The following is a 60,193-nucleotide window of genomic DNA, read 5'->3' as shown; positions in this document are numbered from 1 at the left end:
CAGCTGCCATGAGACCCAACATTCTCTGAAACTGTTTTACAGTGAGTGACTGGCCTAACTTCATCCCATTCATGGCTCCAAGAATGGAACTCACACAAGCAGGAGACAGATGTGCCTGCATCATGGTGGAGTCCCAAACTACCCCTAAATAGTTGGCAATTTCAGTCGGAACCAGCGCACTTTTCTTGGCATTGAGCCTCAGCCCAAGCCTCTTCATGTGAGACAGAACAACATCTCGATGTTGAGCTGCTAGATGCTCTGATTGAGCTATGATCAACCAATCGTCGATATAATTCAGTACGCGGATACCCTGGAGTCTCAGTGGAGCCAGAGCTGCATCCACGCACTTCGTAAATGTGCAGGGTGATAAAGATAGGCCGAAGAGAAGAACCCTGTATTGGTAAGCTTTGCCCCCGAAAGCAAACCTGAGGAACTTCCTGTGCTGAGGATGGATGGACACATGAAAGTAAGCATCTTTCAGGTCTATCGCCACAAACCAGTCCTCGGACCTGATCTGTGGGATAATCTGTTTGAGTGTTAGCATCTTGAACTTGAGCTTTTGTAAAGATTGATTTAGCACACGTAAATCTATGAAAGGACGTAGTCCGCCATCCTTCTTTGGAACAATGAAGTAACGGCTGTAAAACCCTGACAGCTTGCTGGGAGGAGAAACATTTCTATAGCTCCTTTTTGCAAGAGCGTCATAACTTCCTGTTCCATAACCAGAGACTGCTCAGGGGGTCACCACTGTGGGAAGGACCCCGTTGAACCTGGGCAGGCGAGACCCGAACTGTATTTTGTAACCTTTTTCTATAGTGAGCAGCACCCATTTTGATGTATTCAGTAGAAGTTTCCATTCCGCCAGAAAATTTACTAAGGGAACCAGTCTCTCGAGACTGGCCTCTGGTGTTTTTTGAGTACTTTATTCAACGCTTTGAAATGGCGCACCAGCAGAGAACAGACGAATCAAGTGATGACCGGCCCTCCTCAGAGGGTCGGTGGAGACCGCTGCGCCCTGACGCACACTGGGTGGCAGGGTTGGCATGATGGCCCCCTGAGGGGGCTGAAGAGTGTTTGATAGTTTAACACAGGACCCTCTCCGGAGGGGGCTGCCCCGTGTGTCCTGGACCACGAGCGTCAGGACCTCTTTGAAGCCTTCTTGGCGATAATAGATCTGTTTCACCCCTCGAAGGCTTCGCCTGTGCCGACCGCCCCGATCCCCAGGTTTTCTGCGGGGGAGTGCGGGTGGCCACACTGGCTTTTTGTTGTGCTCTGTGCACTGAGGAGCTCGTGGATAGCCGAGGCTGCTCCCGCTCAGCAGCCTCGGGGGGATGTATGATGCGGCGGGGAAGAAATCTCTGGAATGCCTCTGATTGCCTTTTCGTCTCCTGGAACCTCTCGACGTTACGGCGTCGCCTAAGAAGCCCGCAGGAAAGAGTGGCGAATCCATGAGAGCAGTTTTCTCCCTGTCTCTCAGGTCAAAAAGATTTTGCCACAAATGCCTCTCCATGGCCACCAGGGCTGCCATAGAACCGCCTATTGACTTGGCCATCTCCTTGGTGACCCGGAGAGCTAGATCAGTCGCTTTTCTTATTACCTGAATACATTCAAATGTGGCTTCCCCGCTCTCATCTATCTCTCCCAGCAGGTCGGTTTGATATGCCTCGACGATCGACATGGTATGGAGACATGCCACCGCCTGACCTGCCGCCGACTAAGCTTTGCCCAACAAACCCGATGTTGTCTTTAGAGGCTTGGTGGCCAGTGTCGGGGTTTTTAGGGACGATGCAGACTTGGGCGAGAGATAGCTCGCTAGCGTCTCCTCGACCCGAGGTATCACCCCATATCCGTGCTGTTTCAACCCCATAATATTGCTGTACTTAGATATCTGGGGGCTGAAAAAACGATACTGCACTGGCCTTTTCCACAATCTCGACACCTTGGTGTGGAGATCAGGAAAGAAAGGAAGACCCTGACGCTGAGAAAGTGACCGTGCGGGGAGAAAGCGCTCATCTAGTTTACTTTTTGATTTTGTTTCTCCCCTCTCTGCAGGCCAGTCAATTTTTTAATTCATCCACAGCCCTGGTCACTACCTCCAAGAGCTCCTCATATGCTGGAGATGAGGATGGCGGGTCCTCATCCCCAGTCTCGATGCTCATCACATCAACCTCCTCGGAGGAAGATAGATGAAGTGCCGGTGTCTCTCTCCGGGGGGAAGAAACCGCAGCGCGTGCTTCCGCCACCAGAGGAGAGACACTGGATCTGGCAGGAGAGGGCTGAGATAAGGCTGGGCCCGTCTCAAACCCCTCTGCCAGATCCATCTGTGAACCCCATGAATGGAGCCGCCGCTGTGCTTCGGCAGCAGCGGGACCCCATCCGGGGGACCCCATATATATATATATATATATGAATGTGGTGCAACAGATGCTCTTTTCCTCAGACGAAGAGATCGTGACTTTATATAAAGCAGACAAACAACACCAAATAAGACACACAAGATAACAGAGAGCGCTTGCTGAAGACAACAGAAGCTAGCGTTCTTTGTTCTGGGTATGCTTTATAGTTTCCTGGTCCGTGACGTCACCCGCCTCTGACGTCTCATCTCATCATTGGTTAGATACAAGTGTGCTTTACGTTGCAAATACGCAAAGGGTTCCCACAATGTCATATGACGTAGCGTCGACAGATCCCATGAAAGGGAACTAATTATTGTTATATAGCTCAACACGTTTAGTCTTATTGTTTAAATCTAATTTTCTTGATTTTTTTGCGAGTACAATGTTTTACCATGCCTCAAGTGTCAAGTAGCTACCATAGCATAATCAGATGCAGCTTTATTTTTAGTAACAGTAATACAGAATTTTCTCCATCATACAATACGTTTTAAAATTAATTGCATGCTATTTATCAATACAAGCCATCCAGCATTTAATATAATATTCTAAAATTGATCTAGCTTACATCAGTGTGTCTCAAACAAGTGTCTCACAGCAGCCGCCGAGCGAACACACAGAGTAACGATATAACATAATTTTCAACAAACTCAAATGTATCTAATTTGATAAACAGAGCTGTGTTACCTCATACTCATGACAGGAATAGTGGAAGCGGCGCCAGCGACTGTGGCATAATAAAAGTTGCGCAATCACTCCAATGGCCTCATTCAGCTCCTACAACATTCGGTCCTACTCTGCTTCATACTACAGTAACGTTAATAATCACATCCATGAATATGCTTCCCGAGTCCTATCCCTATTCTTTTGCACCATCCACTGAGGTGAAGACCACATGTCCCAAGATTCCGCTCTCAAATTTGGCATCATCAAGCTACACCTTTGTTTTGAATAGGCCTCTAGCGACCTCTAGCAGACATAATTCTTACATAGTACACCTTTAAGCAACTGGGAATACAATGTTACACTGGGTGCCTATACTTCCAGGCATTACGTCATTTTTTGTTGTGTTCCTCAAGGCTCAATTTTAGGTCCTCTATTATTTATCTTAAATCCTTCCTATAGCTGTTGTACAGTACAATATTTCATTTCACCAGTATGCAGATGACACTCAACTCTCTCTTTCACTTGCACCAAATGCCCACAAATCAATTTAGACACTACTGGACTGCATAGAGAGCATAAAACTGTGGATGTCCCAGAATTTTCTAAAGCTAAACAAAGATGTATATATATATATATATATATATATATATATATATATATATATATATATATATATATATATATACTGTACAGTCCAAAAGTTTGGAACCACTAAGATTTTTAATGTTTTTAAAAGAAGTTTCGTCTGCTCACCAAGGCTACATTTATAAAATTAAAAATACAGTAAAAACAGCAATATTGTGAAATATTATTACAATTTAAAATAACTGTGTACTATTTAAATATATTTGACAAAGTCATTTATTCCTGTGATGCAAAGCTGAATTTTCAGCATCGTTACTCCAGTCTTCAGTGTCACATGATCCTTCAGAAATCATTCTAATATGCTGATTTGCTGCTCAATAAACATTTATGATTATTTTCAATGTTGAAAACAGTTGTGTACTTTTTTTTTTCAGGATTCCTTGATGAATAGAAAGTTCAAAAGAACAGCATTTATCTGAAATACAAAGCTTCTGTAGCATTATACACTACCGTTCAAAAGTTTGGGGTCAGTACAAATTTTTATTTTAATTTTTTTTTTTTAAAGAAATGAAAGAAATTAATACTTTTATTCAGCAAGGATGCATTAAATCAATCAAAAGTGGCAGTAAAGACATTTATAATGTTACAAAAGATTAGATTTCAGATAAACACTGTTCTTTTGAACTTTCTATTCATCAAATAATCCTGAAAAAAAATATTGTACACAAATATTTTGTACAATTAAATGTTTCTTGAGCAGCAGATCAGCATATTAGAATGATTTCTTAAAGATCATGTGACACTGAAGACTGAAGTAATGATGCTGAAAATTCAGCTTTGCCATCACAGGAATAAATTACTTTGTGAAATATATTCAAATAGAAAACAGTTATTTTAAATTGTAATAATATTTCACAATATTACTGTTTTTTACTGTATTTTTAATTAAATAAATAGCCTTGGTGAGCAGACAAAACTTCTTTTAAAAACATTAAAAATCTTAGTGGTTCCAAACTTTTGGACTGTACTGTATGTATATATATACATATTGTCTAAAACTGCATATTATCACCTTAGAAGGATACTCTTATTAGTTTTTTATCTTCATGGAACTGCCCCAATATAGCTTTCTAATTTGTTGAATAAATATATTCCAGCAAGATCATTCTGAACATCGAATAGACATCTGTGTCACTTTTACAACATTTCATATAGACCTACGTCAGTTTTCTCTATCTCAGAAAAGCTAAGCAATTCTTGATTCTCATTTTATTATGAGCTCTGTCACGTTCTTTTTCTTGCCAGCAGATTTTCCTCTGTTTTTTTTAAATGTGTGATTCACTGGAAGTTGGAGATTTAGCTGCTCCATGGCTAGGGCTGCATCCAAAAAGCTAGGCAGCTGACTTGTTGCCTCATTGCCTTTTTAGACAGTGACTTGTAAGGCAGTGTTTGTGCACAAAGGCACCTCACGAAACTGATTTCTGACAGACTTCTGAGGCAGCATAACAATTTAATGATCTACAAAAAAATAGAGCTTTGGTGAGAACGTCTAGGTTACTAATGTAACCCCCGTTCCCAGAAGGAGGGAACGGAGACGTTACGTCGATACTGACGTAATGGGGTCTCGCTAGGGAGCCCAATCACCTCCAAGGATACAAAACAAGCCAATGGGAATTGGCCTGTGAGATTTACATGCCGGGCCCCTCCCCCGGCATCCGGGTATAAATAGGGCCGGCATACTCACCTTCATTCATATTTTTGCTGAGGAGCCGAGATAGGTATCTGGCCGCTCAGCGGTGGCACAAAGCTATGGCAAGGGAACGTAACGTCTCCGTTCCCTCCTTCTGGGAACGGGGGTTACATTAGTAACCTAGACGTTCCCATTCAGTCAGTCACGTTCGACGTTACGTCGATACTGACGTAATGGGGTCCCGTGTAAAACGCCATAGCAACTGAACCACGTTACGAGTGTTAGGGAGGCAGGTGCTGGCAGGCTGAGGCGTGCCAAGTGCAAATGCGGCCCATACTCGCAACCCTCCAGCGCCCAGAGTAAGCCCAGGAATGTCTTCCATACCGGTGGGATGGAGAGGACAGGGCATTACCGTGGAGAAGTCGAAGCTGCTGTTCCTACCCCACGGGGGAGAGTGCTTCAGAACTCAATCCCTCGTTTTCCAGCAACGACAAAAACGCCAGGAAAGCGTTCCCCGAGGAGGGGAAAGCTACGGAGACCACACCCTGCCCGAAGGGAGGTAACGTGTGGAGACACATATGGACTGGTCTGAGAACAGTAACGCATATGGAAGATCTCTGATGTAGGTCCTACCTTTCGGGAGGAACGACTAGCAATCAGAGACAGGGCAAAAGCGAAGCCGCCCAGGGAAAGACACGGGTTTACCGTCAGGGAAACCTTACCGTGGACAATCTCATATGGGATTACCCGAGGGGAATCACAGCATATGGGCATCTAGCCCAGTACAAGGGCAGACCAACTGGGCATACACACGAGTACTGGACCTAGCGCCGGACGCCTCCGCCACGTCTGGCCGCCGCAAGATGCAGGAGGAACTCCACAGGGTTCGCCGTTACGGGGAACTGAACTGAGGAGCAGGAAAAGTGCTCGCATTCCCTCTCCCGAGGGAAATGGCACAGCAAGCGAACACCTATGGCTAACTACGAGTAGAAAGCACACGGGTGGACACCGGTTCCACTCGGAGGTTATAATACCTCACGAATGTGTTTGGTGTCGCCCAGCCTGCAGCTCTGCAGATGTCTGCAACAGAGGCGCCGTGCGCCAACGCCCAGGAGGAAGCAACACCCCGAGTGGAGTGAGCTCGCAACCCGAGAGGGCACGGCTCGCCTTGGGACTGGTACGCCAAGGCGACGGCATCCACTATCCAGTGGGCCAGCCTCTGTTTGGAGACAGCCTTCCCCTTCTGCTGACCTCCAAAACAGACTAAGAGCTGCTCAGAGCTTCTGAAGCTCTGCGTGCGGTCCACGTAAACGCGCAGAGCACGAACGGGACACAGCAACGCAAGGGCTGGGTCTGCCTCCTCCGGGGGCAGTGCTTGCAGGTTCACCACCTGGTCCCTGAAGGGAGTGGTGGGAACCTTGGGCACATATCCAGGCCGGGGTCTCAAGGTGACTCGAGAGTAGTCCGGCCCGAATTCCAGGCACGAATCGCTGACCAAAAATGCTTGCAGGTCCCCAACCCTCTTGAAGGAGGCGAGCGCGGTCAGGAGCACTGTCTTAAGAGACAGATGTTTCAGCTCGACTGACTCAAGGGGCTCGAAGGGAGCTCCCCGAAGGCCCAAGAGGGCGATGGAGAGATCCCAGGAGGGAATGAGGCGAGGCCTAGGGGGATTCAACCTCCTGGCGCCTCTGAGGAACCTGATGATCAGGTCGTGCTTCCCCAGTGACTTGCCGTCGAGCACATCGTGATGTGCTGCGATGGCGGCCACATAGACCTTCAGGGTGGAAGGGGACAGCCTCCGTTCCAAACCCTCTTGAAGGAAGGAAAGCACAACACCGACCGGGCATTTCCGGGGGTCCTCCCTGCGGGAGGAACACCACTCAGCGAACAGACTCCACTTCAAAGCGTAAGCGCGCCTCGTCGAGGGGGCTCGGGCCGAAGTGATGGTGTCGACTACCGCGGGCGGTAGGTCACTCAAGTCTGCCGCGTCCCGTCCAGGAACCACACATGGAGGTTCCACAGGTCGGGACGCGGGTGCCCTGCCCCTGAGAGAGGAGATCCTGCCTCAGGGGAATGCGCCAGGGATGGGCTGTCGCGAGGAGCATGAGTTCCGGGAACCAGGTCCGGTTGGGCCAGTACGGCGCAACTAGCAAGACCTGCTCCTCGTCCTCCCTGACCTTGCACAGTGTCTGTGCAAGGAGGCTCACTGGGGGAAACGCATACTTGCGTAGGCCCCGGGGCCAGCTGTGTGCCAGTGCATCCGTGCCGAGGGTCCCCTCGGTCAGCGAATAAAACAACTGGAAATGGGCGGATTCCAGAGAAGCGAACAGGTCCACCTGTGCTTCCCCGAACCGGCTCCATAACAGCTGGACCGCCTGGGGGTGGAGTCTCCATTCCCCCGGGTCGGTGAGCTGTCGTGAGAGCGCGTCGGCCGCACGATTGAGCTCGCCCGGGATGTAGGAGGCGCGCAGCGACCTGAGTCGGCGCTGACTCCACAGAAGGAGATGGCGGGCGAATTGCGACATGCGACGGGAGCGTAGACCACCCTGGTGGTTGATATACGCTACCGCCGATGTGTTGTCCGTCCGGACCAGTACATGCTTGCCCTGCAGCAGCGGTCGAACCCGGCGCAGCGCAAGGAGTACTGCCAGCAACTCGAGGCAGTTGATATGCCAATGGCGATGGGATCCCGTCCAGGACCCCGACGCCGACTGGCCACTGCATATGGCACTCCAGCCGGTGGCAGAGGCATCTGTTGTGACAACAACATGCCTGGACACTTGCACTAGGGGCACCCCGGCCCGTAGAAAAGCAATGTCCGACCACGGGCTGAATGTGTGGCGGCAACTCGGTGTGATGACCACACAGAGTGAGCCACGGTGCCATGCCCACCTCGGGACCCGGTCGTGCAGCCAGTGCTGAAGCGGTCTCATATGAAGCAATCCGAGCGGCGTGACCGCGGCTGCGGATGCCATATGCCCCAGGAGCCTCTGAAATTGTTTCAGTGGGACCGCTGTTTTCCGAGAGAACGAGTTCAGGCAGTTCAGCACCGACTGTGCACGCTCGTTGGTGAGACGTGCTGTCATATTGACCGAGTCCAGCTCCACACCGAGAAAAGAGATGCTCTGCACGGGGCAGAGCTTGCTCTTCTCCCGGTTGACCCGAAGCCCCAACTGGCTGAGGTGCCTGAGCACCAGGTCCCTGTGTTCGCACAACTGCTCTCGTGACTGGGCCAAAATGAGCCAGTCGTCGAGATAGTTGAGGATGCGAACACCCATTTCCCTGAGTGGGGCAAGGGCCCCCTCTGCGACTTTGGTAAAGACGCGAGGAGACAGGGACAGCCCGAAGGGTAGGACCCTGTACTGATATGCCCGCCCCTCGAACGCAAACCGTAGGAACGGTCTGTGTCGAGGAAGGATCGAGACATGAAAGTACGCGTCCTTCAGGTCGATAGCTGCAGACCAATCCTGGGTGTGAACACACGTGAGAATGCGTTTCACCGTGAGCATCTTGAACGGGAGCCTGTGAAGGGCCCGGTTCAAGACGCGCAAGTCCAGGATTGGCCGTAACCCCCCGCCTTTCTTGGGTACTATGAAGTAAGGGCTGTAAAACCCAGACTTCATCTCGGCTGGAGGGACAGGCTCTATTGCGTCCTTCGCCAAAAGAACCGCAATTTCCGCCCGCAGGACAGAAGCGTTGGGACCTGTCACTGAGGTGAACAGAACGCCGCTGAACCTGGGTGGACGCCTGGCGAACTGAATCGCGTAGCCGAGTCTGACTGTCCGAATGAGCCAACGGGACGGGTTGGGAAGGCGTAGCCACGCCTCCAAGCACCGTACGAGTGGAACCATCCGGACAACAGAAGTACCCACGGGGGGGCAGCATGGAGCACTGTGGCCTGACTCGGGAGGCAGTGCGCCCCGAGGTCGAGGCTGTGAGTGGAGTCCACTCACATGGCTCAGAGTGGGCAGGGTGGCGTGGGAAGGCGGTGCGTTCCCGGGGCGCCAAGACCCTGCCCGTGGCGAAGGAAGGAACGGCTGAGAGAGAGGGAGCGAAAGCTCGCTCACCCCCAGCGCAGACCTTCTTATATGACCCAGAGGTTTTTGGAAATTGCTCTTGTGAAAATGTGGGTACCGCTGGCACTGGGGCCAGCGGCGGAACAGAACACAGGATTCTCCCCCGGGCCCTCTCCCGGGGGAAGGAGCGGTGCGGTCACCGTCTCCCACAGAGCAGTCTCCAAAAACCACCGGGTCTCCCGTCTCAGGGCCGCTTCTCGCCTTTCTTCTTCTTAGAAGAAGGCTTGTCGGTCTGGGCGGGGGGCGTGGTCTTCCTGCAGGAAGCTCGGGGAGGAAGGGACGAGTCCGATCTCCCGGAAGCCTTAGCCGCAGGAGGACGCCCTCGGCGAGGAGCAGACGGAGGCGCAGCCCGTGGCGGATTGGTGGCATCATCACGCCGGGGCAGGATGTGTTTTATGGCCTCTGTCTGCCTTTGCACTGCCGAGAACTGCTGAGCGAAGTCCTCGACAGTGTCGCCGAAGAGGCCGGCCTGGAGGATGGGGGCGTCAAGAAAGCGAGCTTTGTCGACCTCCCTCATCTCAGCCAGGTCCAACCAAAGATGTCGTTCCTGGACCACCAGGGTGGACATCGTTTGACCCAGGGCGCGCGCCGTGACCTTCGTCGCCGGGAGGGCGAGGTCGGTCGCCGTGCGTAGCTCTTGCAGCAACCCTGGATCAGCACTACCCTCGTGCAGCTCCTTAAGAGCTTTCGCCTGATGGACCTGCAAGATGGCCATGGCGTGCAGGGCGGAGGCTGCCTGTCCAGCAGCTGAGTAAGCCTCGGCCGCGAGAGCGGCCGTGGTCTTACCCGCCTTGGACGGGAGACGCGGACGGTTCCGCCAGGTGGCCGCGGACTGCGGGCACAAGTGCACCGCAATCGCACGTTCCAACTGCGGGACCTCCGCGTACCCCTTGGCAGCCCCACCATCGAGGGTAGTGAGAGTGGAGGAGGCAGAAGAACGGTTTCTGGCCGTGTGAGGGGCCATCCACGTCTTCTGGAGCTCCTCATGCCCTTCCGGGAAGAAAGGCACTGGGGCGGGACGCGGCTGAGAACCGCGCCCCTAGCCCAGAAACCAATCATCCAACCGCGAGCGCTCAGGACACGGTGGAGGGTTCCACACGAGACCGACGCCTGCGGCGGCCCGGGCAAGCATGGCCGCCAATTCAGAGTCCGCCTCAGACTGAGCGACCGCCCCTGAGGGCGGAAGCTCGAAGTCTTCGTCTTCCTCTGAACCAGCAAACCCACTCCCCGATGCAGCGAGCGACATCTGATCCTCCTCCGGAGCGCCGAAAGTGACACGAGGCACCCCCGAGGAGGGCCCCGCGGCAGCAGCCGGCAGCTCGACGGCACATGGCATTGCAGAGGAGTGGGAGGTTTGTGGGGACGGACCCGACAAAGTAGCTCCCACTGTAACCCTCAGATCTCCCAGAGTACTAACCTGGCCAGCGGCCGCTACAGCCGCTGGCGCTGGGGTAGTAACAGAGGGGACTCTCATTTCTGTTAAAGAAAGAGAGTCGCGATCTCAATGCCAACATGGACATGCTCTCGCAATGAGGGCATGTACCATCCACGAGCACTGCCTCAGCGTGGGGTTTCCCCAAACACGTGAGACAGTGATCGTGGCCGTCAGAGGAAGTCAGGAAACGTCCGCATCCAGAAACACACGGACGAAAAGACATCTTGAAAAATACGCTGATCGCCCGTGCTTGCTCTTTTAGAATACCTCACCAACCGAAGCACACAGGGATGAGTGCAGCGCCGTCCTGTGGGCAGCGCACCGTCACACCCACCGCTGAGCGTGCCTTCCCAACCAGCTGGAGAGATACAAGCAGCCACCAGAGAACAGACAGTACAAGCAATTAAAATTGCTGTTTTCAGGACCGAGTCCTTAGCAATTAAAATTGCTGTTTGCTCTCTTAGTTCAGAAATTCACTCTTTGAGGAGGTGAAAGGATGATCAGCCGATCGGCTCCGAAGCAAAAGTATGAATGAAGGTGAGTATGCCGGCCCTATTTATACCCGGATGCCGGGGGAGGGGCCCGGCATGTAAATCTCACAGGCCAATTCCCATTGGCTTGTTTTGTATCCTTGGAGGTGATTGGGCTCCCTAGCGAGACCCCATTACGTCAGTATCGACGTAACGTCGAACGTGACTGACTGAATGGGAACTAAACAAATATTTAATTACAGTAATAATGCATTAGTAATTTCTTGCTAGAAATGACATCAAAAGTGGAAAATGTTTCTCAAAAACATACATTTACAGTCAAACTGACCAGCAAACACAACTTTCGCATGCCATCTTTATTTTTCTAGCCCAACTGTCACAGAATGGAACACACATGATTGTGGGATATCAAAGGCAGTGGAGGATACATCTACGCTGCCTTCAAAAATCAATCAGATGCCGGTATCTTAGGAAACAGGAACTGAAGCTAACATTGGATTCAGACGTGCCTTGATTGCTTCCTACCTTGTGTCACAGACACGCCAGGCTCTTCACTCAACCAATCACATCACACTCCCTCTCTTGAGTATTAACCAGCAACATCTGACACTCATCAGCACTCATCACCACTGCAGCATAAAAGACACTTCAGAGCACTCAGTCACTGTCCGGTCTCATTAAGACATACTTCCTGTTATGCTTACCGTAAGGACTACTTACCTGTCTCCATTGTCTTCCAATATCCCTCGTGTTCTCTGTGTCTCCGTGTGTCATCTGTTCCACGTCTGCCCACATCCTCGAATCCTAGAGAGAAGTTCAAGACAATTATCACTGCCTTGATAACCATCTGCTAAGAACTTTATCTGCATTCACTTACCTGCACTCTGCTATAACTCTCTGGTTGTTCAATAAACATCGCATACGTTTTACCTGTGTCTCCGTCCCCTTCTGTGTGTAACACCTTGAAACGTGTCCTCCGAAGGCAGCATTTTCCAGTTTTTGGACACAGCAAACCTTTCTCGTTCGCATAATTAACTTACACACTACATGTCTAAAAGTTTTCTCCTATATGTATGCATATAATGAAACACCCATGGGTGAGTGACGTATGTACACAATTTTTTTCACAAAAAACATTCCTCTTTCTAGGTCTAAAATATAAACACTTAAAATGTATGCATGATGTATTGACTTATTTAAATCTTGTTAATTTTGAATAGAATAAAGTTACATAGGGTATCTTTAAGTTAGTTTTGTGTTTCATTAAATGGATAAAACTATTTAGAAAATTATTAATATTATTATTATTACTATTATTTCTGTATCAACTTCAGTACACAGAAAATTAGTGCATTTGGCATTTCAAAACCAGTTTATTGGATGATCAAGTGAAAGTCTAACTTTGTGTTAGTCTTACATGTTTATTTGAAAGTAAATAATCTAGAACACACAAAACACAAACAAAAAAATATCTCAAATAAAATATTATTTAAATTTCTTTTTTTTTTTTAAAGGGGGCATTCATACAGAAAAAAAAAAAATAAAAATTAAAAAAAATAAAAATATATATATATATATATATATATATATATATATATATATATATATATATATATATATATATATTTGAATGAATATATATATATTTGTTAACTATGCAAATAAATTACAACAGCAAAATAATACACCCAGTTGATGTATTACAATATTTTTTTTTTTTTTTTTTGGTGGTGTCATGTTGTAGTATTTGCAAGTAACAAAAGAAACAGAGGTAGACAGGTATAACAGATATAAATTTGGTTACTTCTGATAATTGTAGTTTCTTTCTAGGAGTCCGTTTTTCATCTTGTTCTACAATCAGTGTCTTCATTTAAGGCAGTATGCTGTCTCCACAACATTGCAGTTCAATTCTACATTTTCTCTGCTAGTAGACAAAGTGCCATGCTAATGCAATCTTTTTTAATATAAGCATGCCATGAAGATCCCTCAGTGCAAATATAGAAACTCCATCATGATGTTGATTGCCGACATAATGGTTCAGAGTCCTGGAGAGGCAGAAACATGAAAATGAGTTCAAAATCTGTATCGTACTTGATATTGTTATTCTAGAGTCTGAAAATGTTAAACTCAGTTTTCGAGATTTCACTCTGTACATTTTTAAAACCTGGATGGGACTTTTTATTTGCATATTTACAGGGGTAATAACAGTGATTGTTATTTATGAGGTTACTATGTTTTTATGACTGCATGAGTATTTAATAAAGCATTGAGGCAGTTTATGACCCAGGTTTAAAAGATATTAACTCAGGCTTAGTGTGAAACACTTTTAACACCAAGAGGTAAGACTTTTAAGACCAAGTAGTAAAAAGTACAAAATTCAATTAAGAAAGTGTAATTTAACTACCTTTAAATGATATCAGGACAATAGCTTCTGCTGCTGGTGAGTCTTCATCTTTAAGAGAAAAATTGTGAGTCATTTGTGATAACTGATTTCTGAGATTGTGTAATTATTGCTCAGAAACATTATTATACTCCTTTATGTTATGTACACTCTTAACAATTAAGGTTCCCATTCAGTCAGTCACGTTTGACTTGATACTGACATATCGGGGTCTCGCTTGGGAGCCCAATCATATTTAAGTGGTAACTAAATGATTCCATGGATATTGGCCAGTGAGATTTGCATGCCAAGCCGCTCCTACCCAGATATACAGGCATATAAGACCAGCTCACACTCACTCATTCATACTTTGCGTCGGAGCCGAGTGGTTGTATACAGCGATCAATCTTTTCCAGTCATCCTTCAACAGAAGCGGTTTCTTGATTGCAGTGAAATAGCAATTTTAATTGCTAAAAGAACTTGTTCCTAAGGAGATTTCTCCTGCCAGTGTGAGGGCGCATCCAGCGGTGATTTGCTTCCTGAAAGAGCAGTGCATGGTTAAGTGCGGCGTTTCACGCCTTAGCGCTTTGGTGCACAAGAGCAGATTTCCTAAAAGAGCAAGCATGGGTGACGAGTGTCTTTTTAAAGTTGTCTTTCCATCTGTGTGTTTCTGGATATGGTCATTTCCATGCTTCATCTTATAGCCACGATCACTGCCTCACATGTCTGGGCTGAGAGCTGCCACCTGGAGGAATTGTCCTTGTCTCCCTCCCTATCTCTCTGGCCACTCGTTCAGGTTACCACTTGAAGGTGATTGGGCTCCCAGGTGAGACCCCAATACGACAGTATTTATGTAATGTCTAAATGTCTCAGTTCCTTCAGGGAACAACAGTTACATCAGTAACCGAGATGTTCTTTATTGGCATTGATTGTTTCATAAAGAACTTTTAACATCAGTAGAACCTTTACACTGCACTAAAAGTTCTTTAAAATTCTTTATAGCAAATAAATATACATTAATAATAATAAATAATAATTATAGTACATTTTATTTAAAGTCGCCTTTCAAAACACTCAAGGACACTGTACAGTTGAATGATAGTCATAAAACAAATCAAGACACAATACAACAAAACAACAGCTATTTAACATAAGATATTTAAAATTGATCAGAGAAAGCTAATTTAAAGAGGCAAGTTTTAAGACATGATTTAAAATTAGCCAGACAATCACTTTCTTGTAAAGAAGAAGAGAATTCCAGAGACGAGGAGCAGCACAGCTGAATGCCCTGGACCCCATAGTGACTAAACGAACAGAGGGTACAACAAGAGGAACAGATGAAGAAGATCGAAGTGTACGCTTCAGGGTGTGGATATGAAGCAATTCAGAGAGATATGTGGGTGCATGATTGTGAAGAGCTTTAAAAGTGAGAAGCAGAATCTTGTACTCTACCCGATATTTAACAGAAGACAATGTAGATGACAGAGGACAGGAAAGATATGCTCAATGGAAGAGGTTCTAATTATAGGGGCAGCTGAGTTCTGGACCATCTTAAGTTTAAGAAAGAGTTTGTGAGGTAACCCAAACAGAAGAGAGTTACAATCATTGATGTGTTAAGTGACTAGAGCATGTACAATAATGACTGTTGAATTGGATGTGAGAAATGGACGAAGACTGCTGATGTTCCGTAGGTGGAAATATGCAGACCGAGTAATATTGTTCACATGCATTTCAAAAGACAAAGTACTTTCAAGGACAACACCCAGACTCTTAACCTGAGAAGATGGAGAGATAGAATTATCAATGTAAAGTGAAAAGCTATTGAATTTTGACAAATTTGATTTAGTGGCAACAAGAAGAACCTCTGTTTTATAAGTATTCAACTTGAGAAAACTGCAAAAACCAGGATTTAATCTCCTCTAAACAATCTGAGAGAGATGAAGACAGAAGAGTAGAATTTGGCTTGGATGATAAGTAGAGCGGGGTGTTGTCCGCATAGCAATGACAACTAATGCCATATTTCCTGAAAATATAACAAAGAGGTAATAAGTAAATGATAAATAAAAGAGGGCCCAGAATAGAGCCTTGAGGAACACCAGTGGTAACAGATAAAGAGTATGACCTGAAATTTTTAAGCTTGAGAAATTGAGTGCATCCGGAGAGATAAGATCTGAACCAGGTGAGAGGAACACCAGTGATACCTATAGAGAGTAATCTATCTAAAAGAACTTGATGGAAAATGGTATCAAACACCACACTTAAATCAAGTAAGATAAGTACGGTTAAGAGTCCAGAATCAGCTGCCTTCAGCACATCATTAACAGCTTTTACCATGGCAGTCTCTGTACTATGCAATGGCCAAAAACCAGACTGGAATTTTTCAAACAGGCTACTTTTTAAGAGGTGAGCATGAACCTGAGATGCAACAACCTTTTCCAAGATTTTTGAAAGAAAAGGCAGATTGGAAATTGGACGAAAGTTGGAAATGTTATTAGGGTCAGCATCCGGTTTCTTGAGTCTTGGAGTTATGACAACAACTTTAAAAGATGATGGAAGTGAGAGAAGAATGTTTAATATCGATTACTATACCAGATAAAGTGGCTAAGCTTTAACCAAGTGACTAGGGAGTGGATCTAACTGACAGGTGGAAGACTTAGATTGCCGGATAAGACATAATTATCAACAGCTGGAAGTTCAAAACTATAAAATGAAGAAAGGAGTGAGTCATGGTAAAGCAGATATGGCAGATCACATGCCATGTTATTTCGTCAATTGTTGATGGATATTGTCAATTTTAGTTATAAAAAAGGTCATAAATTTGTTACACAAATCACTAGAATATAGGTGGGAAGGAAGGGTATCAGGATTTTATGATTTAGTGGTTAAAAGAGCATTCTTGCAAGCGAGCATGTGATCTGCATACATATCTTTATGAACAGTAAGTCCAGTTTTAATGCATAGACATTCTAAGCGACATCCCTTAGTTTTAAGTTGTCTCAGTTCAGGTGTAAACCAAGGTGCAGAATAAGAAAAATATACAGTCCGGGTTTTTAGAGGTGCAAGTGTATCAAACACACTATGCAGTCCCTCATTATAATAGGAAACCAAGTCATCCAGAGTAGAAAAGACATCTCTCTTGAAGAAATTATTAAGTCCATCAGAATGAGCAAACTACTCGTTCATATAAAACAATATATTGATTTAGTTTTTGTAAGACACTTTTTGTCAAGAAACACAGTATGTGTGGAGGAGTGAATCATAATGAATAATCCTGCAATTCACACCTGAGAAGACAAAAGAATCACATAATGACCTGTAATGACCTGCATATCAATGAGCTCTTTCAGTCAGGTAGGCTGTGAAAAAACCCTCTGTGATCATGTCTCTAGCTCATCATGGTGTTGATATACATACAGAAAAAACAACAATACTGTGAAATATTATTACAATTTAAAATAATGGTATTCTATATACATTAAAATATAATGTATTTCTGTGAAGCAAAGCGTCTGAACATTTATGTTACCTCTATGGCATTTCATATAGCCTTTTAGCTTAAAAGCATGCACATTTGGAGAAATATTGATGGATTCTCATATGTTTATGTCAATTTTCTATACAGAGGAGTAATATTTATTCAATATTTATTGTCATCACTATGAGCACTGGATACTGTGTTTTCAATTCATACTTGCAGCCGGAGGGCACTCTGTGCACATTTAGTCCACATATTAATCTAAAGAAGACCAGGACATTCCAGGAACTAACAGCATGTCTTCCAGAGGTCTCTAACCATGGCTTTAACATACAGATAAACACTTTTGAAGACAATAAATACACGATTGAGACGATGTATACATGTATTGCCTCAGAATTTGCGTCTGAATAGTGCCCGTTCTGTGGGCGTGGCTGGTTAAGCGGATAATGTGCTGATTCACGGATGTCTGACATGGCTCTTTTTTCATACAGATTACATAAACACAGAATTTTTGTTTTCGATTTGACTTACACGATTTAAAACCTGACATTTCAAAGTTTATTTAGATATCTAGATATCTAGAAGTCTAATTTTTTGTGATTAGTATTCACTAAGTTACAGTTCATTTTCTGAGAACTATCAGATTTGGACTTCGTTCAGAAGAAGATGACAGATCATGCATCATGTTTTTTTTTTTTTTTTTTTTTTTTTTACAAAAAGCACAACATTTTGTGTACACAAATAAAAGAAGATATTCCACAGATTAAAATGGTGTATAACTCTTAATTGTATGTGCATCATTGACAAAAGTATTTTGAGTCTCTTTCACACTGGTAAGAAAAAAAACGATGTGGCATGACCGCCAACCCGAGGGAGTTAACTTGTGATCCGATATGGGCAAGTCCAATGCAAGACAGTTAAAAGGGGTTACACCAGAGCAGCAAATAAGGTCAAGAATGTGACCTTTACAGTGGGTTGGAAAATCAACAAATTGTTGTATTCCAAGACTATCAAGGCATGATATAAAATCTTTGGTGAGAATGTTATTGACATTATCCATGTGTATATTAAAATCGCCCAATATAATAACATTGTGAGATGTGGAACACACTAAAGTTAAAAATACAGAAAAAAAAAAAAAAAAAAAAGATTCATACAAAGGCACAGTTATGGGAGAGCTTTTTCACTTCTCAGTAAAAAGTATAGCAAACCCTCCTCCTTGGCCAGAGGCACGGGGTTGGCAGGTGTAAACAAAGCTGGGAGGAACTGTTTGATTAAGCTGTGATAAATCATGGGGTTGTTGCCATGTTTCAGTCAAACAGTGGAAATCAAACTTCTTATCATTCAGGAGATCATAAATAAGAGGTCCTTTGTTTGTTAACGAGCGAATATGGAATACACCAAAAGTTAGATCATTCATACCGGATTTAGTACTACTTGTCCTGGCTATGTTGGCTAACACACTGTGGTCAACAGTCCATCTTGATTTATTTGATGGATGCGAGGTGGATGACCAAAAATATTGTACTGGACCTGTGTCATCAAAGATATAATTCCGTTGTGACCGGTGATGGATGTACTTCTGCCGAGGATAGTATATAATGTCCTGGTGAGATTGAAGGGTAAGTGGTGGTTCAGTGACACAAAATCACAATGATAAAAGTTCTGCCGCGGTATATTGAAGTATCAATGTCACTGGATGGTAGAAGAAATAAAGTATAATCAACATAAGAAGTCGGCTGATCCATATTGTTGCAACAAACACCGGGATAGCTCCTTGAGAAGGGAGCGATACCAGAAGCTGTGATCAAAAGCGTCAGACCAGTCAGGTACAACTTTAAATGTTAATGAATAGTTGATGTTTTCTATTTGGGAAAAAATGAACCTCATGACCTTTTAGTTAAAAAGACAAGGAAAGACAAAAAGAAACGTAATCCAAACAATCCACAAAAGGGAGGGCTACCCAACCAAGGACTGACACCACAAAAATGACAGAGAGAGTGGAGACTCACTGTGCCAGATGTCGAGAAGGACATGGATAGGAATGGAGAGGGCTCACAGACGATCAGTGTGACAGGATCGTGAAAAATACCAGGACAGTCATCCAAAACTTTTTGAGTGAAGAAAGTAATCCAGAAAATAATCCAGACAATCAAGATCTGTTGAATTCCAGTAGAAATGTTTCCAAGAAACATATCCAAAAAACGTATCAGCAAACAATCAGACAGACAGACAGGTACCAGCGTGAAGCGGCAGCACAAGCGCGCCACTGCTCTGACACTGGAAGAAGAATATGATATGATATGATATATTATATTATATGATAGATATGTGTAGATATACGTTTGTTAGATCTCTTACCTTTAATCACATCATCTTCAAGAAGAGCTGCAACACGATCAGTGAGCAATTCTTCTTTTTCCTCACATTCTGAATAGTATTAGAGAGTGTGGCAATTTCTTTTAGTTCAAATCATAATTCTGGCTTGTAATGCAAGCAAATTAATGTAAAATGCCAGAAAACTACATTGTTGAATCATATAATATTATCACAAAATATAATACTCGGTATATGAAATTGGTATATGACTACCATTTGTAAATGAGTAAATTAGTACATGATTGTATTTTTGATTGTAATGTCAGCCAAACACAGTAGAAGGCACACCTTCCATCTCTGTGGGACTGTTGTCCATGTACTCCTCCAAGGGTGAAGCAGTTTCTATGGAGTTATTAAAGATTCATATAAATGTAAATGCATGCGCATACACACACACACACACACACACACACACACACACACTGGGTTACCTTTCGAAAGGGAACTCGCTCTGCCTCAATGTCAGCTTCATGTGACACCACGATATGTGCATGCACATGAGTAAGCAGCTCGCAGGCTCAGTCCTTGAGGGGACTTTTTGCATGCATTTTGAGCGCCTTTCTATAAGGAATTTCACTCTTGTCTGGCCCTTCTTTCCAGGAATCAAGCCATCTGTGTCTCGCGGTTCAGGACCTGCCGCGGCTAAGGAGAGTAGGATACAAAAGTTGTGGGGATCACAGGTGGAGCTGCTTGGGGCTGAGATGGAGCTAGTTGCTTAGGACCATCTTAGGACCAACACTTGACCAGCTTAAACAGCTGCCATGCTTCAAAACATAACTAACCAGCATAAGCTGTTTTTTTTTCAACAGGGACGTCAGGCATAGACATGCTGTCAAAACGTGAGAAGCCTGAGCACCTTCATGGTCACCTAGATTAACGGTTCCTGTCGGGACATAACTGTCAATCTCGTACGTGTCTTCCTTTTCTCCCAGATCTTCACACTGAGGTGCGGAGATCTTAGAGAATGCCATATACTGCCCATACCCACTGCGCTCAGGCGATTTATGATGTTATTGAGGGAATGCAGGAGCATGAGAAAGCGTTGATGCCTCAGATCAAAGAGACATTGGCCAGCTATTTTGCAATGGGCGTGGCATCCACGTTTAACGCTCCGTCTCTGCCTACTAATGTCATCTCGCATCTTAATGGCAGAGCATATGTGGCAGTAGGTCAGGATGGCATGTTGATGCACACTTTGGCTGTGTTGCAAGCCTACCAGGCTGATCTGCTGAAGGACCTGATTATGCCAGGACGGGCTTTGAGGGGCCTCCACTCCTCGAGCTCAGCTATGTTTGCCAAGTTGTTAGGCTCTCTCTAAGTCTCCATGGCTACAGTGGGGGGTCGTCTGGCCTTCTCTTGTTAGCAAGAGTTATATTGATTTAGGTTTCCACTCTCCACGGCTCCACCAGGGTAGAAGCGGAGGCCTTTTTGAGTTGAAGGCTCACTGTGAGCCTCCTTTCTAGACATCCTGAGTGTGGGGCATTGTTAGGCCTCCTCACGATTACAGAGTAGTTGTTCTGAAGGCATCTGCTTCTAGAGATTGGCTATTATTTGCTAAGTCGCCGGGTTCTCTTTGAGCCTCCTTGGCTTATATGAGAGTTGTTAGGCCTCCTCTCTGGCCTAACAACATATTATTATTTAGGCCTCCACTCTGTGGAGCCTCGTGGGCCAGCTGGGCCAGCTGGACTTAACCCGGCTGTTAAGGCCTCCTCTTTCCAGGGCTGCTTTTTGGAAGTTTAAGTATTTTAGGCTCTCTGTGAGCCTTTTTGGAAGCTGGTCTGAGTATGAACATAGCTAGGCTTCCTCTGTTAGAGTCTTCCTAGAGGCCTCCATTCTTGAGAAGCTCCTGCCTATGGTTGTCACTGGTGCACCTAGGGATGAAGACTATTTGAGTCTTTCACTTTCTCAGCAAATAAGGCATTCATCCCTTCAGCATGGCAGCATGAGTATTCCGTTCCCCATAGCAACCCCTAAGAGCGCAAGTCCCCTTTCGAAAGGGAATGTGTCTAGGTATGCAAGCAACCAAGGTTCCCTGAGAATAGGGAATGAGATGCTGCGTCCCTTTGCCATGATTCAGACATTCCTGCTCAGTCTCCTTCAGACAAGAAGTGGATGATGTCATTTTCAGGTGCCCTTTTATAGCACCTGATGTCAAGTTCATTGTTGTATTTAGACTTCAGACACTTCAAACACCTGGCATGCCGGAGGCATTCCCCCTAGCAACCCCTAGACATGTTCACAATTCCCTGCGGTCAAGTCCAAGTCAAGTCTCAAGTCTTTGAGGACCAAGTCAAGTCAATTCCAAGTCAAGTCTCAAGTCTTTAGGGGTCCAAGTCAAGTCTCAAATCAAGTCTTTGTTCTATTTTTATCAATATATTTTTTTCAGCTAGTTGTTATAATATAAACATTTTATTTAAATATCAAAACAGATTACTTTTACTTTAAAAATTCTCGAATAAAGCACACAAAATACTAAAATAATTTATATTACTTTCTAACTTTATACAAAATTATACTATTTAGAACCATCGCAAGGAAAAACGTGCCATGTATTTTGAGCTATATGAGTTGCCGTTGTTTGCTGTAGATCTCAAGCAATGCTGGAAAATGTAGTCTTCCAGTGAGCGCCGACGTAACAAAATCTAAGTATAGACAAGTGTTACAGTAAACAAAACAATTAACAACATTTCCATTTGTGTGTCTTGATTGTGATAAGGCGATATAATAACGCACTGCGACTTAACAAACCAGCCTGTGGAAATGAGTTGGACAGACAGGGTCATAAAATGCATGTGGAAGTGCACGTTCAATACAAATACAATTTAACATGGTAAATCTGGATATTATATGCATTATCAAATACTTGTGCAAAAAAAAACTAAAAAAAAACATGAAAAGGACTTCTTGAAAATGGACCACAAGCAAGCCTCTGCAGCTGTACAACACCGCAGCTTCCCTTCGGATTAATTGATTGCTTTTCAAATGAAATGACAAAGTTTATTGCAAGGTAAGGCTTGGCTATATTGTTATTATTTGTTGCTAATTTAACAAGTTTTCTAAGGGGTGATGAATTTGCGTGCCTTCAAATGTGTCACGCGCTTGATTGCTTGGTGTGTTTAGAGATGATTTGAGTCCAAGTCACAGACTCGAGTTTCCATCTCTGGCAACCCCTAGGGGACACAGCATGTTGTTCCCAATTTAAAAGAACCATGGTTACATGCATAACTTGACACGTTTTCATGTTTTATGAGGACTTTCCATAGACATAGTTTTCTTTTTACTATTCACACTGTATATTTTATCCCCTAACTCAACCCACCACAGAAATCTTTCTGTATTTTTACATTTGCAAATTAAGCCATGCCATGGCATGGCTTGGCTTAAGCTTGGCAAACAAAGAACAAACTGACCAAACAGTGGTACACGGAACAATGCTTAAAGAAACATGACAAACATGAGGGCTTAAATACTCAGGGACTAATGACAAGACACACCTGTGCACAATCAACCCAATGAACCAATGACAACACAGGACACATGACAAGGGAGCACATGGCAGGATCACATGAGGACAAGGGAATCACATGACATGGGATCACATGGCAAAACATAACAAATCTGGGGCACGTTCAAGCTCAATTTCAAGGTTTCCGGGTTAAACGACATGTTTCCTGGAAATGGTGTGCAATGGTGTGCAGCGGGGTTTGAGATACGTTTTCTCTTGTTTGGTGGGTGTGTCAAAAATGTCAGCCCAATCAGCATCAACATGTATATAAACCATACGGTATTAAAGAGACAGCTCGCACAATTGGTACAAGTAAAGCTGTTTACAGATTAAAGAGTGTTCTCTTTTATTCTGGACGGCAAGGGCAGTGACTGTAACATCAAATGTATTTTGCAATATTCAACATGTATTTATACTGACTTCATCAGGCTCCAAAAATTCTTCAAAAAGAACACAAAGAATGGCCTTCTCAGCTGCCATAGTTGCCATCATCAGAACAGCGTGTGCAACACACCACCATTTCCATTTAAAAAAACGTTTTGCAACATGTGTTGGGGCTGAACGCAGCCCTGGCAAAGAAACAAGAAGCATGAACATAATGAAACATGAAACTTGAACATGAACACAAAACCAAAACTATACCAGACAATATTCTATCCCTAAACCTACCCATCACAGAAAAACTTACGGTTATTGGAGTCTGCCATTGAGAAAAACAAGTCCTCTTGTACTGTTTCTTTTTTCTCTAGAGATAATGATATGAAACAAAAGTTTTGTAAGAAGTAATTAAATGTAAAATGTTACTAATATAATTAAAAACACAGAAGCTAAATGTTACTGTTTTTACTGTATTCTTGATTAAATAAATACTGTCTTAGTAAGCATAAGAGACTTCTTTCAAAAACACTTAAAAATTTTGCCAAAACTTAAACTTCTGAATGGTATTGTATGACAACAAACACAAAATGGCTGAATCCACATCAAAGGTTTACGTGTTTAAAAGCAATTTTATATTTTTAGGTAGCAGCCATTTACACTAAGTGTACTAGACGGTGTAATATCTTCAGACCAACAACTGAATGAAGTACAAACGTCTCTCTTTCCAGCTTGCTTGTTATCATTCAACATTACATGGTTCACCTGCACTCGACAGCACAGCACACTGGGAAAACACTTTTCTTAAAGGGGAAGTACAACACTTTATCCCTCCCTTTGTTTTTGAAAAATAAAACATTATGAATAATACTAATTCACCCGGAGAATAAGAATGAAAAATGAAATACAAAAGTAACTGAAAGTATATGCTCTTTAAATTACGTTAACTTAAATTATGGCTGAACAAGTAAAATGAATTTAGTATAGTAAATAGAAATTAGAATCTGATATTTAGGCATGTCAGCTGGCTATAATGGGACGACCTAAAACAAACTAGTCCTTGACTTATTTCAGTGCTTCTTCATAATGTTTAGCTTTTGTCTAACTCTATGTAATCCATGAGTCCATGAGATGTCGCAGTAGTTTGATGAGGTGTTGCACTATAATTTCTCAAAAATTGTTGAATTCTTGTTTCCATGATTTTCCTTCAACAGTGGCATTTGATATTGCTTTCTTGAGGGTTCTCATGAATCTCTCAATCTCACCATTGGCTTGAGGCCAGTAGGGGGTGATCATTCAATGGTGAATACCAAGGTGGGCTGTGAAGCTCGCAAGGTCTTCTTGACTGGAGAATGGAGAGCTGTTGTCAGACTTGATTATTTTGGGAATGCCTGCTGTGGAGAATATTTTGTCCAATAATGGAATGACTGTATGCACGGATGTTGATGGTGTTATCTCTACAAAGGGGAATCTGGAGTATTCATCCAGAACAACTAGAAGATAGTCGCCAGAGGGAAACGGACCACAAACGTCAACAGAGACATTCTGCCATGGACCTTCAGGTAACTAACATTTGGAGCGGTTGATGTTTGTTGTAGGTAGTTGATGCTTGACAGGGAATGCAGGCTAATATTAGTTGTTCTGCCTGCTTTTCTATTCCAGGGATCCAGACCTTTTCTCTCAGCAGCTGTTTTGTTTTATTAAACCCTGCTGGCCTTCATGTGTGAGTTCACGTGCTCTGTGCTGCAGGGCCCTTGGCATAACTATGCAGTGTCCTTTCAGAAGTACACTGTCATCCTGTCATCCAGGACAGTAAGCTCCTCTCTGACATTGTAGAATGATTTCAGATCAGACAGATCATGCTCTGTGGTGAAATTATCATAAAGTCTGTGCCATTGACCAGTGTGGGCGATGTTGATGACGTGCTGAAGAAGGCAAGCCTTTGCTGTTGCAGACTTTACTTCCTCCAGTGTCATGGCTTTAGGGACTGCGTTAGTGGTGATAAAGTTGACGTGCATTTCTGTGTCAACATCATGCATGATGGAGGTTTTGTGGAGTTGCTGTGGGTGGCGAGACATGGATTTGTCTTCCCAGCTGGAGTCTGAGAGCCCATCTCTTGATTCTTGCTGGCGGTTTTGATTTAGGGTTGTTAAAGATTAGCTCTAAAGGTTTGTGGTCTGTGATCATGTTGAACTCAGCAGCACAAAGATACAGATGTAAGTATTCACAGCTCCAGATGATAGCAAGAGCCTCTCTTTCTGTCTGAGAGTACCTCTGTTTAACTGGGGCCAAGGCCCTGCTTGCATAAGCAAAAATATAAGTGTGATTAGTGGTTTTGTTTCTCCGTGCCAAGATAGCGCCAAGGCCAATAGGACTGGCATCAACAATGACATTGGTTTCTCTTTATAGAATAGAAGTAGCTAGTCACAGGGGCATTGTCTTTCTTTGATGGTTGTCAGTGCGTCTTCTTGCTTTTTACTCCACAGCCATTGAGAGTCCTTCTTTGTGAGTTCCCTCAGAGGTTGTGTGAGTGAAGAGTAGGCAGAAATTAACCTTGCACTGTAATTGGCCAGTCCTAGGAGGCTTTTTACCACACTCTGGGTATATGAAGGTGGCATACAGGTGATTGGCTCAATTTTGGGGGGGTCAGGTGTGATGCCACGATTGGAGAATACATATCCAAAGAACTCCAGGGATGTTTTGTGAAATTCACATTTGTCCTTGTTGATTGTCAGGTTGTTTGCATGTAATCGTTGAAAGACTGCTTCAAGAGATCTGTTCTGGGCACCTGCTGTGGTGCCATACACCACAATGTCGTCACTGAAATTTCTAACTCCAGGGATTCCCTGCAGGACCTGTTGGATGGTATTTTGAAAAACTTAAACTGCTGATGACATAGCGAATATGAGCCTTGTATATCTACTCAATCCAACATGGGTTGAAAATGTTGTGATGTATCTGGACTAGTGGTGCTAGTTCAAGTTAGCGATAGCCTGAGTTAAGGTCCAGTTTAGAGAACATCACTGCTCCATTGAGATTGTGGATGATGTCATCTACCGTTGGTGAAATGTGTCTCTCTCTGCATTTGGCTTGGTTTGACAAGCGCATGTCAAAAAAGATAAGTATCTTCTCTGGATTTTTGGGCTTGGGCTATGCAACGATGGGTGAGACCCATGGTGTTGGACCTTAGACTTTTTCTATGATGCCTTGATCCTCAAGGAGCTGCAGTTTATTCTCCACATTTTTTCAGATGTGGAAAGGGGATACGACGATGTGGCTGGATAACAGGTTTGGCAGTTTCATCAATGTGTAGCTTAATTTGAATGTTTTTCAATTTTCCAATGCCCTTCATAATGGTATTTTAGCATACACTGAACAGAAAGGGTAGGCTGCTGAACTATGTCTGCAGAGTAAACAATGGTATCGCTGCAACACGCTCGATGTCATTGACTTGTGTGTTATTTTCGATGCCAGCTGCTTGCATTTCTGGTGTTTCAAATGCTCTGGCTAGATCCAACAGTTTCAACATCAAGCTGCTGTCTCTACAATAAGTGTACTAGAGGGTGTAATATCTTCAGACCAACAACTGAATGAAGTATAAACGTCTCTCTTTACTGCTTCTTGTTATCATTCAACATTACATGCTTCACCCGACAGCACAGCACACTAGGAAACCACTTTTCTTAAAGGGGAAGTACAACACTACAGAGGATAAATAGTGTTTACCTGATTACACTGCATCCATTGATAGATACTATTCAAAGAAAGTGTAATTACAGTAGAAGCGTACTACAGTATTTGAAGCAATGGGTTGGTACTTGGAGTAATAGATACTGCTTGTTTCTTTTTTTTTTTTTTTTTAATCAAGAGACCAGTATCATTAATTAAGATGCTTAATTTCAGAAGTACATGCATTTTTTTTCTGTTTGTACCTGATTTACAGGTGAATCTTAGAACGAGGCATCCAATGATCAGGATTACAATACAGCAGATGAGAAATCCTGAGATGGCCAGCAGAATTTTTCTTTTTAATACTGTAATAATGGAAGAAATAAAAAAGTTAAATTAACATTCCGTTCAAACATTTATGTATAAATTTTATATGTACATATATATATATATATATATATATATATATATATATATATATGACGTGTACTACGGAGCCCCTAAAGGCAAATACACATGAGATGGGAGGAAAAAAATATATTTCTTTCTATATACTATATGCTTTATCTCACAATTATATAGTTGGGTAATTATAATGTAAATAATTTGCCAGCATCAGGAAGCTGCTGTTAATATGCAGAGTATTGAAATCGCTTTTGAATGCGCACAAGCTTTTACTTTCACTTTCGAGATTTGCAATCACACATGCTGTGTGTATACTACGGAGCATCAGTACTTATTACACATTTCACAAGATTAGATATTTGTCAGTATATATATATATATATATATATATATATATATATATATATATATATATATATATTACAGTACAGTCCAAAAGTTTGGAACCACTAAGATTTTTAATGTTTTTAAAAGAAGTTTCGTCTGCTCACCAAGGCTACATTTATTTAATTAAAAATAAAGTAAAAAACAGTAATGTTGTGAAATATTATTACAATTTAAAATAACTGTGTACTATTTAAATATATTTGACAAAGTAATTTATTCCTGTGATGCAAAGCTGAATTTTCAGCATCGTTACTCCAGTCTTCAGTGTCACATGATCCTTCAGAAATCATTCTAATATGCTGATTTGCTGCTCAATAAACATTTATGATTATTTTCAATGTTGAAAACAGTTGTGTACTTTTTTTTCAGGATTTCTTGATGAATAGAAAGTTCAAAAGAACAGCATTTATCTGAAATACAAAGCTTCTGTAGCATTATACACTACCGTTCAAAAGTTTGGAGTCAGTAAGAATTTTTATTTTTATTTTTTTGAAAAGAAATTAATACTTTTATTCAGCAAGGATGCATTAAATCAATCAAAAGTGGCAGTAAAGACATTTATAATGTTACAAAAGATTAGATTTCAGATAAACACTGTTCTTTTGAACTTTCTATTCATCAAATAATCCTGAAAAAAAAATATTGTACACAAATATTTTGTACAATGGTACACATTAAATGTTTCTTGAGCAGCAGATCAGCATATTAGAATGATTTCTGAAGGATCATGTGACACTGAAGACTGGAGTAATGATGCTGAAAATTCAGCTTTGCCATCACAGGAATAAATTACTTTGTGAAATATATTCAAATACAAAACAGTTATTTTAAATTGTAATAATATTTCACAATATTACTGTTTTTACTGTATATCTAATTAAATAAATGTAGCCTTGGTGAGCAGACGAAACTTCTTTTAAAAACATTAAAAATCTTAGTGGTTCCAAACTTTTGGACTGTACTGTATATATATGAAGAGTTCAGATGCAAAAGCCTCTAAATGCCATCTGAAATTTTCTTCTAAAATGAGCATTTTTATCAAGCTTGTATGTTTAGGTTCAATAATTTCACTTTAATGTCAATTAATAGGTCATTTTCATTGCCATTAAAGTGAATTAACTAAACATAAACATACGAGCTTGATAAAAATGCTCATTTTAGAAGAAAATTTCAGATGGCATTTAGAGGCTTTTGCATCTGAACTCTTCATATATATATATATATATATATATATATATATATATATACTATATTGCCAAAAGTATTCACCCCTCTAAATAATTGAATTCAGGTGTTCCAATCACTTCCATAGCCACAGGTGTATAAAATCAAGCACCTAGGCATGCAAACTGCTTCTACAAACATTTGTGAAAGAATGGGTCGCTCTCAGGAGCTCAGTGAATTCAAGCGCGAATTTGTGAAATTTCCTCACTACTAAATATTCCATGGTCAACTGTTAGTGGTACCATAACAAAGTGGAAGCAATTGGGAACAACAGCAACTCAGCCACGAAGTGGTAGGCCATGTAAAATCACAGAGCGGGGTCAGCGCATGCTGAGATGCACAGTGCGAAGAAGTCGATAGCTACAGACCTCCAAACTTCGTGTGGGCTTCAGATTAGCTCAAGAACAGTGTCTAGAGAGCTTCATGGAATGGGTTTCCATGGCCGGGCAGCTGCATCCAAGCCTTACATCACCAAGTGCAATGCAAAGCGTCGGATGCAGTGGTGTAAAGCACACCGCCACTGGACTCCAGAGCTTGGCCCCTTAGTTCCAATGAAAGGAACTCTTAATGCTTCAGCATACCAAGACATTTTGGACAATTTCATGCTCCCAACTTTGTGGAAACAGTTTAGGGATGGCCCCTTCCTGTTCCAAAATGACTGCGCACCAGTGCACAAAGCAAGGACCATAAAGACATGGATGAGCGAGTTTGGTGTGAAGGAACTTGACTCGCCTGCACAGAGTCCTGACCTCAACCCAATAGAACACATTTGGGATGAATTAGAGCAGAGACTGCGAGCCAGGCCTTCTTGCCAACATCACTGCCTGATCTCACAAATGTGCTTCTAGAAAAATGGTTAAAAATTCCCATAAACACACTCCTAAACCTTGTGGAAAGCCTTCCCAGAAGAATTGAGGCTGTTATAGCTGCAAAGGGTGGGTCAACTCCATATTAAACCCTATGGATTAAGAACGGGATTTCATTAAAGTTCAAGTGCACGTAAAGGCAGGCGTCCCAAAACTTTTGGCATAGTGTATGTTTATATATAATGTTTTGAATGTTATGGTAACAAAATACTATGGAAGCCGGTTTCCGCCACAGTTGAGTAAAAAAATATAATTCTGTAAGTCATAATGAGAAACTTTCTCATAATAATGACTTAGTATGTCAGAATAATGAGAAAATTTCTCGTAATTATGACTTATTTTCTCGTAATAATGACTTAGTTTCTCATAATAATGAGAAACTTTCTTGTAATAATGACTTAGTATCTCATAATAATGAGAAACTTTCTCGTAATAATGACTTAACATCTTATAATAATGAGAAACTTTCTCGTAATAATTTAACTTCCCATAATAACGAGAAACTTTCTCGTAATAATGACTTAACATCTCATCATAATGAGAAACTATCTCGTAATAATGACTAATGTGTTCCAGGCAGGTTTTTGAGCCCGTAAGTCACGACTTCAAATCACGACTCACGACTTTGTAGCGTTCCAGGAAAATCACGCCAAACTGCATATAAGTGTAAACAAACCAACATGGCGGACTGTACGGGGCTTATGCTCATTAACAATTATTTTGATCGCCAAAGGTGCTTACTCCTTGCTTATTTGAGGGAAACAGAGGAGGAAAACGACGCATAAGGCAAGAGAAGCTGTTATATCTTTTATTTTACTGTGCATCCGTACGCATCCGTAAGGGCTGCCATTGTTGTTTCACGGACTATGTGACATCAGAACCCATAACTGGGAGTACATCAATCTAGTACGAGTTCATGGGTGGGAAGTCACGGGTTTGACTGCTGTTCCAGTGCACTTCCACGGGTTATGGATTGCCTGGAACGCGGCATTAGTTTCTCATAATAACAAGAAACTTTCTAATAATAATGAGAAACTTATACGCATGCGCAGAGTGCAGAGCAGAAGGGCATGGCACGCTAGCAACATCCGCTGGTCAAAGTCTCATAAATGGGAGAACAGCAAACATGGCACATTCTGCATTCGCGCACTTCTGTTTTCATTAAATTCAGTGTAATATACAAAGTGCAGTCTATAGTATCATTAAATAACATCAGTTATAAATGATCACTATATCTTCAATACATTTCCACGCGCACGAACGCAGAGTGGTTTCCGTGTTAACGGTGGAAACTGCTGCATGAATGCGACGGCTTACAAAACTATCAGATTAACAAAGGAATATGACATTTATTTGTTAAGTTTAAGTGCAATGTCTTTATAAAATGTGTGGGTTTATGTGTTAACTTTAACACGTATTTCGCAGATGAATCTAGGCTATTTGATGTGCAGGTTTGCCTAGACATAGGCGCTGGAAAGTTTTTCTAATATAAACCGGGTCCTAAAGCACTTGGCCAGTCATAAACCTTCATTCCAGTGATATTCCTCTAGAAAACACCTTTTAAGATGTTTATGACTCATTAGAATGTATGCAAAAGACAGCTTTCCAGGTGAAGTGTTCTTTAACAGAGTTGGATATGTAGGTGTGTACTGTCTTATCATTCCTCTATCTGTTTGAAATCCATGGATCACCACTCTGTTTTTCTGCTTGTTCATACACAAAAATACAAATGAATGTTACAAATGAAGACTATATCCCATCTCATATAGGCTACTGATAATTTATCAATAATGTCATATATTAAATGATATTATAGATTACACTTTTGCCCAATGTGCCATGGTTGCAGAGTTCTCGCATTTACGAGATTTTGACCGGCGGATGTCGCTAGCGTGCCACACCCTTCTGCTCCACTGCTTTGCACATGCGTAGAAGTTTCTTCATATAGAGGGTATGCACGTGACGTCACCGTCGACCATTACGACTGTGGTCACGCCCACTGAGTGGCAAAAGACTGAGCGTCAGCATTGGTTTTCAGCGTGAATGTCACGAAAAACACACAAAACACATCCAAAACGGGAAAGAGCTTTGTGATTGACTGTACAAATAGCTTTGACACAAAACCTGAGGTATATATTTAAAAACTGCAGAAAGCAACAGAAAAAAGAAGGAAATGGATCACTGCAATTCACAGACACAACTGGACTCCAGCAGAGAAACATGGATTTGCAGTTATCATTTTGTGTCAAATTGTTGGATTTTGAGGTAAAATCATACCGTATATATTGTATTGTTATATATTATGCTGACAACTCATCAATTAAATATTTTCCATCTTATATTCTGCATAACTGGGTGTTTTTCAATAAACAACACTGACAAAAACTATACTATAAAACTTTATATGTTTTAGGGCTGGACAACATGATGATATAACATTGATATAAGTGATTACGCAGATTAAAACCTACCAATATTGTAGTTATATAAAATATTTACAGGCAGATTTGCTTTATGTATTTCGCCAGCGTCAAATCGGCGGGAAAGTGATGTCGATGCATACCTTCTATTATGAGAAACTAAGTCAAAATTACGAGAAAGTTTCTCATTATTATGAGATGTTAAGTCATTATTATGAGAAAGTTTCTCGTTATTATGAGATGTTATGTCATTATTACGAGAAAGTTTCTCGTTATTATGAGATGTTAAGTCATTATTATGAGAAAGTTTCTCATTATTATGAGATGTTAAAGGTGCCCTAGATTAAAAAATTGAATTTACCTCAGCATAGTTGAATAACAAGAGTTCAATACATGGAAATGACATACAGTGAGTCTCAAACTCCATTGTTTCCTCCTTCTTATAAATCTCATTTGTTTAAAAGACCTCCAAAGAACAGGCGAATATCAGCATCTTCATTCTTTATAAATCTCTCCGACAGTGTAGCATTAGCTGTTAGCCATGGAGCACTGTAAAACTCATTCAGAATCAAACGTAAACATCCAAATAAATACTATACTTACGCGATTAGACATGCTGCATGACGAACACTTTGTAAAGATCCATTTTGAGGGTTATATTAGCTGTGTGAACTTTTTTTATGTTGTTTAAGGCAAGCGAAAGCGCTGAATCGGCCCAAAATAGGCAGTTAAAAAAATTAATCAACCTTTAAGTCATTATTACGAGAAAGTTTCTCATTATTATGAAATGTTAAGTCATTATTACGAGAATGTTTCTCATTATTATGAAATGTTAAGTCATTATTATGAGAAACTTTCTCAATATAATGAGATACTAAGTCATAATTATGAGAAAGTTTCTCATTATTATGACTTACAGAATTATATTTTTTTACTCAACTGTGGCGGAAACGGGCTTCCATAGAATACTTATCTCACTGTTAAAATAATTTTGTCCCCCCTCAGTTTTAATCTAAATGTATGATCTTGAAAATCTTGATGATAACTTGACATTTTTTCTAATCCACAAATCATTCACATCTATACACTGTATGAAAGAGGTTTACTAATAAATATTTGCATTACTCACTAATAGTATTGGCCGTGAAGCCCTCACTCAGAGCAGAGTACAGTGGTCTCTTTGTCCTTATTCCCTTGCATTTGAATTCACTTTTAATAGTTTCTTCAGTTGCTGTCACTTTGAACATATGTGACGACCCATTGAGATTCTGTCCGTTCTCAAACCAGGTGTAGCTCCACTGTCTGCCCTCTGAGACGTTACACCTGAGGGTCAGGATATTTCCAGACATAATGTCGCTCAATTCAGTCTCCAGACTCAGAACTGCAGATGGACGCACTTAGAACAAAACAAAAGGTTATTTTATAAATAATTTTTTTATAAAATATATTTCATACTGAGCCTTCTAATTACAATAATACTAACAATAAACAAATACTAAAAATAAACATCAGTGCTTTTACTTTTACTAGTTTTTTAACTATTTAAAATGCAATACTTTATTCATACCATGTATGTTCAAAGCATATCATGCAGTAAACTACACTTAAAGTGATAGTCCACCAATAAATGAAGATTGTCTCATAATTTACTCACCCCCATGTCCTTCCACACCTGTATGTCTTCTGTGGAACATAGAATAAGTTTTTTTTTCTCTTTTTTTTCTTAAAATCAGTAGGGTCCAAAACAACATTAGACCACACTGACTTTCATAGCATAGACAAAAGTACATTCTTCAACATATCTTCTTTTGTGTTCCACAGAAGAAAGAAAGTCATACAGGAATGACATGAGGGTGATTAAATGCTGATATGGATTTTCACATTTATGGGTGAACTATCACTAATTTAATATTTTCATTTCATTGAGTTCTTTGCCATGGTCATATTCCTTAAAATAAATGGCGACATGAGGCAGTTTATATGGGCACAAGAGACTAACTTACCTTTGACTCGCACTTGTAGAGTCTCACTGTCCACTGAGAAGTATCCTCTCTTTGCTTTGCAGTGATAGACACCAGTGTTAGAGAGAGATGCAGAACTGATAGTGAAGGTTGGATCTGTGATCAAGTTTTCTGAGTCTTTGTACCAGTCATATTTCCATCCATCACCAGGCATGTTACAGCCAAGCTGGACTTCCTCCTCAGTGTAGAAGAACTCAAACCACCGATCTTTTCTGATGTCTGGTTTTGGTGTGTCAACTAGGAGCAACAGAGGTAAAATTAAAAATAATGGACCACCTTCAAACAATAACTGAGTTGCATGTGCTTGTTACATAGTCAGGAAGCTGTAACCGCTGACACTAATCTCTTTATAATTCAAAGGTCAGTGCAACAGTAAAGTAGCTAAATCTTTTCTATGGGAAGCAAAATCCACATTGACCTCTTTAAGACAACTGGCTCTGGCTGTCACTATCTGAATAGTTTTGTTCATTTCTGACTCTCAAAACTTTCATAAACAGTTTAACTTGCCATAAATACGAAGTTGCAAAGCTTCTCCTTGTCTTGTAGTCACAGGCATTCTCTTCAGATGTTTTCCTCTGCAGGTAAACTGTCCAGAATTACTCACTTTTGCTGAGATGATTGAGAGTGTGTCTCCAGAAAAGGTAATGTTCTTGTCAACTGAAAGCTGAGCTCCATTTCTAAACCATTCATAGCCCCATTCATTCGAACCTCCATCAATTGAACACTTCAGAGTCACTTTTTCACTTGGGTAAAATGTTTTCCATGGAGTCTCTATTGACAGTTTTGGTTGAGGCGGCTCTGCACAGAAAAATAAATACGTAAATAAAACAGTAATGAACAAAAGTGGAAAAGTGAATGAAAAGTATTAAGCCCAGTTTCTTGGATATCAAATCAAATCAAATCAAATATCAAATTACTTTGATATCCAAGTAAATAAAAGTTAGTAAAATACTTATTAAGTAAATGCTTATTGAACTCTCTTGATTCTAAGTTGTTTAATTTACACATGTGGTGGATGCTTCCAAAGCGACCTATGACTTATACAGTTCAGGCATTTCCTGGAAACTTTTTGAGGAATTGTAAACTGAATGCACAATGAGAAGAATATTCCACAATATAAATAACCATAAAGAGGTAAATTATGGACTCACCTTCAACTCGTACTTGTAGAGTCTCACTGTCCACTGAGAAGTCTCCTCTCTTTGCTTTGCAGTGATAGACACCAGTGTTAGAGAGAGATGCAGAGCTGATAGTGAAGGTTGGATCTGTGATCAAGGGTTTTGAGAACTTATACCAGTCATACTTCCATCCATCACCAGGCATGTTACAACCAAGTTGGACTTCCTCCTCAGTGTAGAAGGGCTCAAACCACGCATCTTTTCTGATGTCTGGTTTTGGTGTGTCAACTAGAAGCAAGTAAAATTAGAAATAATGGACCACCTTCAAACAATAAATGCTTTGAGTTGCATAAGCTTGTTATTTTTCATAATCAAAGACTAAATTAACTGACTCATGCTGCTAATAGTGTCTGGCCAAAATCAAAAGCGTAGACAGGAAACTGCAAATATTCACATGAATCACTGTACACTGATACAGGCCAATGCAAATTAAAAATCAGCTTCTTCATTGAACTTGTTTGGGTGCCTGTTAATTTCATTCATATATATTAATCATAGAATATAATAAGTAGTTTAACCATAAATATGAAGTTGCAAAGCATCTGTTTGTCCTGTAGTCACTGGCATTCTTGTCAGATGTCTTCCTCTGCAGTTATATTGTCCTGAATCACTTGCTTTTGCTGAGTTGATTGAGAGTGTCTCTCCAGAAAAGGAAATGTCCTTGTCAACTGAAAGCTGAGTTCTATTTCTAAACCATTCATAGCCCCATTCATTTGAACCTCCATCAATTGAACACTTCAGAATCACTTTTTCAGTTGGGTAAAATGTTTTCCATTCAGACTCTATTGACAGTTTTGGTTGAGGTGGGTCTGCACAGGAAAAAATAAAAAATAAAATAAACAAATCAGTAATGAACAATTGATGTTAAAGAGTCAATGAAAACATTTCAGGTTATGCATGAGAAGAGGGAACGAGACACTGCGTCTTGACACATTTTGGGAATGCCTCCGCGTGAACCTGTTTCTGAAACTCTATCAAATCAAGGCAACTATATTGGCCGGTGACAGCCTATGACTTCACTACTAGTGCGACCCGAACGCACATAAGGAGCGCTTAGAGAACAAGTCATCCACTTATCGTCTGAAGGGACTGTTCAGCAGGCGGCCCCGAGGCATGGCAGGTAGACAGAGTGTCTCGTTCTCTGTTCTCAGGGAACCATGGTTACATGCGTAACTTGAGATGTTCCCTTTCGAAAGGGAACTCTCACTGTGTCTGGAGAACGAAATACCCACACCGCCATGCTGAGGGGAGTGCATGCCAAAGAATGGCTGTGACAAATATCAGAAAACAATTTCAACTAAAATGCCAAAAAACACTTCTCCTAAGGGTAGCAAAGGCTGTCAGTGTCAGCATTCCTTACGGCCACCACCCAAGCTATAAGCCTCAAAGAGGCCTCCAGAAATATCTAGAGGCCTACCAAGGCTGCTCAAAGGCTTGGAACCAACAACTTCTAACAGAAGGTGTCCCTTTAAGGGAATGTGGCCAGGGAGCCGAAAGGAGCCCCGGCCAGTCACTTCTCAGGGGAGCATAGTCTACCCTGACTGCCACCAGGGAGGCTGACCTGATCCTACTTTAGTAGTAACCTAGTCTGGCCAGCAACCTGTCTGTTACCAAAACTGAATCTCTAAAGCACTAGCCTCCAGAGGAGGCGTCCAGAAAGAGGGACTGCAAATTGGCTGTAACCAACTCAGACCGGATCATAGAGATCCAGGTATCCTGGGGAACAGGACTCAGCATAGTGCTTTGAAAACTTGCAATCGAAGGGAGTTACTCTGCTCAACCTAGGATCTACAGAGAGCTTCTTAAATAAAGCACTCTGGAGGCTGAGTACTCAACATAGGGTCCATGATAAGAGACGTTCCTCCAGCTCCAACAGGAGCTGATCTACCAAGGGAGTTCTTACTAAAAATAACCTATTAAACCTTTAAGACCACTTCAGGGGCTGAGAGGAGTACCTCAGCCCTAAATACTGACCTACCAGGGAGGTCTCACAAGAGACCTTCAACCTTCCGATCAGACCTCAGAACTCTAAAGAACGACCCTCAATTTGTGGGGAGTACCCACTGGACTCAACCGAGATGAGTATTGACCAAGCTCAATGCAAGTACTAGGGAGGCTCCTAAAGAGCCTACACTCTGATATAACTCTAGGGAGTCAGAATACTATCTTAGCTAGAAGTGCTAAGGACCTATTCGACCCAGAGGATTGCCTTCAAGGTGGCCTGCTTGAGGGCCAACTACTTGGTAAAAGATCTAGAACTCTAGGGTTAGTATAAGGGAGGCTCCACTGGAGCCTGAGCTACCTGATAAGTGTCTGCTCAACTCTAGGGAAATAGGACACTCAGGAACCTAGCCCAACCCAGAGGATCACTTTCAAGGAGATGCAAGGAGGGCCAACTACTTGGTAGCAAATCTAACTCCAGCAGACATAGCCACTAGAGGTGTTTTGCTCGCACTATGAGTTGGAATACTCGTTCTCATTGTCATCATGAGCATTGTACTCAGCATATTGCTTTCTACCCTTATAACAAGGGGAGTACAAAACTATGTGACCGGGCTGATGAGGAAGCCTCAGATAGGGCCTACTACTCTAGAATAACATGGCCACAGGCCCGAGGCTAATGCTTGAGCTCTAAGGGAGCGTGCTCAACTCACCCTGAAATGAGGGAGTACTCGATACACTCGACCTGAGCATCACTGGTGTTGGGCACATATGGGGCACAGAACTCTGGGAGCGAAGTGAGCTAACCTGAGAAAGGCTCAAGGGTGAAAGCCTGAGCAAAAACTCTTGCTCCAAAATGAGAAAAGCCATCTGAGCTCAGCTCTGGAGGAATGGAGGCCCCAACAGGAAGAAATTCCACAGGAGGGGCCTGCAACACTCGACCCTGCGACTTGATAATAATCAAAGAGCTTTTGGTGGAGAGATTGCTCCAAGCTCAAACTAGACAAAGCTACTACCAAAGCTTTAGAGAGCAGAGACTTCAGCATAGTACTTTCCACTCTCTAAATGAGAGGAAGTCTAACAACACTCAAGGACAACCACAGGGAAGGCTTTCAACGAAAGCCTACAACACCTGGCTATTTGTTTGTGCCTAACAACAGTAGGGAATTGAAGCTCAGCATATCGCTTATACTCTAATACCAAGAGGAGTTTCAGCTCAACTTAGGTAAATTGAAGAGGCCGTTAGGCCTGCTACTTGCATTAATAGCCTAATGCAGAAGGTGGGCCCCATCTGGGGATGACTCTCACAATGAGAGGAGGAGTACTAGGATCACTAGCTGCCAGTCTTAAGCTCAAGAGGCTCTTCTAGGAGTAGCCTACTTTGGGCTACTGCATGCTAGGAGGCGGAAAGCTACAGCTGAACCGCCTCTGTCAAAAAATACGTATTCCTGAGTACGTATTCCTGAATTTCTAGTCTAGGGCGGATATTGGGGCGGCCCAAAAGAAGGGCCAGCACACACACACTCATGACCTTCCTGGAGCACAATGGAGCAGAGACTTCAACCTAACAACTCTAAAGAAAGGAGGCCGGCTCACACAACACCCAGGAGAACTGACTACCTGGAGCTCAATGGAGCAGTGGCTTCAGCAAAAATTCACTCTCTAAGTGAGAGGAAACCAACACACTCACCACAGGGAATGTCAAGGTGGCCTTAACAGGCCATTGCTTGAGGACATCAACTACCTGGAGCTCAGTGGAGCAGAGGCTTCAATAAAAAACTCTATAAATGAGAGGAAGCCAACACACTCATCAAGTGATTGTCAAGGTGGCCTTGCAATAGGCCAAAGTCAAAAACATCAACTACCTAGAGCTCAGATGTAGCGGCAGCCTTGAATAGAGACTCTCAAACAAGAGGAAGCCTGCTCACTCATCACAGTGTGATGTCAAGGTGGCCCAGAGAGGGCCGACACCTACAGTCATGATCTATCTGGAGCTCGGGGGAGTGGAGGCTTCAGCATATCGCCTTCTACTCTCTCAGCGAGAGGAAACCACTTCACTCAACCTAGGGAAGGTATCAAGGGGGCCTATCAAAGGCCAAACACCTCAAATTGTGATATTACCTGGAGCTCAGCAGAACAGTAGCTTCAACAAATGACTCTCTTTAACTAGGGGAAGCCAGCCCACTCAACCCAAACAGATTATCAGGGTGGCCCCGGAGGGCTGAACACCCAACATATCAACTATCTGAAGCTTAAATGAGTGGCGGCCTAGAAAACTGATTCTCAGATCGAGAGGAGGCCATGCCATTCACTAAAGGTGATATTTTGTTCTTAATGCTACCTGCTATTAAGACTTCACCAAGAGAGGAGGCACATAGTAAGGGTGCCACAATAACCTTCCCTAATAATGGGAGCTCCAGGGCCCCAATTTAAACAGCCCAATACATAAAGTATATACACTTTTGTAATCTAACATATAAGAATAAACATCCCCTTTATTCCTTTCTACAGGGAGCTGAGGTCACTAAATTTATAACGGCTCTTACAAAGGGAGAGGTAACCTAAAAGCTCAACCTGAGACTTTAAAGAGCAGAGGCCTAAAGGTAAAAGAGTCCTGCCATACTCTGCAGCCTGAAAGGATGTGCTCACTAACAAGCTCTGTGCCGGATCCACAGATGGGCTCAAAAAGATGGAACAAACTCAGCACTGGTCCAGCCTCAGGCCTAGTGTTGGAGCACAGCATAATCTGCCACCACGTATGTCCTGCCATATACAGACAGGACTAGCTTCATAACACATAAATGCAGATGCAGGTAGGAAACACACAACTAGGGTTGCCAAGGGAAACACTCATAGTGCGAGTAAAAAGGCCTTAAGGCGAACACACGTGTAAGTAATGTGTGTGATAGATGTAAAGGCTTGCACACAAACCTACACATCGCTCATCTAAATGTATATAGAGCACTGTTTACTGACATTGAGGATGCAAGAGACAATGCCAAAACCTGTCCTGCTTCCCTCGAGACATCTGTATAAACAGCCATTTTTTCCTTTGAATAGCGCCTCAAACAAAAGAGTCCCTGAAGACAAAAAGAGGATGACTTGTTCTCTAGGTGCTCCTTATGTGCGTTCGGGTCACACTAGTAGTGATGTCATAGGCTGTCGCTGGCCAATACGATTTGATAGCGTTTCAGACACCAGACGCCTTTAGGTGGAGACGTTCCCCAAATGCGTTAAGATGCAGTGCGAGTTCCCTTTTGAAAGGGAACTGCTTTTAGCTAGAAGCCCTGTTTCTTGTTTATGAAATCAAAAAGTCTAAAATACTTTTTTTATATTCTAAAATATATTTTGTAGTGATCTTGACTTAAATTGTTGAATAAAGTAGTTATTTTTGTTTTGTTTTTGCGCACAAAAAGTATTCTCATCACTTCATAAAATTAAGTGTGAACCACTGTAGTCACATGGACTATTTTAATGATGTCTTTAGTACCTTTCTGTGCCTTGAAAGTGGTAATTAAATTGCTGTCTATGGAGGAGTCTTGGATTTCATTAAAACTTAATTTTAAATCTTAATTTGTGTACCAAAGATGAACAAAGGTCTTGAAACAATGGTGAGTAATTAATTACAGAATTTGCACAGAAAGTGCAGAAGGTGCACAACAGGCAGATTTTATTCACAGAAATAGCTCAAAAGACTTACATTTAACTTGCACTTGTAGACTCTCACTGTCCACTGAGAAGTCTCCTCTCTTTGCTTTGCAGTGATAGACACCAGTGTTAGAGAGAGATGCTGAGCTGATAGTGAAGGTTGTATTTGTGATCTGAGGTTTTGAATCTTTATACCAGTCATACTTCCATCCATCACCAGGCATGTTACAACCAAGCTGGACTTCTTCCTCAGTGTAGAAGAACTCAAACCACTGATGTTTTATGATATCTGGTTTTGGTGTGTTATCTAAGAATCACAGGGACAGAATTAGTAATAATGCACTCTCTTCAAACAAAAACTGCCTTGATTTGCATGTTTTTGTTATTCTTTATTATCCTCACACAAAATGAACTGAATTTCTCACTGAAAATCCTTTTGCACATAGTCAGGAAGCTGTAAGTGCTGACACTAATGTCTTTATAATTCAAATGTCAGTGAAACAGTTAAGCAGCTAAACCTGTTCCTTGGAAATCAAAATCCTCATTGACCTCATTAAGACACCTGGCTGTCACATCTGAATAGTTTTTGTTCAATTCTGACTTTCAAAATGTTCAGAAATACTGTGGTTTAACTTGCCATAAATATCAAGTTGCAAAGCTTCTGCTTGTCTTGTAGTCACTGGCATTCTCTTCATATGTTTTCCTCTGCAGGTATACTGTCCTGAATGACTCAGTTTTGCTGAGCTGATTGAGAGTGTGTTTCCAGAAAATGAAATGTCCTCATAAACTGAAAGCCGGGCTCTGTTTTTAAACCATTCATAGCCCCATTCATTTGAACCTCCATCAATTGAACACTTCAGAGTCACTTTTTCAGTTGGGTAAAATGTTTTCCATTCAGACTCTATTGACAGTTTTGGTTGAGGCGGCTCTGCACAAAAAAATAAATAAGTAAATAAAACAGTAATGAACAAAAGTGGAAAAGTGAATAAAAAATATTAAGCCCAGTTTCTTGGATATCAAATAATTTAGTAAATAAAAGTTAGTAAAATACTTATTTAGTAAATACTTATTTAACTCTCTTTATTCTAAGTTGTTTCATTTACACATTTGGTGGAAACTTCCAAAGCCACTTACGACTTGTACAGTTTATGCATTTCCTAGGATCTTTTTGAGGTATTATAAACTGAATGCACAACGAGAAGAATATTCCACAATAGAAATTACATAAAGAGGTAAATTATGGACTCACCTTCAACTCGCACTCGTAGAGTCTCACTGTCCACTGAGAAGTCTCCTCTCTTTGCTTTGCAGTGATAGACACCAGTGTCAGAGAGAGATGCTGAGCTGATATTGAAGGTTGGATCTGTGATCAAGGGTTTTGAGCCTTTATACCAGTCATACTTCCATCCATCACCAGGCATGTTGCAACCAAGCTGGACTTTCTCCTCAGTGTAGAAGGGCTCAAACCACACATCTTTTCTGATGTCTGGTTTTGGTATATCACCTAGAAGTAAGTAAAATTAGAAATAATGGACTACCTTCAAACAATAAATGCTTTGTGTTGCATATGCTTGTTATTTTGCATAATCCAAGACTAAATTAACTGACTCATGCTGCTAATAGTGTCTGGCCAAAGTCAAAAGAGTAGATAGGACACTGCAAATATTCACATGAATCACTGTACACTGATACAGGCCAATGCAAATTAAAAAACAGCTTCCTTCATTGAACTTGTTTGGGAGCCTGTTAATTTCATTCAAATATATATATTTATCATAGAATATATATAGTAGTTTAACCATAAATATGAAGTTGCAAAGCTTCTGCTTGTCCTGTAGTCACTGGTGTCCTCTTCAGGTGTTTTCCTCTGCAGGTATACTGTCCTGAATTAATCGTTTTTGCTGAGCTGATTGAGAGTGTGTCTCCAGAAAAGGAAATGTCCTTGTCAACTGAAAGCTGAGTTCTATTTTTAAACCATTCATAGCCCCATTCATTTGAACCTCCATCAATTGAACACTTCAGAGTCACTTTCTCAGTTGGGTAAAATGTTTTCCATTCAGACTCTATTGAGAGTTTTGTTTGAGGTGGGTCTGCACAGGAAAAAAAATTAAAAATAAAATAAATAAAACAGTAATGAACAATTGATGTTGAAGAGTGAATGAAAACTACTTTGAGCTAGAAGCCCTGTTTCCTGGTTATGGAATCAAACATTCTAAAATACTTTTACTTTTATTTATTTATTTTTATTTTAAATATATTTTGCAGTGATCTTGACTGAAATTGTTAAATAAAGTAGTTATTTTTGTTCTGTTTTTGCGTACTGTATTCTCGTTACTTCATAAAATTAAGGTTGAACCGCTATAGTCACATGGACTATTTTAATGATTGTCTTTACCTTTCTGGGCCTTGAAAGTGGTAATTAAATTGCTGTCTATGGAGGAGTCTTAGATTTCATTAAAACTATCTTAATTTGTGTTCCAAAGATGAACAAAGGTTTTGCGGCTTTGAAACAACATGAGGGTGAGTAATTCATTACAGAATTTAGATTTTTGTGTGAACTAAGCCTTTAAACATTGCAAACTCAATGGTGCACAACAGGCAGATTTTTATTTTTTATTTTTTTTTTCACACAGAAATGACTCAACAGACTTACATTTAACTTGCACTCGTAGAGTCTCACTGTTCACTGAGAAGTCTCCTCTCTTTGCTTTGCAGTGATAGACACCAGTGTCAGAGAGAGATGCTGAGCTGATAGTGAAGGTTGGATCGGTGATCAAGGGTTTAGAGTCTTTATACCAGTCATACTCCCAACCATCACCAGGCATGTTACAACCAAGCTGGACTTCTTCCTCAGTGTAGAAGAACTCAAACCACTGATGTTTTGTGATGTCTGGTTTTGGTGTGTTATCTAAGAATCACAGGGGTAGAATTAGTAATAATGCACTCTCTTCAAACAATAACTGCCTTGAGTTGCATATGCTTGTAATTTTCTGTAATCTGAGACTAAATGAACTGAATCATGCTGTTAATAGTGTCTGGCTTCTTCAATGAATGCTTTTTAAATGCCTGTCAATTTCGTTCATATCTACTAATCTAAGAATATCATAAGAAGTTTTACCATAAATATGTAGTTTCAAAGCTTCTGTTTGTCTTGTTGTCACTGTTGTTCTCTTCAGATGTTTTCCTCTGCAGGTATACTGTCCTGAATGACTCGCTTTTGCTGAGCTGATTGAAAGAGTGTCTCCAGAAAAGGAAATGTCCTCATAACCTGAAAGCTGAGCTCCGTTTTTAAACAATTCATAACCCCATTCATTTAAATCTTCATCAATCGAACACTTCAGAGTCACTTTTTCAGTTGGGTAAAATGTTTTCCATTCAGACTCTATTGACAGTTTTGGTTCAGGTGGTTCTGCACAGAAACACACCATAATAATAATGTAACATACTGTAGACTGTTGGCTGTGATCCTTTGTAACTATAAAAATAATTTATAATTATTTTATAATTATAACAATAATTTAAAGACTAACAATATTATATTTACACTGGTTTTATTTATGACCTCAATGAAAACATCAATAAGCTTTTGCTTAAATTGAGGCTGGCACAATACCAAAACTAAATAAAAAATATACAGTGTTGAAATTCTAAAATAATTATGAGCTTTTGAAACTTCCAAAATTCCAAGAACTGTGTTCTGAAATAAGACATTTCTAAAATTGTTATATTTTACAATTAACAGATTACACAGCAAAATCCCCAGAGTTCATTTGGTTCCTCTCTAAATAGTGTTAAAGTAACACTGAAGCAGAGTTAAATTTAATGAAATAATTAAGCGGTTAATTAAGTGATGATTGAGCATTAGTGATGAACACCTGCTGTTAGCAGAATCACTGAAGAAAAGAGAAACACAAAAATTACAACTGACTTCACAGCCTTAAATGAAATCAACTCAAGATAAAATGTATTAAATCTCTCAATATCTAATTAAACAATTCCACAAACAACATTACCAGATTCACTTATTACTAACCAGTAGGGGTGTGACGAGATCTCTCACAAGACTAAAATGTGAAGAGATCTCTCGTCGAGGCAAAAACTAGTCTCATGATATTGCCATGACAGAGTGGTTAGGATGATTAGGAAAGAATATGCCACCACTATGTTTACATTACGCCTCCACTGTCACTGTTCGCTCCATATTCACAGAGTACGCGCGATTGCGAAAGTGAATGTAAACGCATTCAAGCATTTTGACATTCAATGTCAAAACCCCGCATTTTGAAAGCGGCTCCCTGATGAATACCGATATCGGTAACACTTTACAATAACAGTACATGAATAACCATGAACTAATACCTGAGTTAATAGTTACTTCAACATGAACTCATGATTAGTTGAGATATGAACTAATGAAGAGTGATCCTTAACTACGACAGGAGTCATAGGGATTCATGCATGAAAACAGAAGCCTTAACTATGCGTTAATACATGTTTGATAATTAATGCATTAATTAACATTAAGGGTAAACTAAATCAAACAGTCTCTATAAGAAGGAATAATACATATTTGGACTTTGAAATAAATTTAAACAACTTATTATTGTCAATTTAAACTACTGACATCAGCAGCTTCATTATAAACATTACTGAAAGGCACAGGATTAGTTTGTAATTATTTTCACTGACCCTCCCTATCAAACATATAAAATACTAAATACACTATTTATCTTAAAAGGTCTTAATCTGTTTTGTGATATTCTTTCCTATCAAACTAAACTACTGTGACTTACATCAGTTCCTGAGGAATCGGTTCCCAAAAAAAATAACCAAACAGGAAACATGAACTAAGGTCAGGGAGTGTTTGCTGGGATCAGATTCAGAAGTTCACTCTCCATCCAGACGCAGGCCGTGATCATACTGTACCTCCATTCTCTGACTTTTTGAAAAGTCACACATCACTTAACTGGGCTGAGTACTTATATAGTTGTGTTAGTACAAGTGCATTTGAAAGTAAGTTAATGATAATCATGAGCTGAATTTGGTAAGTAGTTAACAGTGAATTAATTATGATTGTGCCCCCTCAAGTAAAGTCATGACATAAGTATACATTAACAAACCATTAGTTGATGTTAGTATATGCTTAGCTAATAATGAGTTAATTATGATTGTGCCCCCTCAAGTAAAGTCATGACATAAGTATACATTAACAAACCATTAGTTGATGTTAGTATATGCTTAGCTAATAATGAGTTAATTATGATTGTGCCCCCTCAAGTAAAGTCATGACATGATGCACATATCACACATCATTAACTAATATATGAATAAACACTATAGAGTGCCATCCTTATTCCTTTACACCCCGGTACAAAAAAACTAAAATAAAAAGTATTTGTATTTTATTTTTATTTATATAATTAAACATATATGGACTTGAAAGCAAGCCATAAACATACCTGTAAAGACACACATAAGGCACATTTACATCTAAAATAGCACGCATCCACAAGCTAAAGTTAATCAAAGCATATACATTTAAACGACAAAAATACAAATACAGTTAATAACTGCACATAACCTCCTGAAAACCCCAATAAAACATACATGTAAATATGTCTTTAATTATTAATTCGGCTTACCAAAGCAGTCAACATTTATTAGTTTAAAATGCCAGCAACACAACAAACGCGGCAAGAGAACACCTAGCGTGCGCCATTAATGAGTGTCCCGCCAGAAACAAACCTTACATACTTTAGTTCCGGGAATAAACTATGACTATTTAGCTACATGACTAAATATAAATGAACTGTAAAAATCAGAAAACAGTTTAGATCAAATTAAATTTATTAGTGGTAGTTAGTCTATTTTCCACATTTGATTAGACAGATCTATGTAATTAATGGCTAAATAATCATGTGCCATTGCAATTATTTGTCACAAAGCTGCAGATGGCAGATTATGATATTACAGTGTAAATTATGACAGTATTAAATTTAATTCAAATTCAGAGTACTTCTTGTTTACTCTTATGGAGGCTGATTTATTTAGTTTACCCCTAAATGTTAATTAATGCATTAATTATCAAACATGTATTAACGCATAGTTAAGGCTGCTGTTTTCATGCATGAATCCCTATGACTCCTGTCGTAGTTAAGGATCACTCTTCATTAGTTCGTATCTTAACTAATCATGAGTTCATGTTGAAGTAACTATTAATTTAGGTATTAGTTCATGGTTAATCATGTACTGTTATTGTAAAGTGTTACCCAGATATCTCTCAATATGAAAGCTATTTTAGGCTGGGCAGTGTAGTTGTAATCATCTCTTAGCTCTGTATCACAGACAAATTTGGTCTTATTTGCACATTGAATATTGAGAGAGTGTGATTATGGTTGCACTTATTGCACTTAAAGTGTTACCATAAAAATGAATAACAGTTTTCACTTAATCTTATTAAGCACAAACAATTTGTTAACATTAGTTAATGCACTGTGAACTTGTCACAGACACGTCAGGTTCCAACGTCACCCAATCACAACGCACGCTGTCTCCTGAGTACTGATCACCGCCACCTGCACCTCATCACCTCACTCATTGGCAGCCCTATTTAACACACAGGCACACAGCACTCTATGTCCGGTCTCGTTCGCATATACTCCATGTGATGCTTACCTTAAGGACTCCTCTTTGTATACTCACCTGTCTCCAGCATCTCTCCTTCCCTTCGTGTGCCCCGTCTGCTGTGTGGGTGTGTGTCAGCCAGCTCCAGCTCGCCCGTTCTATACCAACTATCACTAGTTCACTCACCTGTTTGTTGTCTCCCGCTCTACTGTGGTCAATAAAGCTACCATTACCTGTTACATCTGTGTCCGTCTCCTGTATCCCGTAACAGAAGACCGGACCAACACCGCAGACCCAGTATGAGCCAGCCGGACCCATTTCAAGAACTGGTGGATGCGCTTCGGCGCACACTTACCATCAATCCACCACCGCCATCTCCAGTTACTATCCCTTCACCTGCACCAGCGAACACTACCACCGATGTCAACAGTTCTCCTTCACTACCGCCGTAGGCCAGTCCCATGGCCAAACCGGCGCCCTTCTCAGGATCGGCGGAGGATTGCAGCGGGTTCCTGCTGCAATGCACACTGGTCCTGGAGATGCAGCCGCACCTGTACCCGAGTGATACATCCAAGATTGCATTCATAATTTCTCAGCTCAGCGGCAAAGCATTGAAGTGGGCCGATTCCATCTGGTCCCAGCGGGGCGCTGTAACCCAATCCTACTCAGCGTTTATTTCCCACTTCCGGGAAGTGTTCGGGAAACCGATCGCAGATTCTTCAGCTGGTGAGAAACTATAATTTGAAACAAGGATCAATGTCTATTTACAATTATGCATTGCACTTCAGAACGCTTGCAGCACTCAGCGGATGGAATGAACAAGCCCTGATAACAACTTATCCTCAAGGATTAGAACCTCGGGTACGGCTACATCTCGCTGCATGAGAGGACTCCATCGACCTCAAAAAATTCATCCAGCTCTCCATTCGCTGCGCCACTCGCATGCAGACGTGCATTCAAGAGCACCAGGACCAGGCACTTTCCAACATGCTCCTCTGTCGATCCGAACCCGTCAGCACTCCAGAACCAGCCCAAGAGCCTATGGAAGTGGAAAATTCTCGTCTTTCCTCCGAAGGACGCCGCCGTCGACTGACCCTGCATCTCTGTCTGTATTGTGGAGGCCCTGGGCATGTGATAGCGGCATGCCCCACACGTCCACCGCGACCACTGGTGAGTGCCATTATTCCTGTTACTCATAAAATGAAGCCACTCACTACTGTCGTCAATCTTACTGCCGCTACTGTCTCCCTTTCAGTGGTCGCGCTCCTCGACTCAGGGTCAGCCGGCAACTTCGTCTCCGGCGCCATCTGTCGGCAGCTACGTCTCAAGACCTCTCCGTCTCCGACCATCTACAAGATCAACTCAACAACCGGCAAACCCCTGAGTCGTAAGCGCGTCCGCACCGTGGCTGGTCCAGTTACACTCCGAGTTGGTCTACTGCATCAAGAGGATATCCATCTGCTGGTTCTGGAGGATTCCACTGCTGACGTGGTTCTAGGGCGCCCCTGGTTGGAGCAGCATAATCCAACCATCACCTGGAAAACGGGCGAAATCCTGAAGTGGGGCGACACATGCTTCTCTCGCTGTCTGACTGAACTCCCAGTTCCACCGTCTCCATCGCCTGATCTCTCTCTCTACGCCACGTCCATCGAAAGTCCAATCGAACAACGCTCCATCGACATCCCCAAGTGTTACGCCCCCTTCAGCGATGTCTTCTGCCCGCAACGGGCTTCCAAGCTGCCTCCACACCGGCCATGGGACTGTGCCATCAACCTGCTTCCGGGTGAACCAGTGCCAAAGGGTAAGATATACCCACTCTCCATCCCGGAGGAGCCATGGAAGATTACATCAAGGAAGCTCTCGCCCAAGGTTACATCAGGCCGTCTACTTCCCCTGCTGCTTCCAGTTTCTTCTTTGTGGCTAAAAAGGACGGAGGCTTGCGGCCATGCATCGATTATCGCTCACTTAACAAGATTACCGTCATCTCCGTGGTGCCACTGTGTTTACGAAGCTGGACCTCTGCAGCACGTACAACCTCATCCGGATACGTGAGGGGGACGCGTGGAAGACTACCTTCATCGGCCCTACTGGCCACTATGAATATCTTGTAATGCCGTATGGTCTGGTAAACGCCCCCTCCGTATTCCAGGATTTCATCCATGAGGTGCTCTGGGAGTTTCTTCATCGCTGTGGAGGGGGGGGGGGTACTGTCACAGACACGTCAGGTTCCAACGTCACCCAATCACAACGCACGCTGTCTCCTGAGTACTGATCACCACCACCTGCACCTCATCACCTCACTCATCAGCAGCCCTATTTAACACACAGGCACACAGCACTCTATGTCCGGTCTCGTACGTATATACTCCATGTGATGATTACCTTAAGGACTCCTCTTCGTATACTCACCTGTCTCCAGCTTCTCTCCTTCCCTTCATGTGCCCCGTCTCCTGTGTGGGTGTGTGTCAGCCAGCTCCAAGTAACTCCAGCGATCTCCAAGCTCCAACGTATCTCTACCTGCAACAGAGAGGACAGTTACTATTCCTCATATCCTCAGTTCTATACCAACTATCACCAGTTCACTCACCTGTTTGTTGTCTCCCGCTCTACTGTGGTCAATAAAGCTACCATTACCTGTTACATCTGTGTCCGTCTCCTGTATCCCGTAACAGAACTATCATGAACTAACAATGAATGACTATGTTTATTAACTAACATAAACAAAGATTAATAAATACTGTAGCAAATATATTGCTCATTGTTAGTTGATGTTGGTTAATACATTAATGTTAATAAATGAGACCTTATTGTAAAGTATTAACATGTTTATTTATACTCTTTTTATTTCTATGATAAGTTTGTGGAAAGGAGTTCAGTTAGGAGGTCAAAAGTTGTAGAAGCTCATAAATCATGTGCAGTAAGGTCTGACTGAAATCATACAGAAGAGAAGTCAGTTGAGTTAGTAGCAAAACCTTTTACAGTACTTGAGTATTGTGGTCTTTTACTGCATATGATAATTCACACTCAGAAAGTAGAACTGAAATTACATTCATTACAAGATGATTAGTTAAAACGTTTTAAATACACCTGCAGAATATTTTTTTCTAGTCATGTATTTTGCCATTAAGGATTTCCTAAAAAAAAATGTGTAAAAATCTTGTCTCGTCTTGTGAACTCAATCTCAAGTCTCGTCTCTTGAGCTACCTGTCTCGTCACACCCCTACTAACCAGACTTTATTTTCACACGTCTACAGAAATCCAAACAGAGGTTTGGATAATGGTTTATTGGAAAAGAAAAGAAAAGAAAAGAAAAGAAAAGAAAAGAAAAGAAAAGAAAAGAAAAGAAAATTATGCCACCATCATGGCATCCTGTTGAGCAGAACTGATTTAACTCTGGGGATTTTGCCATGTATGATTTAGTCATGACATGCTCCCAAAACTGATAACAGATTTTACTTCTGACAAAACTTACTATGAACCTTTAATGAATGTGTTTTGCTTTTTTTTTCAGTTGTTATAAAACACAAATACCCAGCACAACTACTTAATCAGTGAATTTCAGCATAAAAATAAAAAAGTCAGGTAACACATTATAATAACTGCACACTATGAAGCATTACTTAAGCATTGGTAAATAGTCAATTCATCATTTATAAAACATTAATAGACATTAGTAAGTTGTTTATAAATACAGCTATAAATGCTTTGTTCTTGATTTATAAGCATTTCTATAATGTGTTTAATAATTGTATCTTCATACTTTATTAATGATCAATTTATCATTTCTAAACATTATTTACAAGCCAGTTATTTAGGAGTTGTCAGTGGTTCATAAGATCATTTAGAAAGTGTAAGTATATGATTAATAAACTATTTAAATGTACATTTATGCATATTATTTAGACGTATAGTAATAGTTACTCAGTGTGTTAATAAATGCTTTATTAACATTTTCCTAGTGTAATTTAAGATTAATTCAGGTAGTTATAAAACATTTAGTAGAACACCTCTGTTCAGGATTAGTTAATCTTTGTTAACGTTAAATGCACGCATATATTAATGCATTATATTTATGTTAACTGTGCAATTAGTTAACATTAGCTAATGTATTAGTTAACATTAACTAACCATGAACAACACCTCTGTTTAGCATTAATTAATCTTTGTTAAGGTTAACTCAGGGGTATATTAATGCATCTATTCATGTTAACAGCGCAATTAGTTAACATTAGTTAATGCATTAACATTACCTAATCATGAACAATGCATGTAAATAGCCTTAATGTTTTACGGTTAACTTACTGACACACTAAGGGTGGACATTTCTAACTCACCATCTTAGGTAAAAAAAAAAAAAGGTAAAAATGCCATTGTGTACCTTATCAGTATTATTTATTAATAAGGCATTGATTTGAGCTGTAAACATAATTCTTAAGCGAAAACCATCTGAATATTAACAGATATGTTGTTCATGTTTATATGCATTTTACTATCATTACTTACATTCAACAAAGCATTTATTAATGGAATTTGTGAACCTTATTGTGAAGTGTACACTAGTTCAACATTAACTGATGTGTTACTAACATTTGTAGACCCTTTATTTACATGACTTACCATTAACAAAGCATTTAAATGAAAAAAAAAAAAAAAAAAAAGTTCTGTAATTGTTTAACAATTTTGTAATATTTAGTTTGTTTGCTGTGTGACACAGAAGGCGTCTCCAGACAGTTTCCAGACTGTCCTCCAAAAAAAATCCTAGCTGGCATTAAAATAACGAGTGTCGTGTTATGTCTGTCGTCATGAAATTACGTATGACTGTTGTTACCAACCAAAATATGTTTATTAAAATGCAATGTGTCTTTTTACATTATTTGTCCTATTTCTATTTAGCAAAACTCATTTTTTAAATTATTTTTTTATTAACTACTACACCAACCCCATCCCTAAACCTACCCTTAGTGATTTATAGTGCATTTACACTTTATGAGCACATGCGTTCCCTGGGATCGGATAAATGTTGTAACACACCAGTTAATGTTGAACTAGTGTACACTTTACAATAACGTTCACAAATTCTATTAATAAATGCTTTGTTGAATGTAAGTAATGATAGTAAAGTGCATATAAACATGATATCTGTTAATGTTCAGATGGTTTTCACTTCGGAATTATGTTTACAGCCCAAATCAATGCCTTATTAATAAATATTCTAATGAGGTACACAATGGCATTTTTACATTTAGGGTAAGATGATAAAATATAGTGTCAGCGTCATCTCATGGCCAATTTATATGTATTTTACGAGGTGGCTAATGAGTGAGGTTGTACGAGTTTGTACGATTTGCCTAAACCCCAGTGATGGGTAGGTTTAGGGGCAGGGTTTGGGGTAGGTCATTCGTATATGAATTATAAACTTATTTCAATTATGTACAACTTATAAAATACGTACAAATTAGCAAACAATGTATCGATTCATACTAGTGAGTTTCTTATGAATTCATACGAATTAGCTAGCTCATAAAATAAGTACAAATAGCTGTGAGATCGGGTTAGAAAAGATGCGTTAATATATGTGTGTTAATGTTAACAAACATTAACTAATGCTGAACAGAGGTGTTGTTCATGGTTAGTTAATGTTAACAAATGTATTAACTAATGTTAACTAATACAACCTTATTGTAAAGTGTTGCTGATATGCTAATAAATCAAGAACAAAGCATTTATTGCTGTATTTATAAACTGTTTATTAATGTCTATTAATGCTTTATAAATGATGAATTGACTATTTACTAATTAATTCTTTACTAATGCTTCATAGTGTGCAGTTATTATAAAGTGTTACCACATCTTATTATAAAAATATTATTACTGAATATATATTTTATATTATGATATCCTCTAACCTTGTAGAGTTAAAGTGTACCCATCACTTTTTTCAGACTCAGAAGCTCCATTTTTTGCCTTGCATTTATAATTTCCGCCATCTTTCACATCGATGCTGGACCAATGGTGAGGTTCAAGGTCAGTAGAGTCCTTGTACCAGTCATATTGTAATTCAGATTCTCCTCCACGGACCACACAGTGCAGAGTGACCACCTCTGTGCTGTACAGCACCTTGTGAGTTGGATTCCGAGTTATCTTGGGCTTAGGAATATGAATTTTCGGGTCTAGGGGAAGAATATTCTTTAGGTTACAGTGACTAAGGTAACACTCTAGTATAGGGAACATGTATTCACAATTAACTATGAATTTTCCCTCAATAAACTCCTAATTTACTGCTTTTAATAGTTAGTTAGTTGTTAAGTTTAGGTAATGGATAGGATTAAGAATTTAGAATAAGGTCATGCAGAATAAGGCAGTGATGTGTGCTTAATAATTACTAATAAACAGACAATATTCTAGCAATATGCATACTAATAAGCAAGTTAAAAGACCTTGAAATAAAGTGTTGCCATGACTAAGTATCAACACTTTTTTAATACAGCGGTGTAAAAATAAAGCAGTCAAATAAAATAGAATGAAAAAAGTTCACATGACCAGAAACCACCTATAGTATATATATACAAATAAAAATAAATGAATCTTACGTTCACTGCTTTCTTGAGATGTTACTTGCACACAGACGACCACTATAATTTAGAATAGATTCAGCAAAAAGCTGGGTTACAGTATAGTGATTTGCTAGTTTTATTGGTGTCAAATATTATTAAAATTAATAAAGGCACCCTACCTGTCAAAAAGAAGGTTTTAAATGTTTCCATTTGCAGCTGCAGTGAAAGAAGAGCCTCACTAAACATGGATCTTGCGTGAGTCTCTACAACAATAACAAGCTTCCTGTTATAGTCACTGACAGGAAATCTTTCAAAACGGTATCAACAAAAATCAGAACAAACGTTTCTAGCTCTGAAATATTCTTAGTTTGAATCAAAGGAACCTACCTTATAATGTGTACACAACAACAATAGAAGGGGAGGACTTGAGGAAAGTTAAAGTTAAAGAATATGTTACTTTAAAGAATAGGTTATTTGGGTTTACAGTACAATGTATTTGAAACATTAATGATGGACTGAAGTGTACTGAATGCACTTTTAGCACATTTACACAAAAAGACAATCTGACAATATATCTTCTATAGCATCATCAGTTTTGAACCAAAAAATAAATCTGGCAGTTTAAAACAGTTAAAGGTAGGAAGTAGTTTGTCTGTCTAAATCACATTCAGCCCAGCCTCCCGATTTTATCACATGGTGAACCAACATCCTGTAAGCAGATAATTTAACAATTCAGCTATAGGTGGAGCTACAACAATCTCAACCATCACTTTTATATATTTATAACTACACACACATATATATATATATATATATATATATATATATATATATATATATATATATATATATATATATATATATATAACTAGCAAATCACTATACTGTAACCCAGCTTTTTGCTGAATCTATTCTAAATTATAGTGATTGTCTGTATGCACGTAACATCTCAAGAAAGCAGTGAACATAAGATTTTTTTTAAGTATATACAAATATCCCTGTAAAACCCAAATATAGGAAAAAAAAAAAGAGCAAATTTTTTTTTGACCTCTCAGATATTGTTTTAGGAGGCCTTTGATGTAGAAAATAAAGATTTTTTACATTTTTTACTTTAGTACGTTTTTAGGGAAATGTTGTAATATTGCAACGTTGGGCCTAGATAGGAGCAGAATTTCTGTATTTGTGCTCACTTTGTCTGAACAGATATACAGAGCATTTAAGCATTAATTTGCAGGGTTGATTGCTTACTTAGCCCCATAACAGTATATATCATAAGTAATAATCACACAACAATCATATTTTTTTATGAATAAGCATTTATTCATAAAAATATTGAAAAAAAATTGTATTTATAAAACTTTTTCTTCTATCACTTTCAGTGTGGTTTGAATGAAGTCTGTGTTTTACAGTGATAGTCCCTAAGACTGTCCCTAAGTTCTTTTCATTTGAGAAGCACAGGCAAACATTGCACTTGTATTTTGACTACCACTCTGACCCAACGTTGTAGAATTACAACATGGACTTAACAAGCTCTAAATCAAATTTGATTAATGTTTTCAAAAATAACTAAATATATCTGTGTTATAGACATTGTAATAAACACCAAAAAAAATATGTAAGGAAATTTACTTACTTGAATCTTGACAAATCCAGTCATGTAAAAAAAGGAGATGAGCTTGATGCAAAATCTGCAGGTAGAGTTACTTCATGGCCAGATGACCGGACCTATAAACACTTATTCTATCCAATAGCATTGTGAGGACAAACAATAGAACCCATTAACTATGTAAATGTGGTCTTGAGAAAAAAAAAAAAAAAACATTTGCAAGTCTTTTTTAAAAATTGTTGAAAGTGATGTTGTAATTCTGCAACAGTGGGCTTTACAGGGATATATATATATATATATAAAATATATATTTTTTTATATATATATATATATATATATATATATATATATATATATATATATATATATATATATATATATATATATATATATATAATTAATCTCAAATTTATCGTACATCAAATTTTGCTGAGAAATTACCCCCAAAAGATAAGTTGAAGTCATTGTGTAAAGCAAGCATCAAATATACATTACAAAAAGTAGATTCAGAAAGGAATGTTTTATTTGATTCAACATAGAATTTATTACACAAACTTTTGGACCATGAGGTTGATTAAATGATGACTGAATTTTAATTTTGGGATATAAAGGATTAGGACTTTCTTTTTCTTTTTTTTTCTTTTTTTTTTTTTTTTTTAATAAATATGGAAATATGAAACTGAAAGTAAACATATAGTCAACTGATTTTTTTTTATAAATCATTTTCAAGTTCATTTACCAAAGGCTACTGTAATAAGTGAAAAGATTGAAAATGGGGTCAGAATTTAAGTCCCAATGTGAGTGTCCACCAGTGTAAATAAAGGTCCAGGGTAGTGATGATCCAAAAGTTTGCAATAGATTCTGGAAAGGTAAGTCCACAGGTAGGAAACTCCACAATCCAGATGGGTTGTGACTGTTAGTGACTGACTGACTTTGTTACTACTTTGTTAGCCATGATTCTCTTTTTATACAGATGCAGTTTCTGCTTCCTGTCATGTGACTGGTCACATGACAGGCCAACCATTCATTTCTTAAAGACATACACACACTTAAAATGGAAAGAAGAATACAATGGAATAAAAAAAACATGTAAACCAATTAAACTCTATTATACTTAAAATCATTTTAATAAAAAGAGTGGTAAAACATGTCTTTTATGCTTTTCACTGGCCACATAGGCATAGTGCTGCGACCAGCTGACGCGGTCAGCTGTCAAATCGCTCGAATCACTACCATTCTTCTATTAGACATGGGACAACGTGGCATTACTGCTTAGTAAGTATGCTCAAACTGCTCGCAACCCTCCCTCCCTACCCACTATAAGCATGAGTATGTTACTGTGCACCTTCTGGTTGTCATCTTCTTTTGTTTCAGATCAATAATGCTTCCAAGTCCCAGCTGGCATGGACCTCACTGCTGAGAGACACTCAATCTCATAACCATAGTATAGTCAGTATAGACTTCCCACTCTCAGTATAGACTTCCCACTGCCATATCTACACAATTACCATGTTCGCATTTAAAGACATTACTAAGTGTCTTAATTGTCTATGTATTTCCAAGCTGATGGTTCCGGGGGGTTAATGTTAAAGCTCTTGTATGTTCAATTAATTTTTGGAGCAAGATTCCCCATAAGGAACCATACCGCCAAAGATAATTGTGTTCAATAAATTCAAGTAACTTGCCAAAGTGGTCCTGTCTGAAATATATTTTGGATATATATTACTCCTGATCGAGTGCTCGTGTCTGCCTAGCTGCTGAGTGGTTTGCATTTGTAGCTCTGTGTAGCTTTGTTGTGAATCTCTATTTACTATCATTCTGTCAATATATCACACTATATTCAACGAACACGGTGAGTCATGTCATCTTCTCCTGTTATCGTCACTGCACTGCCACATGTTTAGCATAGCCTTCTCTCTCAGCGATGTTCGGTTCCAGTTGTAGAGCCCCTACAGCAGGGCAACTGGGTGACTGGGAGACAGAATAGTCACAGGACAAAACAGCTCTGTTCTGTTCCAATTAGAAATTCAAACAGGTTCTCTCCACTCAGTGATGCACCCACTGAGACTCCTGTTGAAAATGCCCTAGTTATTGATGATTCTATTACATGGAATGTGAAAATAGAAACACCAGCCACCATAGTCACATGTATGTCTGTTAACTAACTATGTCATTACAACAGGTCAAATGATTCTGATTGGCTAAGAAAAATAGACACAATTAGTAATCTTTCACACATGGACTGATAGACAGACGCGTATCTCCATCTATCACGATTCTGACCCTCGGACCCTGCATTTAGGTACATGGTGTCCTTCTAGATCATGACAAGGCGTATGCAGGTCTCAAGAATTTCAGCAATGACTGTGCACGCTTATTGGTGAGACACGCCATCATGTTGACAGAGTCCAGCTCCACACAGAGAAAAGAGATCCTCTGCATGGGGGAGAGCTTGCTCATCGAGGTAGTTGAGAATGCGAATGCCCACTTCCCTGAGCGGGGCAAGGGCACCTTCCGTGACTTTGGTAAAGACGTGAGATGACAGGGACAGCCCAAAGGGCTTGAGCATCTTAAATGGGAGCTTGTGAAGGGGCCCAATTCAAGACACGCAAATCCAAGATTGGCCGCAACCCCCCGCCTTTCTTGGGTACTATGAAGTATGGGCTGTAAAACCCTAAATTCATCTCAGCTGGAGGGACAGGCTCTATTGTGTCCTTCGCCAAGAGGACCGCAATTTCCACCCTCAGGACAGGGATGTTTGGGCCTGTCACAGAGGTGTACAGCGTGGAGTGCTGCAGCCCAACTCGGGAGGCAGTGCATCCCGAAGTAGAGGCTGTGAGTGGGGTGCACTCACATGGCTCCAACTGTCCTGTGAATGACGGGGTAGGGTGGCGTGGGGAGGCTGTGCATCCCCAGGGTACCAAAGCCCTGCCCGTGGCGAATGAAGGTGTAACTGAGAGTGAGGAAGCAGTGCGTCGCACACTGTCAGCACAGACCCTGTATGGCCCAGATATTTTTGAAACTGCTCTTTTATTGACAAGGTGGGTACCGGAACAGAAATAAAATGAAACACAGGATTCTCCACCTGGCCCTCTCCTGGGGGAAGGAGCGGTGCCTTCACCGACTCCTGAAGAAGAGCATTTCCCTCCATCTCTGGGCCACCCGTCTCAGGACCATTTTGGAGGCTTCTTTTTCGAGGGCTTAATGGCCTGGGCAGGTTGCGTTGCCTTCATGTGGGTGGCTCGGGGAGGATGGGAAGGTTCCAGTCTCCCGGGAGCCTGTGCAGCCACAGGGGGATGCCCTCGGTGATGAGCATGTTGGGGGCCAGCTCGCGGCGGATTGTTGGCAACATCACACTGGGGCAAGATGTGTTTAATATCCTCTGTCTGCTTTTGTACTGCTGAGAACTGCTGAGCGAAGTCCTTGACAGTGTCACTGAAGAGGTTGGCCTGGAAAATGGGGGCGTCGAGAAAGCAAACTTAATTTTCGGCGTCCTTCATTTCAGCCCTTCCAACCAGAGATGTTGTTCCTGGACCACCAGGGTGGACATCGTCTGACCCAGGGCCTGCGCCGTGACTTTCGTCACCTGGAGGGCGAGGTCAGTCACCGTGCACAGTTCTTGCAGTAGCCCTGGCTCAGAACTACCCTCGTACAGCTCTTTCAGGGCTTTCGCGTGAAGGACCTGCAAGATGGCCATGACATGCAGGGTTTAGGCTGTCTGTCCCACGGCAGAGTAAGCCTTAGCAGCCAGAGCTGCCGTCATCTTACTTGTCTTGGATGGGAGGCACAAACGATTCCGCCAGGTGGCAGCAGACTGCTGGCACACATGCACCGCAATCGCACACTCCACCTGTGGAATGTCCATGTAACCCTTGGTGACCCCACCATCAAGGGTAGTGAAAGAAACGGAAGAATGGTTCCTGGCAGTAAAAGGTGCCTTCCACATCTTCTGAACCTCCTCATGCACCTCTGGGAAGATTGCACTGGGGCGGCACGTGGCTGAGAATCACACCCTGCATCCAGAAACCAATCATCCAACTGCGAGCGCTCGGGACACAGGGGAGGGTTCCACTTGAGCCTGATGCCCGCGGCGGCCCAGGCAAGCATGGCCGTTAACTCTGAATCCGACTCAGTCTGAACGACCATCCCGGAGGGCGAAAGTTCGGCTTCCGCATGCGCTTCAGAGTCCAAAAGCCG

The 60,193-nt window shown here is 41.0% G+C and overlaps 1 protein-coding gene across 9 annotated transcripts; it reads right to left on the bottom strand.

Moving 5' to 3' along the window:
• Positions 1-13,069: 13,069 nt before the first annotated feature.
• LOC137009235 (hemicentin-1-like) lies at positions 13,070-54,994 on the bottom strand. Of its 9 annotated transcripts, XM_067371272.1 has the most exons (22): positions 54,778-54,994; positions 54,570-54,653; positions 54,427-54,468; positions 53,743-54,006; positions 44,331-44,621; positions 43,866-44,120; positions 43,012-43,302; positions 42,462-42,716; positions 41,850-42,140; positions 41,265-41,519; positions 36,142-36,432; positions 35,597-35,851; positions 34,953-35,243; positions 34,428-34,682; positions 33,554-33,820; positions 27,386-27,487; positions 23,767-23,823; positions 20,005-20,215; positions 19,862-19,915; positions 19,556-19,624; positions 13,741-13,788; positions 13,070-13,381 (listed from the first exon to the last, which is right to left on the bottom strand). In XM_067371272.1, the coding sequence occupies exons 2-20, from the start codon at positions 54,634-54,636 to the stop codon at positions 19,618-19,620; spliced, it is 3,801 nt and encodes a 1,266-aa protein (XP_067227373.1). In that variant the 5' UTR covers positions 54,637-54,653; positions 54,778-54,994; the 3' UTR covers positions 13,070-13,381; positions 13,741-13,788; positions 19,556-19,617. The 9 variants fall into 9 exon arrangements, with proteins under 9 accessions (XP_067227373.1, XP_067227371.1, XP_067227372.1 ...); XM_067371270.1 differs by having other exon boundaries at positions 19,556-19,915; XM_067371271.1 differs by lacking the exon at positions 54,778-54,994 and having other exon boundaries at positions 19,556-19,915; positions 54,570-54,695.
• Between the last annotated feature and the right edge of the window lie 5,199 nt (positions 54,995-60,193).

This window comes from Chanodichthys erythropterus, chromosome 20, assembly GCF_024489055.1.
Source record: "Chanodichthys erythropterus isolate Z2021 chromosome 20, ASM2448905v1, whole genome shotgun sequence".
In the NCBI taxonomy this organism is placed as follows: Eukaryota; Metazoa; Chordata; class Actinopteri; order Cypriniformes; family Xenocyprididae; genus Chanodichthys; species Chanodichthys erythropterus.
Note: the sequence above shows the minus strand (reverse complement) of the source record. Positions and strands in the feature narration are given on the sequence as shown.

Coding starts and splice junctions, on each gene's coding strand:
- LOC137009235 (XM_067371270.1), bottom strand. CDS start 54,636: ATGTTTAGTGAGGCTCTTCTTTCACTGCAGCTGCAAATGGAAACATTT. Junction 54,007..54,426: donor ATCTCAAGAAAGCAGTGAAC/GTAAGATTCATT, acceptor TTCTTCCCCTAG/ACCCGAAAATTCATATTCCT. Junction 35,852..36,141: donor TTTGCAACTTCATATTTATG/GTTAAACTACTT, acceptor ACTTGCTTCTAG/TTGACACACCAAAACCAGAC.